Source organism: Corticium candelabrum, chromosome 8, assembly GCF_963422355.1.
Source record: "Corticium candelabrum chromosome 8, ooCorCand1.1, whole genome shotgun sequence".
Taxonomy (NCBI): domain Eukaryota; kingdom Metazoa; phylum Porifera; class Homoscleromorpha; order Homosclerophorida; family Plakinidae; genus Corticium; species Corticium candelabrum.
In genome coordinates, this window is record NC_085092.1 from 3,607,048 (window position 1) to 3,666,544 (window position 59,497).

General features: G+C 41.6%; 7 protein-coding genes and 3 long non-coding RNA genes across 10 annotated transcripts; 3 read left to right on the plus strand and 7 right to left on the minus strand.

Moving 5' to 3' along the window:
* Positions 1-2,352: 2,352 nt before the first annotated feature.
* On the minus strand, positions 2,353-11,559 carry LOC134182863 (golgin subfamily A member 6-like protein 24). The gene is made up of 8 exons (XM_062650303.1): positions 11,162-11,559; positions 10,845-11,038; positions 10,737-10,787; positions 9,574-9,616; positions 8,784-9,433; positions 6,945-6,976; positions 4,819-6,065; positions 2,353-2,790 (listed from the first exon to the last, which is right to left on the minus strand). Exons 1-8 carry the CDS (start codon positions 11,466-11,468, stop codon positions 2,528-2,530), a joined length of 2,787 nt encoding a protein of 928 aa, XP_062506287.1. The 5' UTR covers positions 11,469-11,559; the 3' UTR covers positions 2,353-2,527.
* A 590-nt stretch (positions 11,560-12,149) lies between these two features.
* Positions 12,150-17,781, minus strand: LOC134183537 (uncharacterized). The gene is made up of 5 exons (XM_062651116.1): positions 17,643-17,781; positions 17,253-17,454; positions 17,142-17,197; positions 16,966-17,073; positions 12,150-12,307 (listed from the first exon to the last, which is right to left on the minus strand). The coding sequence occupies exons 1-5, from the start codon at positions 17,689-17,691 to the stop codon at positions 12,249-12,251; spliced, it is 474 nt and encodes a 157-aa protein (XP_062507100.1). The 5' UTR covers positions 17,692-17,781; the 3' UTR covers positions 12,150-12,248.
* Positions 17,763-18,506, minus strand: LOC134182864 (uncharacterized). Its single transcript, XM_062650305.1, has 2 exons — positions 18,343-18,506; positions 17,763-18,275 (listed from the first exon to the last, which is right to left on the minus strand). Exons 1-2 carry the CDS (start codon positions 18,475-18,477, stop codon positions 17,763-17,765), a joined length of 648 nt encoding a protein of 215 aa, XP_062506289.1. The 5' UTR covers positions 18,478-18,506.
* A 2,584-nt stretch (positions 18,507-21,090) lies between these two features.
* LOC134183470 (uncharacterized) lies at positions 21,091-22,595 on the plus strand. The gene is made up of 2 exons (XR_009970510.1): positions 21,091-21,324; positions 21,378-22,595. It is a non-coding gene; the product is annotated as an uncharacterized LOC134183470 (long non-coding RNA).
* LOC134183469 (uncharacterized) lies at positions 22,493-23,592 on the minus strand. Its single transcript, XR_009970509.1, has 3 exons — positions 23,413-23,592; positions 23,243-23,358; positions 22,493-23,179 (listed from the first exon to the last, which is right to left on the minus strand). It is a non-coding gene; the product is annotated as an uncharacterized LOC134183469 (long non-coding RNA).
* A 4,105-nt stretch (positions 23,593-27,697) lies between these two features.
* LOC134183754 (serine/threonine-protein kinase Nek7-like) lies at positions 27,698-28,532 on the plus strand. The gene has a single exon (XM_062651344.1). It carries the CDS (start codon positions 27,825-27,827, stop codon positions 28,296-28,298), a length of 474 nt encoding a protein of 157 aa, XP_062507328.1. The 5' UTR covers positions 27,698-27,824; the 3' UTR covers positions 28,299-28,532.
* A 1,192-nt stretch (positions 28,533-29,724) lies between these two features.
* Positions 29,725-31,075, minus strand: LOC134182865 (centriolar satellite-associated tubulin polyglutamylase complex regulator 1-like). The gene is made up of 3 exons (XM_062650306.1): positions 30,984-31,075; positions 30,328-30,461; positions 29,725-30,140 (listed from the first exon to the last, which is right to left on the minus strand). The coding sequence occupies exons 1-3, from the start codon at positions 31,073-31,075 to the stop codon at positions 29,725-29,727; spliced, it is 642 nt and encodes a 213-aa protein (XP_062506290.1).
* A 239-nt stretch (positions 31,076-31,314) lies between these two features.
* LOC134182866 (uncharacterized protein K02A2.6-like) lies at positions 31,315-32,072 on the minus strand. Its single transcript, XM_062650307.1, has 2 exons — positions 31,871-32,072; positions 31,315-31,817 (listed from the first exon to the last, which is right to left on the minus strand). The coding sequence occupies exons 1-2, from the start codon at positions 32,070-32,072 to the stop codon at positions 31,315-31,317; spliced, it is 705 nt and encodes a 234-aa protein (XP_062506291.1).
* A 185-nt stretch (positions 32,073-32,257) lies between these two features.
* Positions 32,258-35,025, minus strand: LOC134182867 (uncharacterized). The gene is made up of 4 exons (XM_062650308.1): positions 34,015-35,025; positions 33,883-33,962; positions 33,180-33,834; positions 32,258-33,103 (listed from the first exon to the last, which is right to left on the minus strand). Exons 1-4 carry the CDS (start codon positions 35,023-35,025, stop codon positions 32,258-32,260), a joined length of 2,592 nt encoding a protein of 863 aa, XP_062506292.1.
* Positions 35,026-53,428: 18,403 nt separating this feature from the next.
* On the plus strand, positions 53,429-55,466 carry LOC134183058 (uncharacterized). The gene is made up of 3 exons (XR_009970436.1): positions 53,429-53,495; positions 55,221-55,310; positions 55,367-55,466. It is a non-coding gene; the product is annotated as an uncharacterized LOC134183058 (long non-coding RNA).
* The last annotated feature ends 4,031 nt before the right edge of the window (positions 55,467-59,497 follow it).

Consider the following 59,497-nt stretch of genomic DNA (forward strand, 5'->3'; position numbering starts at 1 on the left):
TACAAAAGCCGTAGCAGTGCTTGCTAATGCAACTATCTTCTCTATGACGGCGCTTGGCAAGTACCTAAGAAATTCTCTTGCCTTGCTACTGGTGTCATATCCTGTTATCAGTTGGATTCCATTTGCCTTTTGCACACGCACCAGCATTTTAAAGGCAGACAAAGGCTGACATGGAAGGCTTGCGTCAATACGTGGTTGCAATGCAGCTGACCTAGTTGAGCTGTTGGATATTTCTGCTTCTGCTATTCCGTTTCCAGCAGTTTTATTCTCGTTTGAACCAAGAATCTTGTCAAAATCCTGCCCAATTGTACAGGACTGCAAGACATTACGTTTCTTGACTGACATGACTGTGCGTATGAAATATTATTTACCATTGAAGACAGGTGTTGCTTTACTGTGAATTTTGTAGCAAACTGCATGCCCTCAATGTACTTCAGCATATTTTTGGCTTGGCCTCTGAGACGTTTGTCATGACGGATCTTGTTCAGGTGCTTGCTGCATTGCTTGCACCAGACTTTGACAACTAATTCTCTGCCCTCCATTATCTTGGTTTCGTATCCAAAGGTGTGGCTGACGTCCCAGCTCAAGAATGTGGTCAAATGCACTGAAAACATTTTCAGGTCACTTCTAACTAAGACTACTGTAGTACCTATGTGATATTGGCTGTCCGTGCAGACACCACGCTATAGGCACGTGCTGGGCGTGCGTGTTTATGCCATGTTGCTGTGGACTGCAGGACATAGCTCACGACATAGTACACATTTAGTGTTTCTCTAACTTAAATGTCTAGCGAAAAGACTCGGGAGAGCGACAAATCTCACTCCAAGAACAGGTTATAATTAAGAGCGATGACTGCAGACATGATGGTCATTCGCTGTTTCTCCACAAGCTGCCATCCGAATAGATTACAGGAAAACACATACCACAGTACATAGGGAGCAGTCAGGAGAAGGGCGTCAAGCTTTCTAGTTACTATGTCTCATGGACAATAATGTTCAGCTTATTCATTTTAACACACACCATTCTCCAAAAAATGACATCACTTTAATTGGTTTCTTTATTTACGGGCTCACTGTTGTGTGCTTAGCTAAAGCAATTGAGGGCGATTCTGAAGAGGGGCACGTGCCGATTGTGCCCATGCCTGGAACTGGTACTGAGTAGTGCAAAATAGAGTCACTTTAGAAAGAAATAACTGCTATTCCTTCAGAACTGCGACGCATGTCGAAATATACGGTAATACAGTATGCCCATCTAGAAATCAATGGTTGCCTAGGGAGAGCAAAGACTAGTTTTGGCCAAGCATGACAGAAGCAATATGGAGCTACATATAGAGCGATTAATTAAGACATGCAGACTGTTTAATCATAGACAGCATAAAGAAACCTTATGTCTAGTGAAGTGCCATCAAGACCTTGGTAAAAAATCAGCAGCAATTTGTTTGAAGTAGAGAATCATCATTATCTAGGCCTATTGGACTACTACAGGTCATGCGTTCAAGTTGAAAGCTTTATACAACAACCACAACAACAGCAGTCATCAGAGCCTAAAACAATTTTCCTGATATGGAATACAAGGCACTCTCATCACAGATCGAGTACACCATAAACAAATTTCAGGATTTTGCCAACATGGGAATTTCAGCTACATTAGCATACAGGTTTAGTCCTAAACATCATCAAATGTAACGAGAAAGCAAAAATATTTAGCAGAATATCAGCTGTGTTATCCTAAAAGTAAAACAGTTTTTGGTTTTGGTAAAGAAGGAATGGTGTATGTATTAGCAGGAGCGTAGTGTGGCAGGGGCTAGACAGGTCTATAGCCCCATCATTTGTACGTGGTCATAAGAATTGTGGTCTGTAAATACGTGTGAGGACCATAGCTGTATATAGTATATGCACTCCCTTTTCCAGTCTGGATCTGCCACTGATTCTAACCGATCAGTCAATTAGAAGCCAATAAAAGCGAGTGTCTACATAAAAGTGGGCGTGTTCTGTAGCATTGTGAAGTTTATTTATCCCCCCCCCCGTTTCTAGACGTCACTCTACGCCCCTTGTATTTAGTGTGGGAAGATATAGACTACCATCAAACACCTTTAACTATGCATTGTGTATCGAGTCTTAGCTGCCACTTTCGTCCATGTGCCACAACAGCAAATTAACATCTTTGAAGTGACTATGTCCAACAAAAATGTCTAGATGTACCTCCAAATTGTGATTTACAATTACGGGAAATATAGGCTATCTAGTCTTTGTGTTGTCTCCGCCAAATTTCCGCGAGTTAGTGCTATAATCAAGAATTTGTGTCAAATTGCCCGTATCATGCAGCTGTAGTCACATATATCGTTGTGTAAGTTTTCATTTAGCAGTGTGCAATAGCTGATAACAAAAAAAATCGCATTATCTACGTAGGCATACAATACTTGTACGTACAGTGTACTTTCCATGAAATTGTCTTATCAGACAAAGTGCTGTATCTTCTAACATTTCATCTAATCAGTCCAAAATACTATTGTCAGCTCTCAATCTTCTTATTGCTCAAGAAAGGGGGGTTTGTGACATGGTTGAAGAATATGATATAGAGCAGTCAGAACTTGCTTTTCTTTTTCTAGATTCCTCTTCATACTTAGGTCATCTCTGCATTCGTTCACCATGAAGTTTTCTACCTTAAAAATTCGCGTTTCCACAACGCTCAAATTTTCCATACATCTCTTTCTGTACTCTTCTATTTTCGTATTTTGGTCTTCTTTGTCCAATTCGTCACTTTTTGTAAGAATCACAAAAACTCTTGCTCCTACGAAAAATTGATACACAACATAGTTAGACACCAAAATGCATTAAAATATTTGAATTAGAATATGAATCCATGATACAATAATATAATATATTATTATTGATATTGTGAAAATGCAAGTAATACCAATGTAATGTAATTATAGAATGTTGTTAGTTTAAATTTGTAGTGTAACCGCTTCCTATCTAAAAATAGCTACTTTATCAAATATTTTAGTTATTTAGTTATCTAATGCATTTTATTCATGATTTTGTCTGTTATCTTGTTTCAATACTGCTTCACAAGGGCAAGTTTATGAATGACTACTCAGGGCAAAAACTGCCCTTTATCAAACACAGTTATGCATATTCTCATTTGCTCGTTTATTCATTTAGTTTGAAATCAGTCTAGTGCATCACAAAAATATTTGTCAGAAACAGTCTATACTAAGAATTGCTAGAGAAAATGAATAGAGAAGCATTGCAGTGCTAAACCCTCGGCTGGTGTACATGTAAGGCAGCTGAGGAGGCAAGAACACTCATGAATTTGACTCCATCGAAAATACTCTCATGTGGTGGTTACTAATACCGTATTTAGACAGCTTTTGCCGTCTACCGTAGTTATTTAGACCCACAGCTAAATGGGCGCAGGTTGTGGTAATGAGGTGACCCCTGATCCGCCAGACCCAAAACAAAACATTAGTGTGGAAAAACATGCACGTGCAAATGTAGATTAGGCGTCTCTGTTCGCTCTGACTTTGGGTACCGTTACAAAATTGATAGACGCGTACTGAATAGACGCGTACTAACGTACATACAGGTCAGTCGCTTCGTCCAACAAACAGACGCGCTGTCATGGACAATGCAAGTTCCCCTTCGCAAGTTCCTGTGAAGCGCCAAATTTCTGGTGAAGATGACACTAGTGATTTTTGCAACAACATCGGCTGCTCAGCCGAGCACACCAAAAATTTAAGCTGTCAGACTGCAGAACCGCTATACGCTGAAACACTGCACACTGCGGAACAAGCAATATGTTACAAGTCAGTACAACTCCACGTACGGCACTGCATAGCGCCTGAATTCAGCAACTTCGCTCTCTACACGTGTAGTGGTTGGTGGGAAAACATGCACGTGCAAATGTAGACTATAGGCGTTGTTTTTATGTGCTAAACCCGTAAAGCAAAAGAAATAATCACCGTGTACAGACCGGATGCCCCATGGCTGCCAAACAGAGAGGGGGGCCTTATGACATTACGTTCGTGTATTGGTCGGTAATGACACCACTTCTCGTCTATTGGTCGAAATAGCTTCATTTGCATCTACGCTAATCGAGTATAAATACGGTCGTTGGTACGGTCGCAAGTTGTACTATACCCTTAGCCCGGATATCCGGACCTTGGGTAACTACCGTCCTCTATCAAGACCTAGTTGTCATTTATTTCTTGGTTCTTTTTGTGTAAGCAGGGCAATTACAATAACAGTTTTTTATAATAGCATTTTTAGAGTAAACTGTTTACTACGTTGTTACGCGTACAGAATTTGTGCATGCAGTTCTTCTATAAGAGCGGGTTTCCTATCAACCGTTTATGCTAGACAGCTGATTTTCTATACCAAACTTCTGCGCTTGCAACGGAGCATGTCCATGACTACTCAAATTGCAGTGCACGGTCCATAGCAGCGGTCTATATGGGCAGTAAATACTGTAGCAACTGTACAATATGGGTGGCAACATGTAAATAGCTTAGGAGATTGTTACTCAACGTGGTATCTTTAAACAATTTTCTGGTTTGCTGATTATATTAAGAGTTTGCCTTCTAGCAAGCAAGAGCATGCAATAGGCTCAGGCTTGAGGGTAGCTGTACGTCAAAATTACCATATCTGGGACAGCTATATTCTAAGGTAAGTAGATATAGCAACAACGGTGATTAACATTGTTTGGACTGCATAAATAAGATTGGTATCGGTTTGGCAAAACTCCAATATTGTACGTCTCTTAATTAAATAGTGATAGCTGGTCTTACGTAAAGAATATGTAACACATTACTCTTACCGTCTCTCGGGTGTTCCTGTAATTCTTTCAGAGCCTCGCGAACGTGAGTAAGGAGCTTCACCGGAAACGCGTCAGCAACAGAAACTATGCATAATAATGACCACGCTCTTTGGCTATTTACTTTCCTTTGTTTCTTCATTTGTTCTACGTCCTGTAGTTTGTTGTAGATCTTTACCATGTGAGTATATTCTCTTACTTGGCCGTTTATGAGATAGATCAGAAACTGTTTAAGATCGAAGTCATTTACAATCTTATCAGTGACTCCAGCGACGTCAAAGAATGTAGGGGCACTCTTTTGTTTTGCTGAAAATTCACTCTCTTGCAATGCTGTATACATCACATTTGGAGGGCCGTACGTGCGGTAGATAAGTGTTCCGTGTAGGGATTCTTTTGTGCTCATCTCCGCCACTTCCTGGTAAGGAAACCTTGGCTGAACAAGATTGAAGGCGTGGTTTACAGTGTTAATAAAAGACGATTTCCCAACGCCAGAGTGTCCAATTAGTAGCAACTGCTGGCCAGAAAATAGGTTAATCACAGCGTTTCTTAATTTGTCTACTTCTTGTTCTTCTTGCTGGCGTCTCTCTTCTTGTTGACGTCTTTCTTCTCGTTGACGTTGTTCTTCTTCTTCTTTTTCTTGTTGTCTTCTCTGTTCTTCTTGCTGGCGTCTCTCTTCTTGTCGTCGTCTGTCTTCTTGTTGGCGTTCCTTTGCTGCTGCTGCTGCTGCTGCTGCTGCTTCTTCTTCTTCTTCTTGTTTTCTCTGCCGTCTGAGGCAGCGTCTCTTTTCTAATTCATGTTCTTCTTCTGCGTTTATTTTTGTTTGTTCTTCTAGTCGACGACGTCTCTCGTCTAGTAGTCGTTTTTTTTCTTCTTCTTCTTTTTCTTCTTGTTGGCGCTTCATTTCTTCTTGGCGGCGTGTCTCTTCTTGTTGACGTCTCTGTTCTTGTCGGCGTTGCTTTTCTTGTTCTTGTCGTTCTTGTTGTTTTATCTGCGCTTCCTGGCGTGATCTCTCTTCTTGTTGACGCCTCTCTTCTCGTTGGCATTGCTCTTTTTGCTGTGGTCTTCTGTGTATTTCTGGTTGATGTCTCTGTTCTTCTTGTTGGGGTTTGCTCGAAGAGTTTCCCATGATGTAGTATGTACTAGATTTGCGCAGTTGTGCGTTCACAACCTTGCATGGACCCTGTCTATACTGAAGCGATTGCAACGAAATGAATTCAAACTCTCCGCCCACATATTTCGTTTTAGGCATCCTCCCACAAGACCACCAAGAAACAGACTAACGCTGGTTTAGTTAGTTATTGACCAACTTGCAGAAAACGTCAAAGCGTCAAAACATTCAGTTTTGATGCCAATCGACTCGAAGAATATTCGCAAAAAGGTTTTTCATAACATAAACATAAAAATATTTAAATTATTTTGTGCTTCTACGAAATGGTTCAAGTAAACAGAAATACCCGGCTATAGATATTTAATCTCCAATCACTAATTACGTCGCTTTCCTAATAAGGCTGAATATGCTGCACGTTCACAAATTGAATCTAGCAGTAGCTGGACGCTATGTCATGCAACTAGAATGGTAGCTCATGAGCTAAGCTACACCAACTAGCCCGCTTTATTTTCTCAAATATACCGTCGTGTGCACATATATACTCATAGCTACTTATGTGTACTAGTAATGGAATTATGCAGCAGCTTAGGCAGCTCGAAGTCTAGGTGGTTTGCCAAAAGATGAGCGTGGTGAATATGCAAACTAGACCCTTTCAACATAGACTGCAGGCTAAGAAAACTAACCTCCGTTTCTACTGATCTGAGTGAAAGGAACCAAAAATTCGAATATGATTGAGGTAGCAATGTATGTCCCAAACGATATAGGCAATAGAACGTAACTGTTAGGGTGTCACGTGGGCCTCAAAAGTGAGGGCTTCAAAAGTGAGGGCTCATCAATAAAGTAGAACATGTGACATCATAAGAGAACGCGTAACATGCCAAAACTAAATTGTTTTAGGACTGCTTGATTCTCAAACAGCAATAATAATTTTAACGAATCACTGCCCTCAGAAAGTGGGGTCTGGCGTCTACTCCAGCCCATCCGTTCTTGGCAGGCTGCAGGTGCATGACATGACTACAACTTTTCCAAGTTACTGCTTTTACGGTAATAACCCTGAACCAAAAGAAACACTTTTAGGTGTGAACAACACTTCTATATTGTTATGCAGTTGCTTGAAGTCACACAAAAGTACACAACTCAACCTACGCATGCTCCACCTAATCTAAAGATGGATGAAATTAAAATGGGTATACCTCTAATCTAAAGATGGATGAAATTAAAATGGGTATACCCCTAATCTAAATATGGATGAAATTAAAATGGTATACTCCTTGGAGGGGTGGCATTATTGTGGCATCAAAGACATCAGCAAGCAAGTTTTTCTGTACAGTCCATATCGAAAAACGGTCTGTAGCAGTAACAGTAAAATGTGATCGTGGTACTATTCTGGTTATTGCATTGTACTTACCTGTTGACTATGGGAACTCTGAATCAGTATAGAATTATGACACAGAGCTGGCTTTTCTTGATGGTCTTCTTGAGACTGTTTATGACAATGAAGATATTCTTCTGGGGGACTTTCAATGCTGATTTGACATCTGTGAGGTAGATTTTAAAGAAACTGGACCCATTCCTGACTGACAACTGTCTGAAGGCCATAAGATCCTCAGTATCAGTATAAATCCTAGGATACCACACAAACTACGTGCTATAGTGCATGCCTTTATTCTGTTAACTCCAAGATGCCCCTCATGTACTATTTGCTTAGGAGTTTTGATGAGAATTATTACCCTGGCTTCATAGAGAAGACAGCCATTAATTCTCTACTGACAGCTTTAACGCTCTCGTGGCATTGAGTTGTAATACCGGATCATAGGCAGGAGGTTTCCAGCTACTGATTGTTTAAACTCATAGACCTACCTTTCTCAGGACACTATCGTTGGTTATTTGTTTTTTGAGCTACTTTCTTTGCTGTCAATGGCAGCTGCTCACACCAATTAAATCAGGAGAGTAGATTCCTTCATTAGGATCTACAAGTTAAACTGCAATTGGCATTGACAGCATGTCTGCGTCATTATTATCAACACCGGATGTGTACTCAAAGAGTGCAGTGATATGCACTCAGTATGAGTACCCAAGGTTGAAGTCAAGCTACTGCTAATCATCTAACATTCTCAAACTGCAAGGCTTGCTTTGCCTCTTTAGTGTAGAGATTGAAGTACGTCTTTAACAAGATGAACTACCAGATTTATATCACTTGGGGAACTTCTAGTTTTGCTATCTCACACGTTTTCATCTCACCTGCCCAATCATGCAGCAGAGCTTGATTGAGCAAAATAATAGGGTTATCATTTGGCGCGTACAGTAATTAATTGCTGCTTGACTACTGCTGTTTCTGGAAATGTTAAAATGCAACGTATTTGTAATTAGTCTCAGAGGTGGCTATACTACAAACAATAAATTTAAATAGAAAAGCAATTTTGACTAGCTGCCATTCGTTTAGTTTACTGACTTCAACTATCAAGTCATTTAGCAAATAGCAAGACCAGACTACCTTCAAGTAACTCAATATATTGACTATAGGATTATGTAATACAGTCAAATTAATCTGATCCTGATGTCATCTTGTTGGCGTAAATTTTGAGTACTTTCTGTGAGCCAACTTTAACCTCAATAAGCTCTTCAATTTGTTGGCCAAATTAGACTTGACTTTACAGATACAGAAATGTAACTTTTGGAACCTAAGTGGCACCTACCCTAACGCAAAAGAACGCTGAAAATGAAGTATAAAACAAAAATTCAATTTGCTTAACAACAGTTAGATCTCTAGATTGCATGATGATCAAAGCGGCATCTTGCAATTTACAACACTGGTAATCAAGGCAATAGAAGTTGAAAACTAAAGGTTCGAATTTAGTTACGAGCTTACACAACCAGAGCAACAAGATTCATCATCATTTTGATCCTCTGTACTTGAATCTGTAAGATCAGTGGTTGAAGTTGTTTTATCCAATTCCTGTTGCCTGACCGGTTCCTGTTGCCTGAGCATTCGTTCTTGTTGCCTGACTTCCAGTTTCTGATTCGTGACTTCTGATTCCTGTTGTGTGACATCTGATTGCTGTTGCCTCTGAATTAGCTGCTGTACAGGTTCTATAATTTCAATTATTTGCTGACGTATAGAGAAATTGTCATTCTCTGCTCTTTTATAATTTTCGAATAGAATATTTGTTGATTGGGTTAGGTCTGTAATCTGCTCTGCACTACAATCACTTTGAGATTGAAGTTTATCAATTTGTTGCTTTAAAGCGTCATAGTCTTTCCTAATCTGCTCCAATTGTGTCCAAGCATCAATTTGAGGCTGAAGTTGCATTAGTTTATCGATTTGTTGCTTTAAAGCGTCAAGTTCTTTTCTTATTTGCTCCAATTGTGTCTGTGAATTTCTGTTCTGTTCTGCTGCAGCATCAGTTTTACTCGTCTCTTGTGGTTTGGCTTCGGCTACTGTAATAGACGAAACATCCTCTTGTTCTGATCGGCGTAATACAGAAGAGTTAACTTTGACACTAGGAACATCTGTAAACATTTAACTTAAGCTTTTATTCTCATACTTTATTGTGCAAAAGGAATGCAGTACATTCAACCAATAATTTGTAACCAGGTTTGTTGAACCATTGTACATTTTATTGGCCAATTTTGTAAAAAATTGACATTACCGCTAATGATTTCTGTAATTTTTGGTTCTTCGTCTGCTGTATACTAGAAAACAAACACACACACATAGAAAATAGAGAATACATGTAATTGTATTCTAATTTGCATCGGACACAAATATTTGGACCACACACGTGAGAATTACCGTCTAGATCAGAAGACAACCATGCAGCTCAAACACACAAAACTTTCTAGCTATTCTGTCCATAACTTTCGTTTCGTTTTAGAGAAGAAATAGAAATTGGTCTCTGGTCTCTTTGAGAGATGTCATGCTTCTCGTAAAGTTATTTGGACCTCTATATACATTTACTGTTTACTTCAGCAACGCTTGTGTCTGAGGATGCGTCTCTCTGTGACCATGCTCTTGTAGCTAAATTCGCTCCATCATGCACTTATCTTGGATATGTATACGCATGCAACACATTACGTTTGTTAAAATTTACTGCCTACCCAGGTGCATTAAAGTAAACGAGTTTGATCAAAAACGCCTGCAGCCAGTGAGTCCTACTATAACTACAGAAGTAGCTTGAAGATGTGAATAAATTCGTCTACAGTACCATGCACATTAGTATACGTACTAATCAAAATTTTGAGAATGCGCAAAATTGTTGTCTGTGACGCTGACAGAGTACTTTAAGACAATTAAGTATAAATCAACATTGAGGCAACACTCCGTACAGCTCTAGTTATGATGAATTCCACAATTGTCTATTCTTGCAAGATTTAGGAGGTTGAACAATTGTTCTTGTGTCGAGATTTATATTAAAGTGGTGATTTCTTTGCAAAACGGGCATCTAGTTTAGAAAACTGCAAATTTTATCCAGTACAGTAGAGTGCGCTCAAATTCTTTCGGCAAAACTGCTGGAACGCGTTTGTTACTATAAGGATTTTTCAAATAATGACTAAGACAAGAAACATGTGGGTGGCACAATTATAGTCATCACAAAATATCGTTTTTGCATAACTATGTCCAAAGCATATTTAAATGTCGGTGAAGAGTTGCGAACAATTTTTTCGCGGTTTATTGTATGTTTTGTGTTTATATTCTCTAAAGTCTGCAAACTCTGTTTTGTTCAGAGTCTTCAGACACTCAAATAGAATTATCCAAGTATGTAAGAGTGTTCTTTTCTAGGAAACTTATTGTAAAGTATTATCAATCACCTACCAGAGTAGACTGTTGTAGTTGTTTTTCAGATTGTGGTTGACAAAAAGATGACTAAACAAAAAGTGGTAGTTATGCTTACAAGATTTATACCAAGAATAATATACATACTTCTATTTGTAAAAACTGGCAAAGAGCATCTTGCTGTCGTTTGTTTAGTGTGCTCTTGAAGCTGATCAGATGGTCTACGTTTGCGAACTGCTCGAGTTCTTTTTGGAGTCCTTCCTTCCAGTATGAGTTGATCTGTTGGTCGTACAAATCTTCACTTTCTTCAATTTCTTTGTTTCGATACAGTACAACTAAGACTGTGACACGAATTCAATGTGAGAATGTGAGAAAGACGATTAGCGTATGACTTGCGCAATATATTTATGCTGATGATGCCTACGCATAGATTTGCGAATACAGAGTAATGTCTGCACCCTTACCTCGTTCGATGTTCCATTGATTATTTTCATCGCAGCAGATGTGATCGAGTTCCGTAGACATGCTAGCTTCATCACCCTTGATGTAGACGAAGGTGCGGCTTGCACGTGGCATCACCAGAAAGCACTTGACGTGACGTTTGCGAAAGTCTACGCCTGAGTTACGCAGCTGATTGTTTAGAAGTACTTTTATCCTGTTTTTAGTGTCCGGAGCCACAGCTGTCAACGTCGACCGAAAGTCTGCCAAGGCCTCATCGTTGGGTCCTGTCACTATGATTAGCTGTTCATCGCTTTCTGCTACAAAAGTCATAGGTAGCTACGACCGTTTTCTAACTAAGAACTGCTGGCGCAGTTGATAAGAAATGGAAACTTTATCCCGTCGCTCCCCCAAAGTAGGTCGTACGTGGGGCAACGAAGACACGTGATGATAAGAAACCATTTCAATGCGTAGCATTTAAATATTAATTAGGTTTTTCAACCGTAGCTTCCATGAAACAATGCAGATGTAGCTGCAAGTTCATAATACTTATAGTCGTCGTCAAATATCTGATGCACCTTAGTATGACCTAATAATTGTACCCACTGGTATCTTTGAATCACATGTATTTTTGTGGAGGGTTTCATACGATCAACAATATTATTATTATTATATGACGACGACCAGCAACAGTAATTCTCACAGATGTTGCAGCAAATGTATTTACTATTATGTGTACACTCCCTAAATATTGTCTAATCAGACAAACTGCTGCTTATACTAACTATTAGTAGCTGGTCCAATTTTTACTCTCAATGATATTTTTGGCAGTCTCTAACCTTCTGGTTGGTCCAAAAGGTTTGTTGCATGGCCGAAGAATATGATTTCAGCCCGTTGCTTTTCTTTTTTGTAGATTTTTTCCATTCTTATGTCATCATTCCATTCTTCAATCAAGTAGTTGTCTACTGTAAAAGTTCGCCTTTCCACAACATTTAAAGTCGAACTACATCTCCGTTTGTACTTCTTTATGTTTTTATCTCGATTTTCTTTGATTTTGCTTTCTCACTTTTGTAGGAATCACGAAGAAAACTTTTGCTCATATATGCAAAATTGTCACTCATTATAGGCAGCTACCAAAGCATCAGAATATTGTGAATAGAAAGATAAATTGCCTGGCACAAATACAGAGTGTATAATAAATAATACCAAAGCAATGTAATCAATGAAATGTTCTTAGTAATATAGGAGCGTTCAAGGAGAACTGCTTTTTATCTTAGGATAGTCATTCAATGACAGTATTTTAGTTAGTCTTTCATTTATTTAAAATCAATACTACATTACAACAACACATTTTCTATACTTAGAGTGTCCAGAGCCAAGTGCCCTTTGTGTAAAACATAGTCATTCAAAGCTAAGAAATCTTGCACACGTCGGGTAGTTTCGCGGTCTTTACTACTTCTCATTGCACAATATCTATATTTTTCTTTCTAGTACCTTTGCGTTCTCTTTACGCAAGCGGATAGACATTTCTTCTTAAATTGAGCAGATATAGTTTTGAGAACTGGTGGTACTGGAATTGATACTTCTTTGAATTAGTGTTCCTTTTGCATTTTGCCCCGTCTTCTCAACAGTTTGATCACTATAGGTCTAAAAGTATCGCCTGTTCCATAAACTTTTTCAAAATATTTGCTATTTTATTTTTTCTCTCACTGACGCTGCATAATTTGGATTTACTGCTGCCCGAAATAGTTTGTTACCAACGATTATGCATAGATGTTTCAGTGATGTGTAAAGTAATTATCTAACATCACAATACTTGTACACTGATCGAACTTCTTCGGTAATTCCGTGTCGGGAAAAGAACAATTTCATGTGTTCAATCACAACATTTGATGTCGCATCTGATAGTCTCACTATTTCTGGATAACTTGACATAGTGATATAGTCTACAACGAGAAGATACGAATGTCCCTTCTATTCGAAGAGACCAGTTCCGACACATTGCCAGGGACGACTTGGCAATGGTGTAGGAATGAGAGGTTCAGCTCTATTGCTGCGTTCTTTGCTGCAAACTGTGTAATTCTCCACTGTCTCTTTCAATTGAGAACCAATTCCTGGCTACCACACTGCTGCTTTTGTGTGATCCAAAGTATTTGTGATACCCATGTGGCCTGTGTGGAGTCTCTTTATAACCTCATCTCGTAATGATTCTGGAATAATTATCGGATTGCCTCTTAGAAGTAATCCATATTGGACTGACAATTCTGAAAAGACAGGATAATACTTCATGATTGGCCCCTTCAACAAGTGTTTAGCTGGCCATCCCTGTATGCAATATCGTTTCAATTGATTGCATGTGTTGTCTGCATTCTATCTGTCCCATATGTCTTTCAGTCGTTTTTCCTCACAGGAAGATGGTTGATGATCAGTTCGACATAGGATTCAGTTGCTTTTTCCAACTCATGGGATGATTCCGTAGTTATCTGCACTGGACTTCTGGACGATGTATCTGGCGTGAAAAATTTCTTTCCTGATACATGACTTATTGAGAAGTTGTATCACATCAGTCGAAGCCTGAATCTCTGAATATGTATTGGTAGCTTATCCAGCCCTGTGCTTGAACTAAGTAAAGAAACTAGAGGCTTGTGTGGTCTGTCTCCACCTGAAATCTCATACCGTAAAGATAATCACTGAAACGCTCACATGCCCAGGTAAAAGCCAAGACTTCTCTCTCTATTTGTGCGTATTTTTGCTCAGTGGGAGTCATGGACCTCGATGCATATGCCATCGGTTTGAAGTCTCCTGTGTCCTGTCTCTGCTGTATGACTGCACCTAAGCCAAAAGAGTATGTCTCTCCAGTGGGTGTATACAAAGCCAAAACTGGTGATTTTATGAGATCCTCTTTGATCTTCTGAAATGCTGCTGCTTGGGGGTAATCCCAGATCCAAGCATTCTGTTTGCTTAGAAGTTTCCGCAGCGGTTCCGTTTCTCTGCCAAGTTTGGAATGAACTTGCCCAAATGGTTCACCATACGAAGGAGACATCTCACTTCAGCTGTATTGGTTGTTTCTTTCAATTGGAACACAGCTTTCACTTTGTCAAGGTCGCTCCTGATCCCATTCTGATCAATGACTTGTCCCAAGAACTTTATCTTTGGAACAGAAAACACACACTTCTCTTGATTAAGTGTAACTCCTGACGTCCTCAGTTTCTCCAAAACCTTGTGGAGTCGAGCATCATTTTCTTCTTGTGAACTTCCATAGATCAAGATATCATTCATAAGACAGTTCCTTCCATTCCAGTCAGAAGGTTAGACATTCGACGTTGAAACAATTCAGGAGCTGATGAAATTCCAAATGGGAGTCTGTTGAAGCAGAATCTTCCAAATGGTGTTATGAAAGTGGTGAGTAGAGCGGAATTGTTGGACAATGGCATTTGCCAGAATCCACTGTTGGCGTCCAATTTGGTAAACACCTAAGGTAACATCAAACGCTATCTGCATACACTCTCCTTTAGTCTTGACAAATCTACGCATATTTGCACTCTTCCTCCTGATTTTGGCACTACAACTATGCACAAACACTAATCAGTTGGCGTCTCAACTTGAGAAATCACTCCCTCCTTCAGCATTCTTTGAAGCTCCGTCTCCACTTGCTTCATTAGTGGCAGCGGCACTCAAGGGGAGTGGGAGTGGACACAGCGGGGAGTGGACACAGCGGGGAGTGGGTGTGGACACAGCGGGGAGTGGGTGTGGACACAGCGAACGGTGTTGCATTCTCTTTCAGCTTGATAACCTCTCCTAGTTTTCCCAGACCTTGGAACAGTTGAGGAAACTTATCTTGGACTGACCCTGATGGCTGTTCTCGCTGCTGAATCGATTCTCTTTAGCAACTGAAGGCTCTCGATTGCAGGCCGCCCCAATAACGCCCACGCACCACGTAAACCTCCTGCTGTGATGACCTCTGGCGGTATTGTAATCTTGCGGTAAACTTACCACGAACATCTAGCACATTATCTCCAGGCCCTCTTAGTCTGGCTCCTGTTGGTTGTAGCTTCGTTGTAATGTTACGAAACATAGACTCTGCGATCACGGCAACGTCCGCCCCAGTGTCTATTTTAAATACGACTGGAACGTCATTTAACGTAACCTGAACCATCCCTGCTTTACAATGTTTACACATGCTTTCATTATTCAGTGAGAAAAGATCACCAACTCTCCGGAGCCTTGGTCTTCAAATACCGTGGAGACCTTATCTTGCAGACAGACACCTTCTTATCCTGCAGACACGCGCATAGTGTCCCAACTTCCCGCACTTGTTGCATTTCGCAGGACACCGCTCTCTACCGTGTGCAGGTTCTGCGCCGCTCCTCCGGCATGTACTTCCTGGTGATCTCGTTTGCTTTTTGCTCACTCGACTAGCTTGAAATGCGCCAGCTTGCTTTCTCGTTGCCCTGCTAACGCTCGCTTCGCGCGGCGTATCTGAGCTGATTCCATCTCTGTTGGCTTCTGAGGTTCCAAGGTAGTTCATTTCTAACACAGTTTGGTGCCCTTTTACAGCTTCGCTCTGACGAGATTTTGTTATTGCCATTGAAAGAGTCAAATCTGAGTCCATCTGCAACGCTCCCAATAATTTGGCATCCCGCAACCCTACCACCAGGCGGTCTCGAATTTAGCTCCTCGCGGAGCGTCCCAAACTCACAATAGGCAAGCTACACAATGCTGTGATGAATGTCTCGACCGGTTCATCCGTCGTCTGGCGTCGTTGGTTGAATTTCGCTCTTTCATAGATCACGTTTCGTTGCTTTACGAAGTAGCCATCTAGCCCTGCCTTGACGTCTGCATATACATTTCGTTCTCTGCTCCACGGTGAGGGTGAAACACGCTAGAACATCTGCTTGAGAGCCCATGGAGTACATGAGTGTACTGACCTGCATTACGTCTTCCTTCTCCGCGAGACCTGAAGCGGTTTCGAATCTCTCAAATCTGCGACTCGATCCTGGCCATTGCTCAGGGGGCGTGAAGTCGAACTTCTCTGGAGGTGCAACCTGGAACGTAGCCATCGGCGGTAGTTCTCTAGAGTTGCTCCACTCCTGCATAACACCATGTACTATTGGGTTCTTGGTAATAGACACCGAGAGACCGTCTACCCTTGCAACACAATAGTTACTGTGTTCACACACAAATGCAGGCTAGACCTACAAATGCAGGCTAAACCATACACTTAACTGTGGTCCCTCCCATAGGAGTGGCCAACACAATACAGTAACAATTAGCACGTGATACAACGGAACAACCCGCTTGCATAGCAAACTAGCTGAAGCTAAAAACTCTCTAGTAATGGGTTCAGAACCGAAAGAACAACGAATCATACTGACTAGTCCAAACGTTGATGTACTGCCGGAGTTCGGGAGAACTTTGATGAGTGTTGTTTCAAACCTTCAAACGGTGACGTTACTTGACATGTACAGCAAGGATCTGCTAGAGCTGGATTTTACTAAGATTCAGATCAAGTGCTTTTCTTTAACCGTGAAGTTTAGGGACTGCAACCCGTCCTCTGCTTTTTTATCCCATGCTGTAGATCAGTGCTGAAACTTGCAGTGACTCCACTTCTTCAGCTAGTCCTACTTCTTTGCTGTAGCGACTGTAACTCCTGAACTAAGCGAAGTAACTATATAGGGGCGAGTGATATCAAGACCACAAAGGAGAAGAAATTCCTATAAACAACTACACAACACTCATGCAGTTCTATACTTATAACCTAGAACGCCTCCTTTGTGCTATCATAGTTAACTATATATATTAAATTTGTAAATTATTTCTCATATATTACCTTGAACGATACAAAGAGTACTTGGATTCTCCGACGTGCCGAATGCGTCGCTGTGCGAGCAGTAGGTACCACGGCGTCCCACGAAAAATATAATAGCAAAATGTACCGCTAGCAATGTAAGCACCGTTGACTATACGTTACTCATTTAAACAAACTCGGTAATGATAAATCTGCACCTGTCACTAGGTAGAAAACTACCGTGAGCAAAGTAATCGAGTGCGGAAACTGACGCCTGAAAAACACAAACAGCTGAAGTAAAGTATCCAAGCATTTCTAGAACTTCTTACAATTCTTTCACTTTTGCCCAAGTATAGAAAACAATGAACGAACATATGCATATTACAACTAAACTGATGTAGATTGCGGAAGCAATAAGAGAAAGAGTTCCCTTTCTCAGTAGCCAGTCGGCTATAGGACAAGGAGGAGAGCATGGGGAGTTGCTCGAGGTTGAAGAAATAAGTGGTCGTATGCACGACGATGTACCGTTAGCTGTTCAGAATTGAAACAACAATAGTTACTAAATAGTCACGCACATCACAAAGACGTGCAGATACATAATCATTATGCACATGACAGGTAACATGCACATACACTAAAACTGGTCAAGCACTCGCGCACTCAAACGTGCACTCAAGCACTCACACTCACTCAAACGCTATTACACTCAAAACGCTTACCTTTGTACCGCTCATCTTCTCCTGCTGAGCCTACAGATGTGGAAACCATACCTTGAAAGGTCTGCAACAATTATCCACAAAATCACACAAATAATGTGGCCAAGTAGTGTAATAATGCAATTAATTAACTACAATTGTCTTTTTATTCGTTTCATTTTGATGTCGAGCTGGAAGTTGTGTACAATCAGAGAGTGGAATACAGACGTCAGGTGACTGTGTAATGCTTTTCACGATATTCCATTCCGATTGGCAGTGCACCGTCTTGACAGCTGTACATTCGTCTTTTGTTGGCCAATGCATGTTGCACAAACTATCATTTACTAACGGTCTGTAATAATAACTGCAAATATAAGGAAGACCGTAAGAGAAACAGTCTCTAGTGATCAAACTCTTTAGAGCAAGCAGACGCTTCAAGTCCGTTTCTGTCCTATGCAATCCACAGCCGTCATCAACAACGATGAACCCACTAAAAATATCCTTCCGCTGGTTCACAAGTTGCAAATCGTTCATCCATGGAAGGTAATTTCGACAAGCAGATGACAACAAGAAATCGTAGTTTACCTCACTGAATTGTTGCACTCTCTGCTCGTCGCATCCCAGAGAGATGTTGTCTTGTGAGTGCGTGTGAGTACTCTATAAGAGAATATTCATGCAGGTAAATCAAATTAGCACTCACGCCTATCTTGATCCGACGTCGTACTTCTAATTCATTCGAATTGTCTCTTGAATAGAGAGCAAAAAGGATGGTAGGAAGACAGTTGAAGACAACAATGATGACCACAATGAAACAAGCAAGAAGACAAGAAAACGCACTCCCGTCTTTTACTCGAACCATTCTCTTGACCCCAACAAGCGCGTTTCTGCGTTTCTTTTCTTCTGTAATTTCTGTTCCCCTAGTCCTTCAACGTCCGCCCGTCTACCGTCAATTATGACGTTTCGCGACGTTACTCGCACGTATGATCACGTGCTTACCTTATCTCCGCCTATTTTTAGTACCCTTTACTGACCATCACTTATTACGTTCGTATTACGTGCGCATACTTTGTGATGTGTGTGAAATCACGTGTGATCACGTGCTCACCTTATCTCCGCCTCCGGTTAGTACCCGGCTTACATCAGGCCGTTTCCCCGGAACGGATCCTTCCTTTTTATTTTCAAATTATAGTCTAAACGAATCGCTAATAAATTCTCTTTCGAATGAGCTAACTTTCAACTCTCTACGTTCTATCAATCGACAGATATCGCAAGTTGTGTTGACGTCACAGCATGGCCCATTTCCGGCCACGTGACTTCGCCATTGAGTATCCGTCTTGTTCGGCTTTGTGAGCCAATCAAAATATTTTTAGCCGTTAGACACACCTTCTGGGCGCGTCCATACATACGGGTAAAATTTTAGCGGCGCATGCGGCTTAGTAAAAAATTTTTACGGACCACGATGTCTGGGCACTGCAGTGGCTTTGATGGTTCGCTGTTCGCTCCGGAGTTGGCGGTGCGATTTTAATGCGAAACCACCGCCGACGAGTTTACGGACGTGGCCGAAGACTTGTTGACGTCGGACTCGTCACCGGACAACGACGAGACGGAGAACGAGGAAGATCTTCCCGGGAGCGAACACAGCGATGACGCTACTCTGTAAGTTTTACGGTTAGAGATAACATTTTATCGTTTCTTTGCGATATGCTGTTCAGTGAACGGTTGGGAAGTGTTTTTGGGCGTTGACCGTTGGGAAGAATCCAAGTTATGCGCATAGTAGCTGTGTTTGTCGCCGTTGCTATGGCTACGTTCCCGGCTGTTTCATTTGGAAACGCAATATATAGCAATCTGCAAACATTTTTGTAATATTATATGTATTTCTTAGTTTACCAGACAATGCTGCTACGCTCCACGAGGAAGATCTTCCCGTTCACGTTGACAGTGATGACGACACTCTGTAAGTAAAACAGTTATGTGTGTAATTCTTTCGTTTTGTCGCGATACGCTGTTTATTAGACGGTTTTTTGTAAATTGTTTGAAAGTTAGCTGTTGCTGTTTTGAAGATTGTGAGTTATGCGCATAGCAACAGACGTATGTCGTGGTTGCTATGGGTAGGTACCCGGATGTGTTTTTTTGCATACCTAATAAATTGCTGTCATGAAAACATTTTCTAATATTGTTATACATTTCTTAGCCCTCCTTCACCTCAACAGCATTCTTTGTTACCTCCTCCATCTCCTTCTCACTCTACTACACCACCTCCAATTCTACCACCTTCCAGTCCATCTTGTCTTCTGTCGTCGTCATTGTCAACGTCACGTTCTCCTCGTCGTCCTCGTCAGCCTGGTCAACAGCTGAGGAGAGCCACTCGTCGGCCTCAACGACAGTTGCAACAACAGCAGTCGTCTGATTCCGAGCCTGAGCCAGCCGAACACCTTGATCGCCGCTCCGAACCACTGAACGTCCAGAAGTGGTCTGAATATCCACCTTTGATTCTTATCAATTGAATTTACCACCATTCCTACCATTCAGACAACCTGGATTCTACCCTCCTCCAACTTATCCAACTGACGCCCTCGGAGTCTTCAAACTGTTCTTCACCGATGAAATGCTGGAGACCATCAGAATGTATGTGTTTGATGTCTTTTGTGTGCGTTTGTTATATAGTACATTATAATTTTTTTTAGAAACAGCAACATCAACGCTGAAGACAGTTGCAAGAAGTCTTACCGTGGAAGATCAGAAGGGCGTCAAGGGGAGGGGAGTTTTCGTTCAGTGACGCTTGCGGAGATGAACTCATTCATAGGGCTCATAATATACATGGGAATTGTAAAGGTATGTACTATAACAAAATTCCTTAGTAGTTTCTCCTTAAATATATATGTATTTATAAGGTTCCCGAGCTCTGTGAATACTGGTCCACAACCTTTCCATTTCACGGATTGTGGGCCAGACGGTTCATGTCACGCAATCGTTTTGTCGCTATACTATCGGTCCTGCAGATGGAGAATCCTCGCACTGACAAGGACCGAGGGACTGACCCATTGAGAAAAGTCAGAGGCCTCGTTGAGGCCATGCGCCTCAACTGCATCAAATACGGTCAGCCCCATGCCCGTGTCTCACTTGACGAGCGAATGGTCAAAGCCAAAGGTCGCTTTGGCTTTAGGTATGTAGAAGTTTCTAACATAAAAATTAGGAATTAACTAAATTTGTTTTCGCTGTTCTTAGGCAATACATAAAGAACAAACCCGTCAAGTGGGGAGTGAAGTTGTATTGTGTATGCGATTCCATCTCCGGCTACACATACAACTTCGAGATATACACGGGCAAAGAGCGACAATGTTCGGATGCGGCGACGACAGCAGCAACAACAACAACTGCAGCAACAACCACAACATCAGCAGCAACAACAGTAGCAGCAACAACTGCTGCAACCACAACAGGATCGGCTGGCTGGGCTCGGAAACGACGGAAGACGACACGTAAACAAGCGGATGACACAAGTGTGATCCATCGTACAGTCATGCGTATGATGGATCCTCTCCTTGATCAGGGGTACACTGTTTACACAGATCAATTCTACACTTCAGGACCTCTGTTCAAGGAGCTTTACAATCGGGGTACGATGGCTTGTGGTACAGTCCAGAAAAACAGGAAGGGTGTTCCTCCAGAAATGAAAACACCAAGAGTCTTTGGCAAATCACCACGGGTAACCATAGCAAATAATTTTATTAGCAAATAAAATTAATAGTTTTCTTTTAGGTTCATTTCGCTATCACCGCGATGAAGAGCTATTAGTTATTCAGTGGGTGGATCGAAGCGTGGTGACCGTCATGAGCACCCTTCATTCTGGACACCGTTATACTCCCTGCGACAGATTTACCAAGGATCGAGCAAAGTATGACGGGCACCACAAGATCACGATTTCCAGACCTGAGGCTATCGGCGACTATAATGTGCACATGGGCGGAGTAGACAAATCGGATCAGATGATCAAGTACTACGAAGTCCTGCACAAGAGCCTCAAGTACTGGAAGAAGATCTTTCTGCACATGATTGACTTAGCCGTATTCAACAGCTACATCATGTTTACTGCCCTTCAAAAAACAACATCCTCAAGATCCACTTCTCAAGAGGAAAGGGCAGTATACGCAGAAAGTCTTCAGGTGTGAGCTCATGCGAGGGTTGACTGGAATCGACGTTGATGAACCTGTACCACGATATTGTGAAACAAGCAAAAGGGTGGTACAGGTTCCGGCCTCAAGTCGATGATGAACACCAAAGAGACATACAAGCACTGCAACAAACTATTTTACAAAATCAAATGCAACATCACCAAAACATACAACAAATGCAGCAACAAATGCATCAACAACAAATGCAACATCAACAAGACGTACAAACATTACAACAACATATGCATCAACAACAAATGCAACATCAACAAGACATGCAACAACAACAACAAATGCATCAACAACAAATGCAACAACAACAACAACAACAATTGCAACAGCAGCAACAACAACAACAATTGCAACAACAACAATTGCAACAACAACAACAACAACAACAATTGCAACAACAACAGCCAAACCCTCGGCATAGCTCACACATCCCGATTGTAACAGAGCGGCTAGTACGTTGCATTGTTTGCTACCATGAAGGTAGAAAAAACAACCGAACACGTTATCGGTGTCAACAATGCAACGTACCCCTCTGTGTGTCATCTGCTCAGAGACACTGCTTTGCAACTTACCATGCGTGAATGGAGGTGTTTTGTGAGCTTTCACTGTTGACTGTAAATACATTGTATATATATTTGCATATATATTTATATATCTGTTTTATATTTATTGTATATATGACAAGTAGATTTACTTTTTAGATGACATATCACTAAAAAGTTTGTATATAGGGCATAGAAATTTTTACAGGTATACAGATATAATTGGAATAGATGTGTTGTGTTGAGTTGAAGTTTTGCTGTCAAGTAATTAGAGTAGCATCAACAAATCGAAATCAAATATTGAAACAGTTGTCAATAGTTACAAAAACTGTCCCATATGAAAGCGCAATTAATATGCTTTCCAAAGATGTATGAATTGATTTTTCAGTTCTAAAATGTGGCTGCAGTTGCAACTACATGTACACGTAAGCCGAGTACTTCCTTGCGCGCGCGCGCTAGAATATTATAGGCGTGACATTAGTGCAAAGGTCACACCTGGACGTGATAAATGCAACCGGTCAGTAGGTGTAGAAATCACCTGAAATTCTGACGAACACATAACAAAGAATGTACTAATTGGGTAGCGCGCGCACGTAACCTAAAATCCATTACCTATTATTCGCAATTGCAGCCACATTATAGAAGCCAAAATTACAATACATGCAGATTTGAAAGCCTGTTAATTGCGCTTTCGAATGATACAAATCTCATAGCTATTGATGATTGTTTCGATGCGTTCATGTCAACTTCTTGTCTTCGCTACACTAATTGAGTTGCCGATGTCTTCATCATCGAAAGATCTGCTTTCTTGAGCGTTGCATCGTCGTCTGAAGAGCTAATAAACATATGGAATATTAGAAAACGGTTTGAATGATTGTTCTAGACATCATTCTCTAACCAAAACATACGGGCACCTGGCCATAGCAACGGAGAACAAGAGGTTACTATGGGCATAACTCAAATAGTCCCCAACGGCTAGCGGCCAAACTTGCAACACAGCTACTAAAACGCTTACTAAAAAGATGTTGCAAAAAACGAAACGTTTAGACATGAAAATGATGTACTTACAGCGCGGGCGTGTCATCGCTGTCTTTACAAACGAAAATCTCACTCGTTCTCCAACGTATCGGCCTCAAATGATGCGTTTGACACGAAACGCACGTAAGAAACGTTTGAATATGTTGTTTTTGCCTCCAAAGTATTGGCGAAATGCTTTCGAAGAACAAAGGACGACCAGACCGCCACGCATCGTCTTGGCAAAAATTGTGACGAAGCCGCATGCGCCGCTAAAATCTTGCCCGTATGTATAGACACGCCCAAAGGGTGTGTCTAACGGCTAAAATTATTTTGATTGGACAGCAAAGCTTAGAAGGCCGGATATTTAAAGTCAAAGTCACGTGGCCGGAAACTGGCCAAGGTTTGACGTAGGCGAAACTTGCGATATCTCGAGATTTCTACAACGTAGAGAGCTGACAGTAAGCTCATTAGAAAGAGAATTTATTAGCGATTCGTTTAAGCTATAATTTGAGAATAGAAAGGAAGGATCCGTTTCGGGAAAACGGCCCGATTTTAAGCTGCGACTGCACAAAGCACATGTGTAACTGCTGCAAACTCGGGATGAACTCTGCGTGATGTCTCCTTATTAGCTAAAGAATGTTTATTTATGTGGTGCCATTTGTTGTAATCGATACTTATGGCGCGCCATGTGTGTCAAACTAACGCTATTCGGCGACAGCTACTAGACATCATTCGGCGACGACTATGTCATTCGGCGACAGCTATCGCCGAATGACATAGTAGCTGTCGCCGAATTTTGACAAACATGGCGTGCGCCATGTGTGTCAAAATTCGGCGACAGCTTAGGCATATCAAAGTTCAGGAAGGTAACTAATGGACTATTATTGTGTTAGTATCAATTTCATACATATTTATTCAATTATATACACATTTATTGCGTAATTCGATATATTATTGGAAGTCGTCGGTCCACTCATCTGTGCAGATGAGGCGTCAGTCTTCCTGGCCTATATCTGGTGTGTACACATCTTCTTGTCCCAAATCATAGCCATCTGCAGTTACATCTACAACGTCCACGTCGTCCTGGTCGTCGTCTACGCCGAATTCAATAATAAACGCAACTCTAATTTCATGACGGACGTCTAGGTCTACTTCCGTGACGGACGATTAGAGAATAATGCAACTTCCGGTCTTTCGCGTTGGCACATAATATAATTCCATATGTAAACTAGAGGAATGCAGCAGCTAGGGCTAGAGCATAGATTGCAGCTTACAAATTGTAGTGATCAGATATACCCACACTTAGGGACCGATTTCAGATACTACGAGCTGTGCTAATGCAAGAAGATCAAATTCAAACCTAGCCTACTGTCTATTTCCCGTAAGTGTGAACTCGGAAGTGAGTAATGAAGTAGAGGTCACATCAGGTGTGCTCATTAAAGCACTAAGAGAGGCTCCAGTTGGATCATGTTACACCAATTATCTTAAATGGATCCAATTGCTGATCCGTTGGTCTTACAAGATAGTTAGATAATAACCATTGCTCCATCCGTTTGTCTTTGATATGCACAAGTATTATCCTTCTGTTTCGTTTGTAGAAAAGGCTTAGATAATTTGATAAACAGAAATGCCAGACCTAGCGGTTTTTAGCGATACCGAGATCATTGCGAAAGTCCAAAACCTGCGGAGATATTCATTATTTCAAAGTTGACACTTATGGGGAACAGACAGTAGTGGTTGTCTTGAACAACTCATATCATAAACAGATGTAATGATACTACACGAGTAGACAAGACGGGCGAGGATCGCTTAGATACGAAACGACGACAGTCCTTGACGGTCAAGTACCGACTGTTTATATTTATGATTACAAACGTTTATAAAGCAAGTGCACGCACACTAATCTACATGCTACAGATACATACCACATTCCTCCCTCTTAGTTTCAAACATACTTCTAAGATACAATCAATTAACACAAAACTAAACGCAACAAGTCAATTATTAATTAATATCATAGTCTCTATGCCACACAGGTGGAATCTGGTTTCTTTCTGGGCGGTCTGGTAAGCGTATGTCTGGTTCTTCCTCTTGTAGCTCTTGCTTCCTGTTCTCTAGTTCTGGTGGAAGTATCACCATAGATATCTCCTTTCCAAGCATCTCAACAGCTGGAGCCAGAAGACATTCTTTATCTTCAATTGCTTCATTCATCTCAGATCGACCTTTCTTTTCCTTTCACGTCAGTTCTTCTTGTTGTTCCACCGGATGTCTATAACATGGTTTCAGTCTGTTGTAGTGCACCAATATGGCATCTCCTTTCTTGACATTTTCACCAAGTAATTCACATCTCCTTTCTTTCTCAGTACCCTGTATGGCCCTTTTCACGAACTTGATAGCTTCGTCATATGACCTTTCTTTACTGCTGGACTATATAGCCAAACCAAGTCTCCTTGTTGGTATTCAGGCCTTACTTCAATTTCTTTGTTATATGACTTTGCTTGATTCTGCTGTGCCCCTTCCAAACATTCTCTAACATTTTCCATGCTCTTCATCTGTGCTTCACTTAGTGCATTGGGGTGTAGCTAACTTGCCGCTTGTATAGTGTATTGTCAACAGAAAGATAGTTTGTTAGTTTAGGCGCTTTAGGAGCAAGGGTTGACTTGGGTTGATGATTATCATTTAGAAACGAGATGAAATAATATGAGAACTTGGAGAAATTGCCAAGACATAAGGCAAAGTATCACAATAAGACAGACCACTGGCATGTGTTTTTATTAAGGCATTTAATGTTTTAGTTAGTAGCCGACATTTAAAATGATTGTGTGAGTGTGCTGTATATTTCTCTTATAATGGGATATCCTACAGTATAACTGGCAGAACATTTTGTGTTGAATACATTTTATCATTTTTATTATTATTTTGATTTATAAAGACTACTACACCCATACTACGATCTCCAACAGAAGTGGCAAAACAGGTAAATGACTTAGTACAATATCTGATTCCACAAATAGAGCAAGTGACACAAGACGGTTTAGCAAAAGATAGGCAAATGGATGATTTGAGACAACAAATCACAGATCTACAGAAGGCACTGAGAGATGAGCAGTTGCAGAGAGAACAGGCAGTTGCTGGAGAAAGAAGGGAGAAAGAGCATGCAGTTGCTAGAGAAAGACGGGAGAAAGAACAGGCAGTTACTAGAGAAAGAAGAGAGAAAGAAGAGCTACGACAACGATTACAACGAGAGCAAGAAGATAAACACGACGTTCAAAATGATCTCGATGAAGCTCGACAACAAATTGAGCAAATGAGTGTAGAGAAGGAAAATGTCCAGCGATTACTAAATGAAGCACAAATAGAAAAAGCTAACGTTGTAGAGCTGCTTTCAGATTTCGATTCTGCAATTGAACGATACAAGCAAGAACGAGAAATCGAAGTTTTTAAGATTTCTTCACATGACATTCAATTGACTGGCACAGAACTAGGACGTGGATCATATGGAGGTGAGACACACTTTAGGCCAGCACTTATAGATTTACATGGTACAATTGGCTAAGGCCGGCTTGTATTGGCTTGGCAATAAAGGCTGCGACAGGCCAGCACCGCTCAGCATGGCTTGAACTGCATTTACTTAACGCTTTCAAATACAGCTGGCCCATCTTTGCGTGCGTGGGTTGCTTGTGTAAACAATAGATTAAGACTGTGTACTGTTATTTAGCTGTTTATGTCGGATATTGGGATGGCTGTCCTGTTGCTGTTAAAGGTTTGTATGATGATTTGGCTGATGTTGAACGATATATTCAACTTGTGCAACAAGAAGCATCTGTTGCATGGAAGATACATCATCCCAACATTGCTGCTGTTTGTGGTGTCACTCTGCTCAAAGAAGTCAAGAAGGCATGGGTTATAATGGAGTTACACAGCGGCTCCGTTTCTAGCGTGATTGATGCATGTCAATGAGATGCTGCACCTCTCACTGTACGAGAAAAAGTCGACATGGCACATGATTCTTTCTGTGGACTGGATCACATTCACTCGATGGTGAGAACAGTGAATGAAATAAGGATGAGCCAATATCATCTCATTCACACATAAATGATCAAATTTGTAAAGGAAGTTGAGCCGATTATCTGACTGACAGATTAGCACAGACAGACAGACAGACAGACAGACAGACAGACAGACAGACACACGGACGGATAGACAGACAGATAAATTATTTAAGGTACATGAAACATAGACCAAACAGTCTCGTTATCGCACAAGGCGGCAGGAAGGCAAGCTTAGAAGACTGACAGTTAAGACTATGGCAAATACACAATTGGATATAATCATATTCAGTCAACAAACATTCATAAATGGAGACTAAGATCAGTAAACAACTTAACTATCAATGTAGATACTTTGTATCATTTCCTTGATTGTTTCTGGTCTTATTGTTTGTTGTGTTGTTACTGCAACCTATGGAGATTCTCCACGGTGACATCTGCCCTAAGAACATCCTGGTAACTGCAGCGATGAGAGCCAAACTGGGTGATCTAGGAACCGCTCGTTTTCAAGATTCTTCGCTCTCAGCCGGGCTTCTCAGTCCAGAATACACAGCAAAGGAGAGATTTGATGCTCCAGCTCTACCAAAAAGCAAGGAGACTGACATGTACAGTTTGGGAGTGACCCTATGTGAGCTGTTCACCGCTGTTACTCCAGACCATAGGAAAAGAATGGATCAAGTCTTACTCATCCGTCAGCTAAACGTCCGTTCCTTATGTAAGCACTTGATGAGAGAAAATCCTGCCACACGATCAACAGCAGCTGAAGCTCGCAGAATCATTAGTGGTATTCGTTATAGAGTTGAATATACATCATGTCCTCCTAAACGAATGGTAAAAGGTAATATGGATGGAGTGGCTGATGTCACTCTTGTTCATCCCAATTGGTGATGTTGACATGTCATCGAACCATGTGGTTGTTTTATCTTTTACTTGATATCATTTCTGTGTTTGTAGAAAAGATTTCCTTAGCAATAGCAATGAGCTTAGCTCTGGTTTTGCACGTTGTATTCTCGAATTGACCAGACAATGTCGAAGTAGCATTTTTCAGTATTGATATTGTTAATTGGAAGGTTTGATGTATACGCTTTGTCTACTGCACTTATGATCTGTTGTTCAAATTGACTTATGCTGTGTTTAACAAAACGCGTTTTCATTTCCTTTTGTAAAACAGATCTAAGACTATACTGCGCTAAAGTTTAGAAATGGAGTAATAAAGCGTAAGGTGTTTTAGTTAGACTGCTAGCTAGTGCAACTGTAGTTTCTACTAAACATTACGAATTTTGTGAAGTCTGTATGAATTTAACTACACGAAACTCGTAAACCGTTCTTTGCTGTTTGATAATGAGATGTATTGCTCTGGGCGTACAAACCCAATGAGACACAACACGGTGTCTGGACTGGTGGGAGTTTGTGTGGTTTGCCTACTCATTGAGCAGCCAACCGACTTTGGGCATCACAACTTGAAAAGCAAGAATAGCAAAGTTAGTTCGAAATAACTTGTTCTCAAGATATTTCTAATTCAGCGTCTGCTTTTAAAGTCGTTTGTGGCTAATCAGACTTTCAAAGTAATTAATTTGGTCTGTAAATGTTGTGAAGCTGATCCGCTGCTGTAGAATACAACCTTGTCTACAGCTTTTTTACTTAATTCTAAAACAAAGGCATAAGGAAGCCTGCAAACAAAAAGACTGTAAAAAATTTTCAAACATCTGGTTGTATTGCATGTTGACACCGCAGGAATTACCATCTCATTCTACAGCAAGACTACATTGCAAACTGGTGTAGTTTTGCATCTTCACTGAGATAAACAAACGTTGAAGAAGCATATCTTAACAAGATGAACTATCAGAGAAAATAGGTACACATACCATGCGTGGGGTTCATTTTAGTTTCATGAGACTTCCAAGCATAGAAAGTTTCACTAGGACACATCATGACATCTTTTTATATTGCCTAGTTTGTTTGGACAACACAATGAGGCTATCTATATATAGCAGTGGTATCTAAAGCAATAAGTTGACTACCGTGTCTGCACATCTCATGAACAACAAAACTGTAACGTATATAGAAATTATCCTGAGACAATTAACTAACTGTAGAAAGAAAAAGTGAAGAAAGAAGAAGCAACTTTCACTAGCTGTTCCACATCCATCCGTTCCGTCTTTACAAGCCAACAGACGAAAAGACCAGACTACGTACTGCATGTATCTGCAAATGAAATAATCGATCCAAATTCCTTCATCATTGAGTGCATGAATAATGTACATATAATTGCTGCTGCACTGTAAATCACTCCAGTTTTCACAGAAAGTCAATACTAAGTATGCGATTGTTTTCTAAAAGTAGATGGAGACAGAGAGCATGCGAATAGTTTCTCACTCGAGGGCAATGCACCCAAGTGTTCACTGACTTCCTCTGACTTCACCGCCAAGCTAACAAATTCATAGTAAGATACACGTTGTTTGTATTTCAATATATGACGCAGGACGTCCATAGGAGGATAACAGGACAACTTCCTCCACTCCAACTGTTTTTCTAATAAACCAATAAACACGAGAGAATCAACGTTTTCAGGAACTGTCGTAGTGATTGTATCTTTGCTGTCTTTGGGTTTTGTTGATAAAATGGTAGAGGTTGGTACCACCATCACTCTGGATGCTGTTGACTCTGAGTTGGCTCTAATAGCAGCAGCCAAGACACTTGAGTATACCTCAAGACAAAGCTTGAGAAACTCTTCATATACAAATTGCACTTAAAAGGCATAAATAAAGTTACGAAAAGCCACCAAGCAATCCATCACATCATCAGTTAATTAATATGATTCGAGCTGTTTTCTGAATAGTTTCAAGAGGAAAATCAGGACAAATGAGAGTGACAAGAGAATGGTATTCCGTGATGTTGAGAAGGTCTCCCCGATGACCAATAGGTTTGAAACAGCGATAAAATAGTTTAACAAGAGAGAGACGATTTTGAGGTGAAGCCTTCACAAAGGAAAAGTCTCTAAACAACGACTGAGTTCCATGCTGAACACCAACAAAGTAATCTGATAAGAACCTGTACAAACACATCAAAAGACTTGAGTATAATCAGAGTCACGTATGACTTAATTAATTAACTTCATGATTCTGTTGAGGTTGCCTTGTCTGTCAGTTTGTATGTCCATCTGTCTCTGTGTCCGTCTTCTAGATCAGTAAAATCAAAGATTCGATCTTCAATACCCTGGATGTCGCCCACTATTAGTGACTTTATCCGTAAAACGAGAATATTGCCGTAGGGCATCTATCTCTTAAAAGAGAACAACTGATGAGCGATTAATGTATCAAAAACTTTACAAAGAATTTCTTAATGAAGTAAAGTATGCCCTTCGTGACGCCGTAATATACTTGTACTTATACGCACACACTGATTATACACCACTGAAGACTGACGCTCTATTGCTATAGACACACTGCACTATCTCTAAACGCGGAACACAGACTAACACAGACTCACTAAGATGTACTGTCTCGTAACATACGCGTCACTAATCTAATTAGTATACTATATCAAACTCCTCCCCTTTAGGACTGTCTATACCGTTTGGATGGTTTCCTGTTTTCCCGGAGAGGGTATGGTCTCTCTTCTGGTGCTGTTGTGGACGGTGGTGTCTGGTGCGGCTGCTGAGCCATTGGTATCTCAGTGATGTTTTCTCGTGCACTTTTCGATTGATCTCGTCTTTTTGTTTGTTGTTGTCATTGTCTTCGTTCCCTGTGGGTAGAGAGATCACCTCGGTAGGTTCCCATGTGTACTCTGGAAAACTTCTTCCATCACGCACTCTCAATTGGTCAATATGAACATACCTTGTCCCTCCTTCAACATTTACAAGATAGGTTGCAGGACCTAAACGTTGGATAATGACCCCACATAGTCATTTCCCTCTGCTATCTTGTCTTGGATTTGCAACACTGACTGTCATCCCCGGTTCTAGCTGTCGAACTCGGCCAGATGCAGTGTCATATTGTTGAATCTGAGGCTCTCTCAACTCACTGTCAGCTTCAGGACGTAATAGTGATAGTCTTGTTCTCGAACTTCGCTTCAACATCAATCCGGCTGGTGTCTTGCCAGTCGTGCTGTTTGGTGTTTTCCTGTAGTGCAATAAAAAGGTTGATACCTGGTGACTCACGGACCTACCAGTTGGCTTTGTTTTTAGAGACTTCTTAAAATCTTGCACTATTCTCTCAACCTGTCCGTTTGAGGCTGGGTGATAAGGAGGAATTAATTGGTGCTTTATTCCATTTGCTGACATAAAGTTCTTGAATTCGTATGAAGTAGATTGTGGACCGTTGTCCGTCACCACTCGTAGGGGTAGTCCATTGTAACTAAAAGTACGTCTCATGGCCTCCATCGTTTGTGCTGTGGTTGCATGAGTACCTAGCTCATGTACTTCAGGTCATTTACTGAATGAATCCACCATAAGCAGGTACTGTTTCCTGCGACTTCACAAAAATCGGGGTGTACTCTCTCCCATGGCTTCTGAGAATAAATCCAAGGGTGTGGAGGATCAACACCAACCGGTTTGTTCCGCAGACTTTGACAAGCTTCACACTGTTTCACTGCTTCCTCAATCTCTTTATCAAGGCTTGGCCACCATACATAGCTGCGGGCCAATGATTTCATTCGACTCATTCCCAAGTGTCCTTCGTGTAACTCCGACAGAATCGACGATCTCAACTTGCTTGGAATGATGACACGGTTCGCCCATTGTAAGCAACCATTCTCAATCGAAAGCTCACTCGCTCGTCTCCTGTATTGTTCTATGGCTGGTTCACCATTGGGTTCCCAACCACATTTTGTATATTGATAAACTCTCCTTAGAATTCGATCTCTCTGCGTTCTTTTGCAATCTCTGCTGCAGTGACTGGTAATGCCTCACAGTAATCCACATTAAACGTCTGCTCATTTGGGTCAATGACTTCTACTGGAATGGGTAATCTGGATAGCAAATCAGCTTCCTTATTCTCAACTCCTGGCTTACACTGGATTTCATAATCATATGCACTCAAAATAAGAGCCCAGCGCTGCAAACGTGCTGCTGCCAAGGTTGGGACTCCAACATGTGGTCCTAAGATCCGTAGTAATGGACGATGGTCAGTCACTAAAGTGAACTGTCCCCCAACTAAATATTTGTGAAACTGTCTCACCCCAAAGATAAGAGCCGGTGCCCCTTTCTCCAACTGTGCATATTTTCCTTCCTCTTGAGAAAGAGTTTTAGACGCGAAAGCTATCGGTCTTTCTGCTCCATCTGCCATGACACGTAATAGGCAAGCTCCAACTCCTGCTGGTGATGCATCGCAGCATAGAATGACAGGCTTCTTTAAGTCGTAGTGTACTAAGAAATCAGACTGCAACAGCTTCTGTTTCGCTTCCAAAAATGCTTTCATCTGTCTTGTTCCCCAAGACCACTGTCTCTGTTTCTGCAACAACTCATATAATGGTTCCAATACTGAACTCAGATTAGGCAGGAACTTCCTATAGTAACTGAGAAGACCCAAGAATGCCTTCAATTCAGTAACATGTGTCGGTGGTGGTGCATCTCGAATTGCTTCCATCTTGCTCTCTGACGGTTGAATGCCTCTGCTGCTGATAACATGGCCTAGATATTCAACTTGTGACTTGTTGAATTCACATTTTTTTCTCGTTTGAGCTTTAGACCCGCCCTGTCCAATTTCTGTAAAACTGCCATGAGTCTCTCATCATGCTGTGATTCGTTCTCTCCTACGACTAAGATATCACCTTATGATCTATGTAGCATACTGTTCCGGCAACTCCTGCCAAGATCCTATTCATTTCTCTCTGCCAGATGCTGGGTGCTGTGCTGATTCCAAACGGCATTCGAGTGTAAGCAAACTGCCCCTTACTGGTATTCACGGTCAGATATTCTTGGCTGTCTAGCTCCACTTGCAACTGTTGGTAAGCATGTCTCATATACAGCCTTGAAAATATAGCTCCTCCTGCTAATGTGGCAAAACGATCTTCCGGATTAGGCATAGGGTATGGATTGCTCTCTAAATAAGGATTAATTGTCACCTTGTAATCTCCACACAGACGCACAGTCCCATCTGCCTTCCCGACCACTACTATGGGCGTAGCCCAATGACTGCTTTCCACAGGTCTCAGTATGCCCTCGTTTTGCAACCGTGACAGCTCACTGTCCACTTTCTCTTGTAACGCGTACGGTACAGGACGGGGTCTATAGAACTTCGTTTGAGCTCCCTCCTTAAGTGTAATCCTGACTTGACGTCCCTCCCAGGTACCGACTCCTGGACCAAATAGTGCAGGAAACCGCTCAACTAGACTAAGACGTTTCTCTCCCTGGACTTGAAACAATGAACTCCAATCCATGTGAATCACCTGCAACCAGCTCCTTCCAAGAATTGCAGGCTTGTTGCTAACATCAACAACAAATATTTTTAGCACAGCGAATTGATTGCCATACCTCACTGGAACATCTGCTTCTCCTCGTACTTCTAAGGACTCGCCACTGTACTTTTGCAGACGCACAGCACTCGGTGATAACTGCACATGACTTAATGCGGTACTGGTAGACTCCTGTTGGAACCACTGTTACCGTCGCTTCCGTGTCCACCTCCATATCAACGTCACTTCCCGCTATGTTCATTTTTACGTTCACTCCGCCTTTGCTTGTGAGCGAAAACAATATACCCACTTCCTCTTGATCGATCTGATGAGTACTGCGGGGTTTTTCTTTCTGCTTAGAAGGCGTGGCTGACGGCGCGGCTGCTGCCTTTGTGCTCTCGTCTCTCCATTTCTTGCGGCACATTCTGGCAATGTGACCTACTCCCTTGCAATGATGGCAGGATTGAGTTTTGAACCTGCAGTTCGCTGGATGATGACCAGTACCTCCGCAACGATAACATTCCTTGAGGTCTTGTGCAGGCCACTTCCTCTGAAAAGAAACATCTGTCGCTTCCTTCCTCACAGCATGTGTGGTCTCTGATTGCTGCATAATCGGCCTCCTTGGCGGCTGAATAGCAGGACCACTACGTAACAAACGCGTCTCCTGAGTCGCTGTCTCGAAGGCTTGAGCCACCTCTACAGCCCTTGCGAGGGTGACGTCAGCCTCCGCTAGTATCTTTTGTTGCAATGCCTCAGAAAACAGACCACAGACGAGCTGATCGCGGAAAACTGTACTCAAAGAATCACCAAACTGACAATCCTTTGCTAACCTGCGCAATTCTGACTGGTACACCGCAATCGACTCTCCTTCCCTTTGTTGTCCCTTGTAAAAACGATAGCGCTCTGCGATCACGACTATGCGTGGTTGATAGTGCTTCTGTAGTGCTTCGAGCATTTCGTCCAGACTCAGGTCTTGCGGCTTTTGCGGACGGACTAGATTCTTCAACAAATTGTACATTGTAGCTCCGATACATGTAAGAAAAACGGCCTCGCCCTTGTCTCTGTTCGTCGAAATGTCATTTGCTACACAGTAGAGTAGAAACCTCTCTTTGTAGTCTTCAACACTGTCGATTCCTGGTTGAAAATCGCTAATCTTCCCGTGTCTACCCGTTGCCATATCCTCGTCGTCAATTGTAGTATACTTGTACTTATACGCACACATTGATTATACACCACGGAAGACTGACGCTCTATTGCTATAGACGCACCGCACTATCTCTGAACGCGGAACACAGACTAACACAGACTCACTAAGATGTACTGTCTCGTAACATACACGTCACTAATCTAATTAGTATACTATATCACAGATACCAAGGCCAAGTTCTTTCGGGAAAAGCTAACTGCCATGCGCAAGTGTCCTTCAAAGTTTTGGAATACCATCAATCAAATTTCAGGGCGCAATAGAGTTTCTTCTGTTCAGTTACCACCCGTAGCAGCTTTTGGCAGACAGTTTAGTTCAGTTGTCGGGACAATTGAGACTGCTGAATTTAATAGCTCTCAGTTGCAGAAGCAATTCCAAGGATCTACTAATCTCTCTTATTTCTCGACTATTACTGAGCTGGAGGTTTACAATCTACTATCAAAACTTGATGTGAACAAAGCAAGTGGCTGGGATGAAGTAGAAGCAAAATACCTCAAAATTGGTGCAGCTGCCATTACTCCCTCTCTTATGAAACTCTTCAATACCTCACTGGCTTCTGGTGAACTTCCTAAAGATTTAAAATGCGCCAAAATTACTCCCGTCTTTAAATCGGGTGCCCTAAGCGATCCAACGAACTATCGGGCTATTTCTCTTTTGCCATTTGTCTCCAAACTTTTGAAACAGTTTGTCTTTAACAATTTTAGTCAGCATTTGGAAGTGAACTCTCTTTTACCAGAATGTCAATATGGTTTTCGAAAAGGTCGATCAACCCAGGATGCTTTCAGTATACTAGCGGATGACCTACTCGAAGCAAAAGATAATCGTCGTTGTTCGGGAGCCGTGCTTTTTTGATGTTCGAAAAGCATTTGACACGGTGAATCATCGATCGTCTACTTCTTCGTAAGCTGTCTCTTGGCAGAGTCGATGGCACTGCTCATCGCTGGTTTTCTAACTATCTTACCGGCCGCTAACAATTTGTGAAAGTTGGAGATGATATCTCTCTAAAGATCTCTGTTGTACGAGGTGTTCCACAAGGTTCTAAGCTTGGATCATTATTATTCAATTATTATACCCGAGATTTGCCCTCCGCTGTCAGAAAGTCTTCTCTTATTCTATTTGCGGACGATGCGTGCCTTTATACAAGCGGGAAATCATTTATGAAGTGACTTCTACCTTACAGTTCGATCTCGATTCTCTATCCAACTGGTATCAACACAACATGATGTCATTGAATAAGAAAGTCTGAGTTGTTGCTATTTAAATGAAGAAGCACTAGAAGTGCAAACCCTCGGCCAGTAGGCACCTTGAAGGTAATTAGTCGCGCTATGACAAAATCGTATGACAGAAACGCATGATGTGGGTAACAAAATTAGATGTGGGAACGTTACAAATGTAGCTAGATCAGCTAATCGTTGTTTTTAAATGCGTGTTACAAATGTAGTTGTTTTTAAGTGATGGAACAAGCCAAATGTTACAAGTCGGAGAAACAGACGCTCAGCCATGCACACCGAAAATTCAAGCTGGCAGCCTGCAGAACCACTATGCAGAAACACTATGGTACAAGCAAAATGTTGCAAGTGAGGTACAGCTACACACCCTCGCTCCTAGATCCTGGTTGTTGATGAGGAAACATACAAGTGCAAATGTAAACTATAGGCGTTGTTTCTATGTGCAACACCCTTAAAGCAAAGGACTAAACATCATGTACAGGACGGACGCCCGATGGCCGAATTCTCGTTAGCAGCTACCAAACAAGAGAGGTGGAACCTCAGAATAACATCACGTTCGTCTATTGGTAGTAATGACACCACTTCTTGTCTATTGGTCGAAATAGCTTCATTTGCATCTGCGCTAACCAACTATATATACGGTCGTCGGGTCGTCGGGTCATTGAACGACTACTATACCTTCCACCTTGAAATCTGGGCCTCGGGTAAAAATTTCGCTACAGTTCGATGCTGTCTAACTACTCCGACAAGATTGGTGAAACTTCCCTCAAACCAACAGACTCAGCAAGATATCTAGGTGTTATATTTGATAAAAATCTAAACTGACGCCCGCAGCTCGACGCAGTTGTTAGGAAAAGTGGCAGGAAGATTGGGATTATATATCGTTGTCATCATCTCCTTGACCACCACTCTCGACTAGCTATAGTGGAATCAGTGATTCAGCCTGATCTAGATTATTGCGCTGTTGTATGGAATAATGGCACTGCTGACATAGCGAAGCGGATTCAGAGAATTGAAAAAAGGTTTTTGAGAGTACTTTCTGGCCTGAAACCAAGGGAATCTACTGGAAATATGTCTTCTGTCTTCTCTAAATTTGGCCTCCAATCACATCAGACCAGACACTTTCTACCTAGGTACACTCGCTCACCGGTATCCCCATTCTCTAGCTCCTAACAGTGTCATCTTCCGATATCACACACTTGAAAATCATCATTATCACAATCGTCTTACTCAATCAGGACTACATATGCCTAATCCAAACACTGAAGCACTTCGGCAGTCTTCATTTTATTGTGCTCAAGAGTTCTGGAATTTTCTTCCATGTAGGCTAAGAATAGTCTCTAAAGTCTCTGATTTTAAGCAGCGTCTACGGAAGTTCTGTTGCAGTGTAGATGATATTTAGATTCATGTGTTCTAAAATATTAGATAGTGTTTCACTTAGACTGTATAGTATGTATGTTATCGTAAATATTCATATATGTGTGCTTGGTACGGTACCCCAAAGATCGACCGCTGAGTTGAGGGTTTTATGTAGTAAAAGAAATACAAATACAAATACAAAATACAAGCTAGCCCAGTGCGCCGGTCTGTCAGACGTACTAAGCCTATAAATTAGTCTGTCGTAGCCACACACCCGCTGACACACACACACACACACACACACACACACACACACACACACACACACACACGCACACACACACACACACACACACACACACACACACACACACACACACACTACATGCACATATGCTCGTAGCTCTCAAGTGAGTAGAACATAGCTTCACTTAGTAATGGTAAGTTATAATTGCAACTAAATGTAACATCTGCTTGAAAAAAGAAATAGATGTAGGGATTGTATAAAAAGTAATAGAAACAAGATCTATAGATAATATGAACCAAAGCCAGGCATCATTAGTGAATCCTTCCAACCACATTCCCTACATTTTACTTTTAGTGGTTGGAAGGATTCACTAATGATGTCTGGCTTTGGTTCATATTATTTAAATCTTGTTTCTATTACTTTTATACAATCCCTACATCTACTTTTTTTTCAGAGAAAAAGTTTTTAAAATTCTTTTATTATGGATCACATTACCTGTCGTCCAATTAACTTGAATTCGATCTGTAGGTGCTAGCTGAGAAACCAGTCTAGAGATAGATATGCTTAGACGACGTTCAAAACTGCGACCCCTTTTGAAAAACTTCCAAATCGCTACACCGTATAGTCCCCCAGCCCACTAGCGAAAAGACGCTTCCTTCTATAGTTTCGTTGCACTCATCAGTACGAATAAGGTTTGACTGTTTGTAGCGCTGTAGAATAATGTCAGATAGCGAATGATGTGTAAAAGGTAGAGATCAAAGCGTCCCATCTGAGCAAACAAGGCAATTTTGCGCTTGCGACAGGTCTTTTCTAGAACAAAACTTACGTTGATTTAATGGCTTCTTTCACAATATCCTTTCCATTAATTTGCTATTTTGTGCTCGTGAATGATATATCATCAGTTAAAAAGCAAGAGAAATACCGTTAGAAGTCGATTAGCAGTCTATAGGTCCCGTATGCATTTCCCGTATGCGAGTACCCTAGGAGGCCAAATACTTGCTTGTCTAACTTAGTGACGTACATAATTGACATTTTGATGCATGCTGAATCTTTCTGGTTTTTGACGCAGCCAAATGCTGACTTGTTCGAATGCTGACAGTTCAGACAACGTACCGGATGCATGCCGGATCCTGACCTACCCAGCGGCCGATCGACCTTGGTAGAAAGCTGACGTAGGTACCCAGATGTGCCGACGTAGACGGTTGACCTAGCCGGATGTGGATGTAACGGAATGCTGACCTGAAGCTGGATCAAGCCGGATACTGACGTTGCCGGATGTTGACATGAACTACAATAAAAGCACATGTAGCTTTAGTTGTGTTACTTGCTCTCAATTTGCCGCTTGTGTAGAATTGTTGCTGTGTAGAATTGTGTAAAGTTTACTACTACTAGTACTTTCAGTATACAGTTTATTATTTTGGTAGATCTACCTAGATGACGTTGCAAGCTGTACGGTATCGGCCACTAGACTACTACCCAACACGTCTTCGTTTGTTACAATGTAAGTTACTAGGTGCTACTTAGCTGCAAATGAAATTTACGAATGCTAATCTAATGCTACAGATGTCCGGTCTTCCTCGAAAAACAGCTTGTATTGCTGCGAGCGAAGCAGATGACTGTCCCCGTACCAGAAGCACTCTTCCCGGTCTCGATTTGACAAAATGTCTGATGTGTCAAACAGAAAAACGAAAACGTAAAGACAGAAGAAAAATGGAGAAGACGACCCGTTGCCAACTTGATTTTGCTGCAGCTACATTTCTCCATGAGGCAAATGTTCGCGACGACAAAAGAGTTTTGCTGGAGATTCATGGTACTGATGTACATGCCAAAGATGTAGTGTACCACAATTCGTGCTACAAAGATTATACATCACCTAGACGTTTGGAATTACTAATGAAAAAGCAGTTGGATGCCGAGACAACGGACAGTCCTCACAAGCAAGCGTTTGAACGACTAGCACAAGACGTTGAAAAAGATATTCTAGGAGAAATCCCTAGTTTCATGTCTTTGTCCAGTTTATGCTCGACTTACAAAAATTACCTTGACGAAATTGGTGTGTCAGCCGACTGGTACCTCGCACATGCCCTAAAAACCCGTCTAACCAGGCACTTTGGCAAACCGATTGTCATTCCACCGCCCGCAGAAACGTAATCAAGCTCAATATGTTTTTAGCAGTGCTGCACCATCGGGTATTCTTCTAGAACGCATTCAGCAAATGAATGCTTTTTAGCGCATCTATGAATGTAGACGACTGTGATAACGAGGACGCTCCTCTGCAGATGACTATCGCTTCTCCGATGTTATCACCGACAATACCTCTACCGTTTTTCCTGCAGCAACGATCTTGAGACAAGCAAGTTTGGAAATGCCAAAAACCATGCCGTTTCCTCCCAATCCGTCTGATCTTCACGAAAGCAGTTGTCAAATTCATACTTTGTTGTACAAAATGCACTAATTGGCTAAAGAAACATTTTCATCGGGCAAACTATCAACCAGGCGTATGGATTCGAGTTTTGGAAAGCAATCCGGATATTCCTTCTCGTTGTGACCGAGGGTAGAAGATGGTAGACGGCGAACTGACGATAGACTGGATGACCAATTACATGTTCATTGTCAGCGCAAAACGAGTTGCTCTTCCGTACGATGCTCATGTTATCGTGCGGAATTACCATGCACGGACTCTTGCAGCTGTGAAAATTGTTCTCTAAAAGCAATGCGTGACGTAATAGACGACGACGACGACGACGACGACGAATTCAACGGCTCCGACGACACTAAACTACAATGACTTTTGTCAAAAGAGTATTTAGATTAATTAATTAATTAAAGTAAAACTACAATTATTTGCATAGATAGACCTAGAGTACCAATTCCTACTTCTTTAAAACATTGTTCTGAATGAAGATATGTAAATATATCATTTGCAAGTTTCACAGCTTATTGTCTTGTGCATATACGTCTCCTAGAAACAAAACCTCTACATGTTTCCTCGCGCTTACCGTGCGCAGCGCGACCTATGCGAATAGAAAAGTACAGGGCCTGAGCTGACCTATTGCTCTTTTCTAGAGTCTACAAACCTAAAATTAAATTTTACAATCGATACTATGCTATAATAGCTTAGTAACTTGGAGAAAACACAACGTGGCAACTATACGGGACTTTACGCTTGTCGACAGTCGTCTGAAAACAGCACTTGGAACAAGTCTACGATTACGGCGAACAGTTTTCCCCAGGTTTCGAACTCTCTGAAGTACAGATAAACAGTCAAATGTTATTGGTATTCGAAGATTGTGATATATTCTATATATTAGGCAGAACTACTATTCCCGCTCACGCTCTCCTACTTGGGTTCCCGGACATAGTCCGAGTCCCGTAATATCACATTCCTCACCCTCTCCTCAACAAACAAAAAACTAACACAAAAAGACAACAACAAAATATTACAGTCATATTAGTAACTGCGCAAAAGTCTACTCTCTGCAGCTATCTCTAAAAACAACAACACTAAAGTCATCTCGTTAGCTACTTATAAGTCTAGTCTCCTCGGTGCCTTCCTCACTCGTTGCGACCTCTGGAGTTCCGTCATTTGGGGTTCCCTCTCTTCCGTTCTAATAGTATCCGCTGGTCCGAGCCGAGATTCTTTGTCTCCCTTCGGAGGGATTTCCCCCTGTTTGTACCAGCGTCTGTGCCGAAACTTGCTCGCCCTCCCTTCCTTGAGAAACTCCCCTCTGCTCTTCTGTTTGTTGATGGGTCCCTCCCCTGTTTGTTGATGGGTCTCTTGTTTCTCTTGCGCGTGTGCCGCGGGCTCGCCAACATCTCCTTCGTATATAACTGTTTGTTTATCCTCCGGTGTGCAATTGGTGTCCGCCACATTTTCCTCACGTTTGTATCTGGCTTTAATGTGGTCCTGATGCCGCTTCACGATACATCCATCCTACAGTCGACAAGTAAACGATAAAGGACCGTGCTGTTCTCGAATCTGTGCTCGAATCCATTGAGAACCAGTCCCGAAATTGCGGACATATACATCTTGTTGTGTGCTAAATGGCCGGTTCCGAGCCTTGTTGTCGTGATGTTGTTTCTGCTCACTTTGCTTTGGACGTACTCACTCTGCAATGTTTGGTTTCGACAAATCTAATAAGATCTTCGGTTTTCGCCCGAGGAGTAGCTCGACTGGTGTTATTCCCGTTGTCGTGTGAGGCGTGTTCCGGTAGGCCATTAGCACCCATCGTAATTTTTCCTGAAACGTTCCTACTTCCATCTTTTCAAACCTTGTTTCAACGTTTGTACCATCCGTTGAGCAAGCCCGTTTGAAGCGGGGTGATACGGCGCTGACTTGATGTGTGTAATACTGTTGGATATGCAAAACAACTCATAGTCTTGACTTGTGAAACAACAGCCATTATCGGATACTATGATGTCCGGTATACCGTGAGTTGCGATGGATGCTCGGATACCCTCAATTGTTGCCCGTGACGTAGCTGATGACACGTTGTGTACCTCTAACCATTTGGAAAACGCGTCAACTATGACCAACAACATTGGGTGCTTTCACACGACGTTTCTCGCCTAGGTTAACTCTAATTGATTTAGTTCAAGACGCCTTTTAACTAATTGGTCTTAGATAATAGCTTGGCTAACCTAGGTTAGCGCTAACCCACTTGCAAGCTAGGTTAGAACTCGGTCGCTCCGCCTTCTAGGCATAGCAAAGAATGGCGCGTTTTCTAGAATGTGCTACGAACGCTTCAAAGCTACACGGGCGCGTCTTCAGTAGAAAAGGAGAAGGCAAAGAAAAGCGCGTCGGCAACGAGAGGTCCTTTTTATTACTCTCCTAGTGTTGCTGTGCAGAATGTATAATCAGATGTTGCTTGTAAAGATCATGTCTCTAGTGAGAGGACGAAACTCTCCAAACCTTCCAGGCATTGACGGGGCAACAATGACAAGATATACATAATTAGTATCTAGATTGGTTAGTGAGTCATTTCTGTGCTGTGTGAACGCTGCTCAGTACTAACCTAGGGCAATTACACAGTAATTACATGTTCCATATGGTAGTGTTTACTTAGCTAGCTTAACCTAGGCTAACCTAAGGTCAGTGTGAAAGCACCCATTCTTCCCATAAACGGACCCGCGTAGTCTACGTGTAATCGCGACCACGGACGGTGTGGCCACTCCCACGGATGTAATGGAGCCACTGAAGACATCCTCCCGTGTTCTTGACACCGACCACATGACTTCACTACTCGTTAGAAGTGCTAGGGACTTCGCTTTACAAATGCCAGGATGGCCCTCGTGCAATGTGTCTAGCACTTTGCCCTCGTTCGTGGGGGATTACTACACGGTGACCCCACATTACGCATCCGTCATGAACTGTGAGTTCATTTTGTCTGTGCCAGTATGCTTTGAAGTTCTCCCTGTCTGCATAAACTGTATTTGACAACGATTTTGGCCATCCAGTCATTACTCACGGACGGACAACTGACAAACAAGGGTCTTTACCCGTTTGAGCCTTTTTCGTTGGGCCGTTACTGGCGATTCGTCTAACTGCTCCATCACTACAACAACTTCATCCGGCGCTTCCTCTTCGGGTTCCTTAACTTGTAGTGGTAAACGGCTCAATGCATCTGCATTGCTATTCTGGGACCCTGCCCTGTATCGTAAATGATAGGTGTAAGCCGCCAATGTCAACCCCAACGTTGACCTCTACTAGAGACCATTTCGGAAATGGCTTTCCCTTCTTGAAATAGTCCAAGCAGCGGCTTTTGGTCCGTCATGAGAGTGAACAACCGGCCAAACACGTACTTATGGAATTTATCCACGCCAAACACTAGGGCCAACGCCTCCTTGTCGAGCTGAGAGTATCTCTTTTCTGTATTGTTCAATAAACGCGACGCGAACGCGACCGGGCGTTCCGTTCCATTTGGCCACCTGTGAGACAGGACTGCGCCTACTCCGTATGGAGAAGCATCGCAGGATACGACAATGTCCACGTGGGGATCATAACATGCCAACACTTGATGGGACAACAACTTCCTTTTGCCTCCTTGAACGCTATCTGCTGTTTCCGTCCCCAATGCCAACGTACTCCTTTCTGGAGCAGTTCATGTAATGGCGCTAGTGTGGTGGAAAGCCGAGGTATAAATCAGTTGTAGTAGTTTATCAGTCCCAAAAAACTGCGTAATTCCTGAAGGTTACATGGAGCCGGGGCTTCCTTGATTGTTTTCACTTTTTCTAGATCGGGGTGAACGCCCTGGTCATCTATGACGTGACCCATATACGTTACCGATGTCTCCATGAACGTGCACTTGTCTTTTCGTAACCCAAATCCTGCGTCTTCCAATCTTTGCAACACCTCCTCCAACCGTTCTGCGTGTTCTGCTTCCGTCGCCCCTATGACGAGAATGTCGTCCAAGTAGTCGTCAACGCCTGGAATTCCTCTGAGAACACTCTCTAACACTCTCTGAAAAATGTTGGATGACGATGATATTCCGAACGGTAATGTCATGAACTGGAAAAGCCCCGTTTGCGTGTTGATCGTTGTGTACTTTTGTGATTCCACCGATAAAGAAATTAGCTGTAAGCCTGGCTCAGGTCGAGCTTGGAAAAATATTTCCCTTGAGACAATTTTGCTACAACGTCTTCCAACTTGGGAATTAGATAAGTGTCCAGCCGCGCCGATCAGTTGATTGTTTGGTTAAAATCACCGCATATGCGTATTGATCTATCTAGTTTCACCACGGGTACCATGGGTGCCGCCCAAGTTGCATGTTCCACCGGTCTGAGAATTCCCTCTGCTTCTAGCTTCAACTGGTCGTCTACTCGTTGTCTCAAAGCGTACGGGACACTGCGTGCTTTACAGAAACGCTGTGTTTCGTTAGGATCAATCCCAATAGTTGCCGCTGGCCCCTTGTATTCACCTAATTCTTTCTGAAAAAGAGCTTGTTGTCTTGCCAATACCTCTGCTGCCCTTGGCGTATCCCTGACTCTAAGAATCTGGTGCCAGTCTAATCTCAACTGCAGCAACCAGTCCCTGCCCAATAAACTGGATCCCTTGCCCGACAACCAGCAATGGAAGCTTGACCTTCTGTCCCGTATTGTTGACGCCCACTTGTACCTGAATCTCTCCTACCACCTCAATAGTGTCTCCTGTGTACGTCTTCAACCGCTGTTGGTTGTTTTCAACGTAGGAGTGGTCCGTCCTCTCCATGTTCGCCGATATGTCTCTTCCAATAACAAAGACACCAACGCCCCTGTGTCGAGTTCCATATTGAGTAACTTGCCACTGGCCTCCACTGAAACCCATATTGGTTCAACTCTCCCTGGCACTGTTTTCTTGAAATAATATGTGTTTTCTTCAATTTCGTCCTCTGTCTCTAGAAACTCTTCGTCATGTACCATCTTGGTCTGTTGAGGTACGTGGTGTTTCTTAGCACTCTTTAACCCAGCGCTTGTCCTTGCTCGGCAAACTTTGGCAATGTACCCACGTGTCTTGCAAACAAAACACTCCGTATTTTTAAATCTACAATTACTGGGTGTGTGGTTTGTTCCTCCACACCTTTGGCAGTGCAAATTACCCCTTGCTAGGGTGCTACGACCCGATCCTTGGCCTGACTCCTTGAGTTGATGGGCCGATTCCCGGTGAGTTTCGTCTTCCTTTACCAACTCCTTCTGCACTGCTGCCACGTTCTTCCCAGCTGTCTCCATGGATCTAGCAATCTCCCACGCCTTCTGGAATGTCAAATTGCTCTCTGTAAACAGACGTCGCTTGGTGCGATCATCCCTCACTCCACACACCAATCTGTCACCAATCTGTCACGAAGGTGGTCGTCTAGGCAATCTCCAAACTTACAAACTCTGTCAGTTCTCGCAGCTTTGCAACAAACGTAGAGACATCTTCCTGTAACTGTTCGATGCGTGTGTTGAATTTGTATCTCTGGACTGTCACTGTTGGACGAGGGTTGTAGTGATTTAGTAGCGTTTCGCACAATTTTTCATACGGTGTGTCTGCAGGCTTGCTGGGTCCTACCAGACTACGTAACAGATGATAAGTCTGCCTACCACACGAGTTCAGAAGAATGGCTCGTTTGCTGTCTTCGTCTACAGGTGATATGCCATTTGTTACAAAAACTGTTTTAGGCGTTCCTGATACACATCTCACTCTTCCGTCTTAGCTTCATATTCCTCAAATCGGCTGATTAGAAGCAAAAACGGAAACTGACGTGGCATAACCGCATGTGGGCCCCTCCCCATGCAACCTCATTGGCCTGACCTGGTTCCGCTGCGTGATCTTGCTCCTCTTCCATTGTTGATCCTCGTTGCCAATGTGATATATTCTATATATTAGATAGAACTACTATTCCCGCTCACGCTCTCCTACTTGGATTCACGGACTCATAATAGTCCGAGTCCCGTACTACCACAAGGATGCAACGAAAGCAATCGCTTTTCGCTGGTACGCTGGGGGACTAGTAGTCTTGATACTGTCTGTGGCCGTCACAAATCTTGGTCGAGGCTCTGCCGTTCATGTAACAGCGCTCACCGTTGTGTAGTCCCGAAATGGGGTCCCGTCTCAATGTAGCCATCAATCGGTGCCGAATTGTGTGAGTATCTATAAGAAACTGTTGTAATTAGATTAATTAATAAATTAAAGGTGACACGCGCCTGTAAACGTAATTTGCGCATGCGCAAAGACTGGAACGAAGTCGACGGTTTTACATTTACACAGCGTTCGTATGGGTACAGGGTCTTCTAGTGAAGCTCTTTTTGATGCCGTGTGTGCAAAGGATGTAAACAAAGCATCGGCAGCTCTCAAGAAAGGAGCAGATGTGGATGTGGTCTCAAAAGAGAAGGTAAGAATTGTAAATTTACAGATCTAGTTTGTAGACTAGAGAGATTGGGTTCGACGTTGGTAAATGATGAGAAAGTGACGATCACGTTTACGATGTTGAGGTGGCGTTGGTTGGAAGTGCCGCCTCATTTTCTCTCGACCGGTATTAGTGAATGAATCGTTGCGTCGTTGTTAGGCTGTCGGTTGTCGTTTTATATGGTCACGCCTTTACACATGGCACGTGACCTACACTACAAACTTCATTGACTTTAGTAACTAATTGTGTATTTCGTAGAGATTCTATGGTTTTGCGTTGTGTCGTCCATCAGCGTTGCAAGTAGCATGTGCTGATTCGTCAAGTGAACTGGTAAATTTGCTGCTAGAACATCAAGTAAACGTCAACTACCAAGAGGATGAGGTAAGAGTGCAAATTTTAATGCAGTTTGTTGTGTTTAAATAAATGAGTTTAGTTAGTAATGGTAATGGCATCTCTTTCCTGTGGTTAAAATGAATAGAAATATTAATGGATGCTCACTGTATTTCTGCCTGTCTGATTGAACAGTTGAATGTATATGCTACAGAAAGGTGCTAACAGTCACTTATGTTGCTGCTGGTCTGGTTGTTTGCATGTTGTGATGTCAAATGTTTAGTGTAATGAGGTTACATTGTATTGTGAAGAATTGTGTTTGGTTAAATTTAGTGAAGGACAGAGGTGAGTTGGATGTGAGGTTGATGTGCTATTTTTATAGTCAGTTGGTGTTTTTACTTGTAGATGCATGTATTCATAATGTACTCACTGATAATAACATGTGATGTCTCGTATCAATTGTAGAGTGAATGGACAGCTCTGCATTATGCTTGTCAGTTTAGTCATTTGTCTATTGTGGAGAATTTATTGTCATTGGGATGTGACATAGAATCCAAGGACAAGGTGAGTGTGTTTGCTTGTGACAGTATTTGTGTTTTTAATTTTGTGAATTGAGAAATTATGTAAGTGAGCGTTACAGTAGCAACACTGGATGTGTACTAGGGCTAGAAACCAGGGTTTGCGCTAATTAATCAAAACACCCTGCTGTGCTATCATGCGCAAGGTAGTTGTGTTCTCACATGTTGAGCTTGAGCTTGTCCAGTTGCCTCTAATTAGTCACAATAGGCTGTGTGAACTTTATCAGACTGCAACTGATTGTATCATGTTCTCGAGCTACACTACTCAATTCCCGTGAAAGAATTGAAACATCTTCCGACTGCTTTCCGTCTTTGAGTGCCTTCTCCAGGTGTAGGGACCACATGCGTGTAATGGAACAGCGACAGTTGCGTGAATCTACAGATGCGACAACGTCTTTCACTGCAGAATTCTGCAAGTCGTGCTGCGGATTCAATTTGCTCAAGAAGTAACTGCCAGACCAACACAGAGTAGAGCAATCTTCTTTGATTCATTGCTGTGATATGCAATATGAATAAACTGGACTGTTTTGACAAGCGGTATCCCCTGCTAAACCCAGTGCTAACCCTATGTTTCAGAAGGGCTAGGCTAGCCTCGTTCTGCTCTAACCCACATTCCTGTCGTAAACTGACTTGATGTATTCTAATTGGTTATGCTAAGCGGTAGCAAACCCAGTTCTAAACCCTAGTGTGAACACAGCTACTGTGTTCATTGAAGAAGGTAGATTGAATTGTTGTGCAAGAAAATTAAAGTAGTTTCTTAAGTCTGGGATAATTGTCACTTGGTTTATTGCTGACGTGTAAAACACTAGGTATAGTAACATATGTACGTAAGACCAATCGACTGCTAGGCAACAGCATAACGTGTGACCACTGATGAAGCTAGACAAATACATGACAGAATGTCAGTTTCTTTCTCATGCTTTCTAGTTGCTTCTTATTAATTGCTTTTAATCTCCTAAGCTATGACCCACTGATGGTTTGCATTGTAGTGCTTCAACCACTTTCATTAGTTGATGTAGTTGAGTGAATTGTGCAAGTTTGATTAGAAAGAACAGTAAAGCCAATCAATGCATGTAGATTACAATGAAACAATGAAGCAATGAGACAGAATATTGATGAAAGTTTTGTAACAGTAACAATTAACTGGAGAGAATAGAAGAGAGACGAGTGTTAAGGCAGGTTCAGAGTATTGACACTGACGCTCAGCTGAGCGTCAACATCAATGACACCGCCTTGATGCAGGCGGCATCCTTTGATGTTGACGCTGACGCTGGAATAGATTAGCGTCGTACTGTGAACTGGGCTTTAGTGGATGAGTGAGAGAGAAAAAGAAGCATGGAAGTGCATAACTTGTAACTACAGGTGGAGAGGTCTTTATTTACAAGTGTAGTGAACTGGACATCATGTGTTAAAATAGAGTCATAGATATCAAGGTATGACTCCTTGGGGTTTTTTTTGTAGGAAGGGCTTAGATAACCTAATAAACGTAACTAAAAAATTAATGAAGCAAATATGTAGATGAAGCTGGCCCTTCAACTTCACACTTGCAAGCACCTCCTTTCTGGATGCCTGTGTGAGATAGATAGATAATCATAGTACATTGATGCAGACAAAACAGTAGAAGTGCGTGCATGTGGATGAAAAACGACAAAACAAATCCGGGATGCCTACAGAGGGAACTCAACTGTACAGTGTATTGTCCTAATTTAGGGTCTTTGTGAGCTCCAATAAGTGTTAGGGTCAGTATGTAACATCACCTACATTACCAACTTTGACTACGCCTCTTTGGGGGCGGGGGTAAATTTGTGCATAGATGAGGATGCAGGTTTGAAGGGGGTTAGGAAAATGCATAAAGCACTAACTGTTGAATGTGTCGTTTCACTTATTGCTTCTTTATATGTTGTGTTAGGGATAATACATTAGCTTATATTACAGTGCAACTACACCAGTTTTGTTGTACTCGATAGAATGTTATTGGCAAGATTCACTTTCACTGTTTATATCAGCAAACCATGATTGTTGAGTTGTTGTGCAGCAGTAGACACAAGAATGTAATACCTTACTGACGCTATTAATACCCCAGTCCTCCAGTAAAGTCCCATCCCCACCTTTGGTCCAGGTCCTAAGATTTTCACATCTTTTTGTTCTCTAATTGGTGCTAATTGGCGCTTTCTATATCGACTAGCTTCTTTAATTGCCTACGAATTTGGCAACCTGTTCTAGGCAGCTACAGTGTGCCCAAGAGATATCGTAGCTTCACTGTTGAATACAAGATCAGCATTGTTGAATGGCATAGAGGCAATAGCTCGGTGGTGTCAAAAACCGCCAACCAATTTAGCATTGACAAGAAGTGTGTGCAGGACTGAAATGCAAAGTACGAGGAGCTAAAGCGACACGAAGCAACTCTGAAAGGAAAGAAAGCAAGAAAGATGCACAACGGACATGAACCATTAAGTGTACAGCTTGATGACCGGGTGTTTGACTTTTTGCAAGAGAAGCGAAACTTTGGCCTGGCAGTTTCTACCTTCGCACTGATAGACGAAGCAAAGCGAGTTGCTGCAGAACTAAACATTGTAGGATTTAAAGCAAGCAATGGATGGCTTGTCAGGTGGAAGCAACGCTTTAACGTAGAACTACGGCACAAAACGAATGAGTCTCCGAGCATTATCAAGATGGCCCTTCTCGGATTTTGCCGACAAATTATATGGTTGCGTGAAACACATGACTATACTTCGTATAATTTGGCAAACCTGGATGAGACAATGGTTCGCTATGACAGCGCTGCTACTGTTACCAACAACGTTCATGGTGAAAAGACCATAAGAGTACGAGTTACCGTTTACCAGAAGAAAGGCTGCACTGTTGCTCTTACAATTACAGCTAGCGGGCACAAGCTGCCGGCACTTGTCATATTCAAGGAGCCAACAGGTGCAATCGGTCCGCGAGTGAGGCGCCATTTGATGATTCCAGCTAATGTCCTTGTAACTGCGTCAAAGAGCGTTTGGATGACTAGAGAAACAATGGCCCTTTGGATTAGAAGGGTGTGGGGTAATCCTGAAGACGATGTTTGACGTCTCCTCGTACTAGATGAGTACAGAGTGCACAAAACGGAAGAGGTGAGAGAGTATGCGGAAGATAAGAAAACCGAGCTCGTCTATGTTCCAGGTGGGTGTACTAGCCTCGCACAAACACTAGATGTTTCAATCAATAAGCCATTTAAGTCGAATATGCGTCATTTCTCGGAACGATTAGCCATTTGATAACTTGAGAGGCACAGCTAGGGTGCATTCATCACGGCAGCAAGTAATCAACTGGATTTCCAAAGCATGGTCATCCATTTTACCAGATACAATTGTGAAATCATTTCTCTGTTGTGGAATCTCCAACGCTATGGATGGATCACAAGATGATTAGTTATTAGATCACTTTCCACTAGATGAAGCAGAGACGAGACAAGAGGCAGCAAGCTTGCTATTCAGTGACTCTGAATCAGATTCCGAGTTTGAAGGTCTTAATGACTCAGATTTAGATGATTAGATTCTTCATTTTATCTTGTGACTGCGGTCGTCCGCAATGGATGGCTTATCAGGTGGTTAATTACTTGTTAATTGATTAAGTTAATTACTTGTTAATTGATTAAGTTAATTACTTTTGCCAATTAACACCTTCGGGTGTCAGGTTTTGAGTAAAGTCTCATCCTCTAGTTTACCTTTGATACTAGCCAACCATGGGGTGGGCTATTAATCGCGTCAGTACGTTATTACTTTTGCTGACTTGTAGTTATTGTTTCAAATTGTTTAGAATGGCTCCACACCATTTCTAGGTGCATGTCGTGTTGGTCGTTTACCTGTAGTACAACGTCTCATTCATTCAAAGTGCAACAAAGCAGCAACAACGAATGTAAGTTTGTTTGTATGTAACATATTTTGTGATGACATTCAAACTGTTGTTTGTGACATGCAATGAATTACATGGGCCTGTGATGGTATGAAGTGTGTGTGTGTAACATGATTGCAATGCAGGTTTGGTTTCTCTACAGTGCAGTGCTTTTTGTACGTGAGGTGCCATGAGAGCACGTGAGAGGACGGGAGATAAGAGCAGTTCTGGGGTCTTTGCTATTGTAATTGAGTTCGGAAGCAGGCGTGAAGACTTGCTTTTTTACTAGCCTAGCAGAGTCTCACAGTGGACTCGTTACTAACAGTCTACTTACAATGATTTGGGAAGCACACAGTTTGTTTAATTCTTGGCGATTTCCAACCTGTGTCCTTCGATCAAAGACATCTACGGGAAACAGTGTGCAAGGGAGTCTCAGTCTTTATACAATTGCAGAATTTGATGCAGCAATTCTAAGCCAAAACGCTACAAACACAGCTGAACAGGAACTGCACGTGAAGTTTCATCATCGGTCGTTCTAATGAAACAGAGTGTCTTTGTCTTTAATATAATACGCGTTTCTTGTCAGCTTTCTCTTCACTTTTTGACACTTGTTTGGGGTAACAAAGACTGAAATCACTGAAATGTACATGAAGACTGTCATAATTGTGATTCGAAAGGGAAGGAAGTCAAATAGTCACTTTCATGTCACTCTGCCACCAAGAAGGCAGATCTGGCTGCAAGCAAGCTCTGAAGTAACAGACACAGCTTGCACCCTAACATCTCACAAGCTATAAATACATTCACTTAGCTCATTTATTATTTAGTCTTACATCTGCTGTTGCAATAACGTTGTTTGGCTGGGTTTGTATTAGCATTCTCATCACTGATTTTGTATGGTGTTTATCTGAAGAGGGGTTTCGATTGGCTTGCTTGCAATAGGGCGAAAAATGGACCTCCTTCAGCATGACGTAGTGCCCAGACTGCTTATTCTCGCTGCCCTTTCATTCCCCCACCTCGCGTAAAAGTGGTTTGGCTCGAGGCTCATTTAGCTTGCACATTGATTCCAACATCAGTTTTTTTTCCATTCTAACTGTATAGGTGTTGGTTGTAATGCAATTAAACACTGCATTGATCTTCACATCACTTATAAGACATGTTTAATCCTGATTTCAGACAATCCAATATTTATTTTACCAAAAGTTTATACCAAAGACCATCCGACCGTCTTGACAGAGTCGAAACTTGAACAGACACAGCACTACTTACAGCTGCAATAGATCCATGCCCATCTGTGATGTTTGGAGTAGATGAACTTTAATTTACGTGAACCGCAGTCTTGTGGGTCAAACGTGACACAAACAATGCGAGAGGATTCCAGAACATGAATATAGATCAGACCTTTTAATTAATTAATGTAGAACTGAATTGGTGATAGTCTTTTTGCATAACTGCACTGATCAAGCCACTTGTGCATGCTGGGTTTCTGTTTATTGGAAAATGGTTGAGCAAACAAAGTATTTCGTGTCTTGTGTTGATCCTAGTGGGTTGTTTTAATTAGCAAACTGACTTTCTTATTACCAAGTCATTTATCATTTCTTTTTATTTGTATTAACAACGATATTGTTGATTCGAATTTTTCAGAAGTTTGTTTATTGTTTGACTTTTAATTGGTTTTAATGCAGTTATGTCTGTTGTATGTTTGCATTAATTACTATTAGTATTGTACTGATAAATGTTCTTCTAACATTGTGTGTCAACTACAGCGTGGATGGACAGCTCTACACGTTGCTGGTAATGCTGAGGTAGTTGATTATCTCTTGAGCATTGGTCTCAACATTGAAGATCGTGATGAGGTTTTACTGTTAGCATTACTTTTGCTGACTTGTTATTGTTTCAAATTGTTTAGAATGGCTACACACCATTTCTAGGTGCAAGTCATTCTGGTCGTTTACCTGTAGTAGAACGTCTCATTCAATCAAAGTGCAACAAAGCAGCAACAACTAATGTAAGTGTGTTTGTATGTAACATATTTTGTGATGACATTCAAACTGTTGTTTGTGACATGCGATGATTTGCATGTGCCTGTGATAGTATGAAGTGTGTGTGTGTAACATAATTGCAATGCATGTTTGGTTTCTCCACAGTGCAGTGCTTTTTGTACGTGAGGTGGCAGGAGAGTGCGTGAGAGGACGGGAGATAAGAGCAGTTCTGGGGTCTTTGCTATTGTAATTGAGCTCAGAAGCAGGCGTGAAGACTTTTTTCTAGCGTAGCAGAGTTTCACAGTGGACTCGTTACTAACAGTCTACTTGCAATGATTAGAGAAGCATACAGTTTGTTTAATTCTTGGCAATTTCCAACCTGTGTCCTTCGATCAAAGACATCTACGGGAAACAGTGTGCAAGGGAGTCTCAGTCTTAATACAATTGCAGAATTTGATGCAGCAATTCTAAGCCAAAACGCTACAAACACACCTGAACAGGAACTGCACATGAAGTTTCATCATCGGTCTTTCTAATGAAACAGAGTGTCTTTACCTTTAATATAATACGCGTTTTTGGCAGCATTCTCTTCACTTTGGCCACTTGTTTGGGGTAACAAAGACTGAAATCACTGAAATGTACGTGAAGACTTTGTCGTAGCTATGATTCAAAAGGGAAGGAAGTCAAATAGTCACTTTCATGTCACTCTGCCACCAAGAGGGCAGATCTGATTGCAAGCAAGCTCTGAAGTAACAGACACAGCTTGCACTCTCACATCTCACAAGCTATAAATACATTCACTTAGCTCATTTATTATTAAGTCCTACATTTGCATTTGCAATGTCGTTGTTTTGCTGTGTTTATATTAGCATTCTCACCACTGATTTTGTATTGTCTTTGTCAGACCAGGGGTTTTGATTGGATTGGTTGCAATAGAGTGTAGGACGAAATTCCTTTAGTGCCCAGACTGCTTATTCTCCTCACCTATTCATTCCCCCACCTCACGTGAAAATTGGTCTGGATTGAGGCTAATTTAGCTTGCACACATTGATTCCAACATTAATTTTTTCCATTCTAACTGTAGGTGTTGGTTGTAATGTAATTATACACTGCATTGATCTTTACATCACTTAATAAGACATGTTTAATCCTGATTTCAGACAAGCCATTCTATTTTACCAAAAGTTCATACCAAAGACCATCCGACCGACTTGACAGAGTCGAAACTTGTACAGACACAATACTACAGTACTTACAGCTGCAACACATCCGTGTCCATCTGTGATGTTTGGAGTAGATGAACTCTAATTTAAGTGAACTGCAGCCTTGTGGGTCAGATGTGACACAATAGGATTCCAGAACATGAATATAGATAAGACTTTTTAATTAATGAATGTAGAACTCAATTGGTGATACAATCTTTTTACATAAACTGCACTAATCAAGCCACTCGTGCATGCTGGATTTCTGTTTATTGGAAAATTGTTGAGCAAAGAAGGTATTACGTGTCTTGTATTGATTCTAGCGGGTTGTTTTAACTAGCTAACGGACTTTCTTAGTACCAAGTCATTTATCATTTCTTTTTATTAATTTGTATCAACAACAATATTGTTGACTTGACTTATCCAGAAGTTTGCTTACTGTTGGACTTGTAATTGGTTTTAATGCAACTATTTCTGTTGTATGTTTGCATTCATTGCAGTTATTGTTGTACTGATAAATGTTCTTCTAACATTGTGTGTCAAGTACAGGATGGAAAGACAGCTCTACACGTTGCTGGTAATGTGGATGTAGTTGATTATCTCTTGAGCATTGGTCTCAACATTGAAGATCGTGATGAGGTTTTACTGTTAGCATTACTTTTGCTGACTAGTAGTTATTGTTTCAAATTGTTTAGAATGGCTACACACCATTTCTAGATGCATGTGGTGATGGTCGTTTACCTGTAGTAGAACGTCTCATTCAATCAAAGTGCAACAAAGCAACAACAACTAATGTAAGTTTGTTTGTATGTGACATATTTTGTGATGACATTCAAACTGTTGTTTGTGACATGCGATGATTTGCATGGGCCTGTGATGGTATGAAGTGTGTGTGTGTAACATAATTGCAATGCATGTTTGGTTTCTCCACAGTGCAGTGCTTTTTGTACGTGAGGTGGCAGGAGAGCACGTGAGAGGACGGGAGATAAGAGCAGTTCTTGGGTTCTTTGCTATTGTAATTGAGTTTAGAAGCAGGCGTGAAGACTTGCTTTTTTACTAGCGTAGCAGAGTCTTACAGTGGACTCATTACTAACAGTCTACTTACAATGATTAGAGAAGCATACAGTTTGTTTAATTCTTGGCGATTTCCAACCTGTGTCCTTCGATCAAAGACATCTACGGGAAACAGTGTGCAAGGGAGTCTCAGTCTTTATACAATTGCAGAATTTGATGCAGCAATTCTAAGCCAAAGCGCTACAAACACATCTGAACAGGAACTGCACATGAAGTTTCATCATCGGTCGTTCTAATGAAACAGAGTGTCTTTGCCTTTTGTATAATACGCGTTTCTTGTCAGCATGCTCTTCACTTTGGCCACTTATTTGGGGTAACAAAGACTGAAATCACTGAATGTACGTGAAGACTGTCGTAATTGCGATTGAAAAGAAAAAGGAAGTCAAATAGTCACTTTCATGTCACTCTGCCACCAAGAGGGCAGATTTGACTGCAAGCAAGCTCTGAAGTAACAGACACAGCTTGCATCCTAACATCTCACAAGCTATAAATACATTCACGTAGCTCATTTAGTATTTAGTGTTACATCTGCAGTTGCAATGACGTTGTTTGGCTGGGTTTGTATTAGCATTCTCATCACTGATTTTGTATGGTGTTTGTCTGAAGAGGGGTTTCAATTGGATTGCTTGCAATAGAGCAAAGGATGGACCTTCTTTAGCGTGACGTGCCCAGACCGCTTATTCTCCTCACCCTTTCATTCCCCCACCTCACGTAAAAAGGTGGTTCTGACTCGACGCTAAGGTAGTTTGTACATTGATTGCAAAATTAATTTTTTCCATTCTAACTGTATAGGTGTTGGTTGTAATGCAATTAAACACTGCATTGATCTTCACATCACTTATAAGACATGTTTAATCTTGATTTCAGACAAGCCATTCTATTTTACCAAAAGTTCATACCAAAGACCATCCGACCGACTTGACAGAGTCGAGACTTGTACAGACACAATACTACAGTACTTACAGCTGCAACAGATTCATGTCCATCTGTGATGTTTGGAGTAGATGAACTCTAATTTAAGTGAACTGCAGTCTTGTGGGTCAGATGTGACACAATAGGATTCCAGAACATGAATATAGATAAGACTTTTTAATTGATTAATGTAAACTCAATTGGTGATACAATTCTTTTACATAAACTGCACTAATCAAGCCACTCGTGCATGCTGGATTTCTGCTTATTGGAAAATTGTTGAGCAAACAAAGTATTATGTGTCTTGTGTTGATCCTAGTGGGTTGTGTTAACCAGCAAACTGACTTTCTTAGTACCAAGTCATTTATCATTTCTTTTTATTAATTTGTATCAACAACAATATTGTTGACTTGACTTATCCAGAAGTTTGTTTACTGTTGGACTTTTAATTGGTTTTAATGCAATTATGTCTGTTGTATGTTTGCGTTCATTGCAGTTATTGTTGTACTGATAAATGTTCTTCTAACATTGTGTGTCAAGTACAGGATGGAGAGACAGCTCTACACGTTGCTGGTAATGTGGATGTAGTTGATTATCTCTTGAGCAGTGGTCTCAACATTGAAGATCGTGATGAGGTTTTACTGTTAACATTACATTTGCTGACTTGTAGTTATTGTTTCGAATTGTTTAGAATGGCTACACACCATTTCTAGATGCATGTGGTGATGGTCGTTTACCTGTAGTAGAACGTCTCATTCAATCAAAGTGCAACAAAGCAGCAACAACTAATGTAAGTTTGTTTGTATGTGACATATTTTGTGATGACATTCAAACTGTTGTTTGTGACATGCGATGATTTGCATGGGCCTGTGATGGTATAAAGTGTGTGTGTGTAACATAATTGCAATGCATGTTTGGTTTCTCCACAGTGCAGTGCTTTTTGTACGTGAGGTGGCAGGAGAGCACGTGAGAGGACGGGAGATAAGAGCAGTTCTGGGGTCTTTGCTATTGTAATTGAGTTCAGAAGTAGGCGCGAAGACTTGCTTTTTTACTAGCGTAGCAGAGTCTTACAGTGGACTCATTACTAACAGTCGACTTACAATGATTAGAGAAGCATACAGTTTGTTTAATTCTTGGCGATTTCCAACCTGTGTTCTTTGATCAAAGACATCTACGGGAAACAGTGTGCAAGGGAGTCTCAGTCTTTATACAATTGCAGAATTTGATGCAGCAATTCTAAGCCAAAGCGCTACAAACACATCTGAACAGGAACTGCACATGAAGTTTCATCATCGGTCTTTCTAATGAAACAGAGTGTCTTTGCCTTTAATATAATACGCTTTTCTTGTCAGCATGCATTTCACTTTGGCCACTTGTTTGGGGTAACAAAGACTGAAATCACTGAAATGTACGTGAAGACTGTCATAATTGTGATTCAAAAGGGAAGGAAGTCAAATAGTCACTCTCATGTCGCTCTGCCACCAAGAGGGCAGATTTGACTGCAAGCAAGCTCTGAAGTAACAGACACAGCTTGCACCCTAACATCTCACTAGCTATAAATACATTCACTTAGCTCATTTATTATTTAGTCTTACATCTGCAGTTGCTATAACGTTGTTTCGCTGAGTTTGTATTAGCATTCTCATTACTGATTTTGTATTGTCTTTGTCTGAAGAGGGGTTTCAATTGGATTGCTTGCAATAGAGCAAAGGATGGACCTCCTTCACTGTGATGTAGTGCCCAGACCGCTTATTCTCCTCACCCTTTTATTCCCCCATCTCACGTAAAGAAGTAGTCTGGCTCGAGGCTAAGGTAGCTTGCACATTGATTGCAACGTTAATTTTTTCTATTCTAACTGTGTAGGTGTTGGTTGTAATGCAATTAAACACTGCATTGATCTTTACATCACTTATAAGACATGTTTAATCCTGATTTCAGACAAGCCAATTTATTTTACCAAAAGTTTATACCAAAGACCATCTGACCGACTTGACAGAGTCGAAACTTGTACAGACAGAGTACTACTTACAGCTGCAATAGATCCATGCCCATCTGTGATGTTTGGAGTAGATGAACTCTAATTTACATGAACTGCAGTCTGTTGGGTCAGACCTGACACAACAAAGCAACGGGATTCCAGAACACGAATATAGATAAGACTTTTAAATTAATGTAATGTAGAACTCAATTGGTGATACAATCTTTTTACATAAACTGCACTGATCAAGCCATTTGTGCATGCTGGATTTCTGTTTATTGGAAAAATGTTGAGCAAACAAAGTATTAAGTGTCTTGTGTTGATCCTAGTGGGTTGTTTTAACTAGCAAACTGACTTTCTTAGTACCAACTGTCACAAGTGACTGCATCCTTAGCAAGCGCTCAATTGGTCTTACTGTTTACTGAAGGCGATCTATTTCAAGAATGACTGGCTAGTCCTAAATGCCGATCAAATGACTGAACTAACACAATGCAATTTCCCGGATGTATATACTACATCCTTCTTTCCCTCCCCCCCCAACTATGTGACTGATATTAACAATTAAGAGGTATATAGTACAGCACAATAGTCTAATCTACTAAAAATTCAGTCTGTCAGGTGCCTTTCTCCTTCTGCTGGAATGGTGGATCGGAGTCGCTCCTTTGCTGGGCTCTAGCTTTGATGCTGTAGTTGGTTCCACGTGTGTTCTAAGTTTCTGGTTCTTTGCTAATCTCCGGCGATGATACCATCGCGTCCTGTTCCATTTGTTTGTCAACTCCATCTTGTTGTTCTGGTAAGTCTGGTGCGATTACCCACTCTTCGGGTCTTCCCGGCGATACCGGTAGCATTGCTCTTGAACATG

Bases quoted from the DNA above. Each gene is read 5' to 3' on its own strand.
- LOC134182867 (XM_062650308.1), bottom strand. From the start codon at position 35,025: ATGTGTGCGTATAAGTACAAGTATACTACAATTGACGACGAGGATATG. The intron at 33,963-34,014 runs GTAACAGTGGTT...AGTCATGTGCAG, and splicing joins AGGTGGACACGGAAGCGACG to TTATCACCGAGTGCTGTGCG. The intron at 33,835-33,882 runs GTATGGCAATCA...TGTTGATGTTAG, and splicing joins GAAGCAGATGTTCCAGTGAG to CAACAAGCCTGCAATTCTTG.
- LOC134183537 (XM_062651116.1), bottom strand. From the start codon at position 17,691: ATGGTTTCCACATCTGTAGGCTCAGCAGGAGAAGATGAGCGGTACAAA. The intron at 17,198-17,252 runs GTAAGAAGTTCT...TGTGTTTTTCAG, and splicing joins TGGGCAAAAGTGAAAGAATT to GCGTCAGTTTCCGCACTCGA. The intron at 12,308-16,965 runs GTAATATATGAG...TATTTGTGCCAG, and splicing joins TACTCTTTGTATCGTTCAAG to GCAATTTATCTTTCTATTCA.
- LOC134182866 (XM_062650307.1), bottom strand. From the start codon at position 32,072: ATGAGTCGAATGAAATCATTGGCCCGCAGCTATGTATGGTGGCCAAGC. The intron at 31,818-31,870 runs GTACCTGCTTAT...TACATGAGCTAG, and splicing joins TTGTGAAGTCGCAGGAAACA to GTACTCATGCAACCACAGCA.
- LOC134182865 (XM_062650306.1), bottom strand. From the start codon at position 31,075: ATGGCTCAGCAGCCGCACCAGACACCACCGTCCACAACAGCACCAGAA. The intron at 30,462-30,983 runs GTATAGACAGTC...GTGTTTGTACAG, and splicing joins AACAGGAAACCATCCAAACG to GTTCTTATCAGATTACTTTG. The intron at 30,141-30,327 runs GTCATCGGGGAG...TTGTATATGAAG, and splicing joins TCGCTGTTTCAAACCTATTG to AGTTTCTCAAGCTTTGTCTT.
- LOC134182864 (XM_062650305.1), bottom strand. From the start codon at position 18,477: ATGGTTCGAGTAAAAGACGGGAGTGCGTTTTCTTGTCTTCTTGCTTGT. The intron at 18,276-18,342 runs GTACGACGTCGG...ATTCTCTTATAG, and splicing joins ACAATTCGAATGAATTAGAA to AGTACTCACACGCACTCACA.
- LOC134183754 (XM_062651344.1), top strand. From the start codon at position 27,825: ATGGAGATTCTCCACGGTGACATCTGCCCTAAGAACATCCTGGTAACT.
- LOC134182863 (XM_062650303.1), bottom strand. From the start codon at position 11,468: ATGACTTTTGTAGCAGAAAGCGATGAACAGCTAATCATAGTGACAGGA. The intron at 6,977-8,783 runs TAACTAAATTCG...CTTTTGGTTCAG, and splicing joins GCTCTGGTTGTGTAAGCTCG to GGTTATTACCGTAAAAGCAG. The intron at 2,791-4,818 runs GTAAGAGTAATG...AATTTTTCGTAG, and splicing joins ACAGGAACACCCGAGAGACG to GAGCAAGAGTTTTTGTGATT.